The 72,089-nt window shown below is 39.0% G+C and overlaps 2 protein-coding genes across 2 annotated transcripts; both read left to right on the top strand.

The window, feature by feature from the left end:
• Positions 1-23,677: 23,677 nt before the first annotated feature.
• Positions 23,678-24,112, top strand: LOC145996214 (protein GVQW3-like). The gene has a single exon (XM_083132633.1). The coding sequence runs from the start codon at positions 23,678-23,680 to the stop codon at positions 24,110-24,112; it is 435 nt and encodes a 144-aa protein (XP_082988759.1).
• A 26,454-nt stretch (positions 24,113-50,566) lies between these two features.
• LOC145996213 (52 kDa repressor of the inhibitor of the protein kinase-like) lies at positions 50,567-51,865 on the top strand. Its single transcript, XM_083132632.1, has one exon. It carries the CDS (start codon positions 50,567-50,569, stop codon positions 51,863-51,865), a length of 1,299 nt encoding a protein of 432 aa, XP_082988758.1.
• Positions 51,866-72,089: the final 20,224 nt, after the last annotated feature.

The raw sequence follows: 72,089 nt of genomic DNA, 5'->3' as shown, positions 1-72,089 counted from the left end.
CGAATCGGTGGGAAATTTTACAGTCACCCATTCAGAATAGCTAATACAAAATTCCAGTATGCAATTTTGGCCACAGATTTTTTAAATCTACATAAAGTAAACATATCGTTAGGAGATAATACGATCTCATTGCAAAGATTAGGGTATTCACCAAAATGGCAATTTTCCAGTGACGAAAACAAAGTACACACCATTCCTAATCAAATATTTCAAATGTTAGATTTAAATCAAAGTTCAACATTTGTAGCACAACATAAGATAACATTAAAACCGAAATCCTCAACTTATGTAAAACTACGGCTAGAAAACATCCAGATTGGGACTAAATATAACACATTTGAACCGAATAAAGAATTGTTGGACTCATTAGATGTTTTAGCACCTTATGCATTAGTTAATGAAGAAGAACCCCAATATTTTACTAACAAACACAAAAAATCATCAGTTAGTAATACAGAAAAACACTCCAATTGGTTCAGCAGGAAGTAACCAAATAATTTCTGAAATTTACGACACTAACATCAATGCGAATGCAAATAGTGGTCATTCGAGCAAGGTGACGAAAATTTAGACAAGGAAACCTTAAAACAACTCACTAACCATAGGAAATTTTATGACGTTAAACAAATTGATATAAATACAGAACTAACAGAAGACCAAAAGCTCAAGATTCAAAATTTAATTTACAATTATGCAGATATCATGTATTGGAATCCTGAGTGCTTTTCTAAAACAAACGCAATGGAAGCACACATAGATGTTGCTGAATATGTTCCTCTATTTGCTAGGCAAATTCCCATACCCATAAATTTAAGGGGAAAAAATGAAATAACAAGACTTCAAGAACAACAGATCATTGAACCTTGTGAAAACTCACCAGTTCGTGATGGCATATTCTTAGTTAAGAAACCAAATGGAACCTACAGACTAGTTCAGACTTTTCAGAAATTAATAAAGTAATATACAATGTTTCATATACCACTCCAGATTGCAGTGACATTTTAGCACGTCTTGCGGGTAAATTTTTTTACACTACACTGGACATGGCTCAAGCTTATTTTCAAATTCCAATATCATAAGAATCACGTCCAGTTACCAGCTTCGCAATTCCAGGTTGTGGTTCATTCCGTTATCAATGTTTACCTATGGGCATGAAGACATCCAGTAGTTTTATGAATAGGCTAATGGACATTGTGTTTAGTGGTCTTCCCGACAATCAAGTAGCCACCTATTTAGATGATTTGTGCATAGCAACTTCCACTTTTGAAGAGAATTCGTATGATCAAATGCCTTGTAGGCATAAGTGGGTAAATAAACGTCCTTCCAAGAATTTAATTGACTTTTCTGATTCTAGTGATGATGAGATACATAATGGGGGACATAATTCTCCAATTTTTGCTGGTAGTTGTATCAAGAAAATAACAAGTAATGTCGCTAGTCAAACTCTTGTTAAGTTGATGCGTAATTGAAAAGGATATTTTTTCAGCAAGAGAAATACTTCTCTCTGCTTTACATAAGTTGCCATGTAAAATAAGTGACGTAATATGGAAACTCATAGGTAGTGATCTATCTTGGTCTGCAATTATTCAAAAAATAGTGGATAAATTCGTAACAACCTTAGGAAAAGAACTCATTTTTAATAAGTTCATATTTCGTATCCAAGACAAAAATGAAGATGTAGTAGAATTTTTTGAAAATCGATGGAGGGCTGCAATTTTAGTAGATTTGGGGTGGCCTGAAGAAGAGCTTATTCAGTTATTAATTGAAAGAATGCTTCCTAATTATTCTGAACACTTTATTTTGAATGGTGTCCCTTCGTGTGTGTGTGATCTAAAAGCTAGATTACAATTATTGCAGAAACATCAGAGAATCGTTAAGATTTCAGATCAATTACTTCTAGTGACAAATTACGTAACACAGTGGAAAGTAAACCAATTACTTGCAGACAATGTTATAAGGCAGGACATGTAATGAAAAGTTGCCCCTATAGACAGAATAGAACCTTCATGCCAGCATTTGCAAATTCTCCGAAAGAAAGTGATACCGTGGTTGCAGTGTTTGTCCCTATTGTTCTAGAAAATCAAACATTAAATGCTTGCATAGACACGGGCTGTACAGATCCAATTATCAGGAGAGATATGATTCATAAACTAAATCTTAAAGAGACAATTGAAGATTAATGAGTGCAATGATAAATTAAGAGTGGGGAACGGAACATACATATATTTTCACCAAAAAGTAGCATTAAATGTGAAGTGCGATTATTTATCGTGGCCACAAACTTTTTATATAAGTAACAATTTGCCTGTTGACTGTATACTGGGTGTGAAATTTCAAATAAAATCGAAAATGGCCATAAATATGCCGAAACAAGAAGTTAGTTTCAACAACGGCGGAGTAGTTTTGCCAATTAAATGGAACTGTTCAAGTTTTAATATTCAAAATGTATCTTTCCAGGAGAACTTTAATAATGCACCTGTGTCTTTACCACCTGTTAACAATGGTAATCTACAACGAAGAAGATACATCCAGCAGCAGCCAAGAACAAGTGGATTTTCAAGGAATGCTTCTCAATTCAATCAGGCAAGACGTGGTCAACAGCATGCTCCACAGCAAATAAGAAGTGGACGAGTTCCAGGAAACCAATTCAGGAAACCCTTTACGTCAACTTCCAGTTCTTCAGTTCTGGATGGATTCTGTGGAGTCATGAACGAGCTTTCGCAGGATTTTGAAGAAAAACTAGGTGAGCTTAAAAATCAATTTTCTGACGTTATTAGTGATTGTATTGGACACATTAAAGGTTTCGAATACCGTATTCAATTAACAGACAATATTGCAGTGAGAATGATGCCATATAATTTGGGTCCAAAGAAAGAAAAGGAAATGGAAGAAATTATTGACAATTTGTTAAAGCAAGGTGTTATTGAACCTACTAATGGAGCATATGCATCTCCAGCATTTATTGTGTATGGAAAAAATGGATCTAAAAGAATGGTCATTGATTATAATAAGGTAAATGATCATATTTTATGGGATGGTTTTCCTCCAAATAACTTAGAAGACACCTTAAGTTTTTTGAGCAAGGGAAAAATTTATTCCGTTGTTGATATTAAATCTAGTTATCACCATATCTTACTTGCAGAAGAATCTCGAGACGTAACTAGTTTTGTAACAAAAACAGGCCATTTTAGGTATAAATTTCTGCCATTTGGTTTACGTGTAGGAAGTGCATGTCTAGCAAGAGCTATGGACATGGTCTTAGGAGATTTAAGGGGCACATTTCTTTCTTACTATTGTGATGACATATTAATTGTATCAGATGATGAAGAATCTCACATAAATCATCTGAAGATATTGTTTGAAAGATTCAGAAATTATAAATGCAATTGGGCCAGACAAAAATAAAATTCTTAGGGTTTGATGTGAGTAATGGAAATCTATGTATGGATCCTTCGCGGATCGATGCAATTAGAAATTTGCCAGCTCCCAAATCCTTGAGAGGATTAAATAAATTGTTAGGGTTTGTAAATTATTTTTCAAGATTTATTCCTGACTTTCAGAAAATAATTTCACCATTAAATGATGTAAAATCTGTGAAACAAAAATTTTATTGGGGTTCTTTACAGCAAAATGCGCTCGATACAATAAGTTAGCATTTGAAGAAAATGTAATATTGAAATTACCAGATATGGAAAAGCCATTTATAGTTAAGGCAGATGGGTCTTTATCAGGCTATGGTTCAATTTTATTGCAGGAAGATGAGAATAGGAATTTAAGAGGAAATGATGCCTCTCGCTCGAGCGCGACCGTCTCCCGAGTTTTCCCCGTTTACTTCTGAAAGAAGTAATCAATTCCAATCCTTCTCCGTAACTATTGGACTTACGACCTTCATATTTTTATGGGACACTTTTCAAATGTTTATTTCATATTCAAATTTTCATTATCACAAATGGTTTGATACTTGGTTTTATTTACATTAAATTTGGCAAACGTTCTTTCTAAATGCCATAAACAGGCGAAGTCAACCTCGACCCTTTACACGGGATGGGGTCTTTTCCGGTGGTTGGTTTTTTTTTTTTTTTTTTTTTTTTCTCATTTCAGCAGGACCGCGAGGGAAGGGAGGGGTGCTAATGGCCCGCCTGCTTTTGGCCACGGAATGCTTGAACCTCCCTTGAACCTCCTTTCAGTGTGTTTTACGAAGCAACGGGAGTTTGTGTTATTTGTAACAAGTGCCAAATCTTCGTTGGAAGAGTAAACCTTCAAGAAATGGAAGATCGAAGAGAGAAAAGAAGCAGAATACCATATTCAAAGGTTCCAAAGAAGAAATCTCGACAGGGTGCTCTTCTTCAGAATTACTGGAAAAACCGCAGAGAAGCTGAAGCACCCAGGTAGGCAGGCAATCATATGTTTCTGACATTTTTCCTGAGTTCACAATATTTTTTATTTGGTTTATTTTTACTTCAACTTCTGTGCAATTTTGGCTAATTTGCGAAGATGGGGATGAGTGATTATATGATGAAATTGATGAATGGACACTCATAAACATCAATGCCCAGGCCGGGAACCCGGGACCCCTGGCGTTGGAGCACAATGTGCTAACCACTCCGCCACGGGAGCCGGCTGAGTTCACAATGAAAATTGTTTGCACGTCCGGGTAAAAACAAGTATTTAATTTTGATTTTGTGGTTTGATTGAATTGGTTTATTTTATTTGCTTTTCTGCCACTTTTAGCTAATCGTGAAGATGAGGAAGAGTGATGTTCTGATGAAACTGATGAACGGACACTCGCGAAGAACAACCATGCAAAGCCCTGGATCCGAACCTTGCATCCCTGGGATTGTTGCACACAGTGCTAACCACAGCGTCATGTAGGTCGGCGATTTGGTGTATTAAAAATAAACAGAGAATACTTGTGTATTAAATCATTTTTAAGCGAAGTGATAGCAAGGGACACCAGATCAGCAAAAATAAAAAAAATAAAGACAAAATGAAATAAAAATTAAAATAAAGAATACGGCTTCGGTAGTCTACTAGGTAGGGCGTCTGACTGCCACACGGGAGACCCGGTTTCGATTCTCGAGGTGGGTCGGAATTTTTTCGGCCTTGTCCTCACATAAAGCGGCTCTGAGGCTCACCTAGCCTCTAATCAATGTGTATCTGGGGGCAACCCTTGGGATAAAGGTGGCCGGATTGTGGTGCTGATCACAACCGAGATCGAGAATGTGTGGGACCCTACCTCACATCCCCTAAATGTGTGTTATGGCACGGTGCGATATGCACGGGGAACTTTGCTTTACCTTACCTGTGAAAGTAATGGCGTCTTATACAGAAATTTATCCACGTACCCTAACGACCCCGCAAAATTTCTCAACTCTCACCTAAAATTCTTCACTGAAGTCCAATTTATGATTATTTTGGCTCTAAATTTACCCTTACACTCCTGTAAAATTCTAGGTTGACCCCTGGTCATATAAAATCAGTATCGTTAGGCTTGCAATTGCAAAACAGTGATAGACTTTTTGCTAGCTTCCTAGTAATACAAACTTTCTAGTAGAACCATATCAAATTCTTACTTATTATACTTGGAAAATACTTAGTAACAACTTTTCTCCCGAAAATTTTGGCCAGGGTATGAGACCGGAGGCCACTCACCATCTGGAACAAATTGGGGAGCTACGAACGATTAGCGTAACCTGGTCGTGGAAACCTATAACAACAACTGAGGGTTCGTCGTGCTAATCACACGTTATCCCGTAACTGCTAGCATGACAGAGGCGCAACCACAAATTTTTAAATTTTTGTCTGGGGGGGCAAGTACCATAATAAACGTACCAATAATAATAATGTTATTATTATAACATTATTATTGTTGATTTTCTTTATTTTACTTTGCTTCTTGTGCCACTTTTGACTTATTTGCGAAGATGGGGATGAATGATATGATGAAATTGATGAATGGATACTCATAAACAGCTATGCTCAAGATCGCGGTGCGACGACAAGGGTCCCGGGTTCGAATCCTGGTCGGGCTTGGTTGTTTGTGAATGTCCATTCATCAATCTCATCATTTCATCACTCATCCCCATCTTCGCAAATTAGCCAAGAGGCACAAAACGCGAAGTAAAATAAACTAAATCAATCAATCAATCAAACCATGCTCAAGCCTGGATTTGAACCCGAGACCAACATTATTATTATTATTATTATTATTAGTAGTAGTAGTAGTAGTAGTAGTAGTAGTAGTAGTAGCGGTAGTAGTAGTAGTATCACAGACGTAAATTATGCAAAAAGGGGGCAGAAGTTTGTGCTAAAGCATTTGTTTTCGAACAAACTATCTAAATTATTTTTTCAACACGTTCAATTTCACATTAATAATGGAAAACAAGTACTCAAAATATTTTTGAAAGATAGTAATGCTTCATAAATGCATTCCAAATATAATTCCCTTTTACATTAACATGTATAACTCATGCACGATATATGTTTCGCACATATGCAACATGGAGCGACGTGGACACTAAATTGTGTACGTATTCAGAGTTTCTTTAATGCATATTATATACAATATAATATATTATTTAAATACATTACACAATAAATTCATCCATCTCACAATAAACCAACAGCAAAAATTACATAAATTGTGCACGCTCCTTTTCCTCAACAATTAAACAAAATCAATTAATAAAAGTGTTACTTCTCTCTCTGGTAATTTACAATGCATTACAGAAAACAACCTGCGAGAAGAATATTTTTTAGATCCAATCTTTTTAGACTGAAATCAATATTGATTTAATAGGGCGCAAATAATTTCACGGGACGACAACGCATTCTCTCTTTTACAACTTTTTTAGCCTCCCCGATGGCGTAGTGGTAACGTCGTCACCTTGTGATGGAGTCCAGGGCTCGATACCTGGTGGAGGCACATGACAGTGCTTCAGATCCCACTTTAAACTTTATGTCCAGTCCCTATTAGCCTTTCTGTGCATAAACTTAAAACGACAATTCATCTATTTTTATTTAGATCGTTCGGCGCCCAAGGCCGACTCTCGCCACCCCCAGCTACGGTTCGGAACTTGATAATACTAAGAAAAGCAGGTACAGCGAGCGAAGCGAGAAAGAAAATTGTACGAAAAGTATTTTTATTTACATAAAACTTGAAGTTGTGGGCGGTAATTGCCCCTTGCAGATGCACTTGGCCGTTAAATGTTTGCCCCCCCCCCCAGAACTCATTTCCGTCCAAGATTGGGTAGGGGGGCAATGCCTACCCTGTAGTTGCGCCACTGTTGCATGATCTCCCTCTGCTGAGGCATGTGGGAGTGATGCCTGCAGTATCTTGGCCTGCATGGACTTTCGTGCCATGGATTATAATTATAATTATTGTTTACAGGGAGAGAGAAATTGTATTGTATATGCTTTCTGAAAACTTTGCACCAATTATAAAAAATTCCGTTCACTAACGATTGACGAATGAAATAGTGAAATATGAACTTGTGTAAGTAATACATTCTTGTTTCTTTCAGAGCTACTGCAGCCCAAAATAATGACACGACTGATGCTACTGTGCCGTGTGTAATTGACAATGTACAAGACAACACAAATGGAACAATTTGAATTTGAATTTGAATTTAAAATTTTGGGAGCGTCAGCACTTAGGCTATTTTGCTCCCGTCACATTATATGGGGACCAGCCCCTTATCATTACAAGTAACAACTCTAACGTTGCTTAACTAAAAATCTTAAAATGTTCTGACTTTTGTTAAAAGCTGAGGCTGTAAACGGGCACTCAGCACACACAAGGACAAAAAACTGGACAACACACACAAAATTATACTGGCCATAGTGCCAGTCGCCAGAGCCTCGTTAGTCTTTAGTCCAGGGTGCACTACGTGGAAGTGAGGTTGACTTTTGGGCACCTTAGAAGAAGGCCGCCCCTTACACCCCACAAATGGAACAAGTGAGGAAGACAACGAATCACTTCCCGAGTTAGTTGTAGAGCCTGAAGAGTACAGATCTGAGGTACCGATATCCAATAGCCGACGAATTGTTGATTTAGCAACATTCATCGAGAACATTCGAAAAGTAGAGCACCACAGCCTCGAATGCCAATTTGGGGGTTATTTGATTCACTGCAGAACAAATGATCATGGCCTCAGTAGTGAATTGAAATTTAGATGCAAAAAGAAACTTTGTTCAGCTTCTATGACCGTGGTAACAGCTGTTCCAACGTCAATCAATATGGACGCAGTATGGGGTGGTTTGAGTGTTGGCATGGGCTATACTCAAACTGCAGAGTTTCTCGCCGTAATTCAATCTCCTTTATGAGTAACCAAACGTACCAGAAGTATGAAAATCAACTCGGCAACTTTATGTCAGAATTGCAGTTGGAAACAATTGTAAAGAACATAGAAAATGAGAAACATGCTGCTGTCATGGATGGCAATATAACAGAAGCGGGAATTTTTAAAGTAACTGTTATAGTCGACGGGGGTTGGTGTAAATGTTCCTATTGTCATGGATATGATGCCAAAAGTGGCGTTGCTGTTATAATTGGCGAAAAAACAAAGAAAGTTTTGTTTGCTAATGTGCGCAATAAGTATTGTACGATTTGTCGGTTGTCGCAGAACAGAAACGAATCTCCAAAACAACACAAATGCAATGCCAATTGGAATTCGTCTTCAACATCAATGGAAGCTGACATAATTGTCGAAGGACTGAAGTGGCTTCACGAAGAACACGGTGTTATTTGTGATAAAATTATTGGAGATGGTGATTCCTCAGTAATGATGAGGGTGCAAAGTATGGTACCCTACGCAAAAACAATAAATATTCAGAAAATTGAATGTGCAAACCATGCAATTCGAAATTTTCGGAAGAAGATCCATTCAATCGCCGAAAATACAAGAATGTTTCCTGGAAAAAATGGTCTGGCTGCAAGGAAACTCTTGAAAAGCAAAATTGAATTTATGTCATCACAAGCAAGACATTTAATAACCCAACACGGTTCTCAAAAAGAAAAGGGAAACAGCAATTTGGTAATCATTATTCAACGCCTGCCCTTTCATACGTTCGGTGACCATAGTTACTGTACAGAGGGTTGTCAGGGTTCTTCATCTGAAGTAAACTCTGTTCCTTTGTTAGAGAACGTCGGGATGTTCCGACTTATTGAAGAAGCCGTTATTAGAGTAATTTCCCTCAGTAACTCTCTGGTCCATAATAAAACCAACAACGTAGCTGAGAATTTTATGTCAACTTTGGCAAAATTCACCGGTGGCAAGAGAGTAGATTACTCTCGTGGTGGAAGCTACAGCAGAAGAGTGACAGCAGCAGTTCTTTCACAGTGTGCTCCAGGTAATGAATGGCAACGAAAACAACATGAAAACATTTACAAAAGGAACCCACGATCACCTATGCTGCGTCTAATATTGAAGAGGTCACGTAAGCTTCTCTTGCAAAAGGAGTTCAGGTCAAGGACAAAACTGCTATTTCAGGACGACGAACATAACGCTCGCCAGAAACAAGTAGTCTCTAAAAGTCGCAATGGCAAGGACCTCGATTATGGAGTACCTGATGTGCCAGAGGAGCAGCTTGTAACATTGTGCGAGGAGTTTTACATAAACAAGGTGTGCGTGAGCCATGAGGGTAAAGTGAAAATTGAACGAGAGACACGACCTCAGGAAAAATGTGACAAATGGCAGGAAGAAAGGAGAATTCGAGTAACAGCGTCAAATGTAAAGAAGGTGGCATGTAGACGCGAATCAACTCTCTCAGGTCCTCTTGTAAAGAGCATGTTATATTCGCCTGCTCTGTCCACAGATGCTATTGTCTGGGGAAAGGAGAAAGAAGATGTTGCAAAAAAGATATACGAAGAGAAATATGGTCTAGAAGTACAAAATTGTGGTTTATTCGTTGATGAACAACATCCTTTCCTTGCTGCTTCCCCTGATGGAATAGTGAGGCACGGGGAAGAAACATACATTGTAGAAGTAAAGTGTCCATTTTCATCCCGTTACTGCAGTTCAATAGCCGAGGCTAATAGCATTAATAAGAACTTTCCCTTGTCAGTCACGAAGGATGGAGAATTCTTCCTACCACAGAATCACCAGTATTTCTACCAAATTCAGACACAGTTACAGTGCTGTAATTTAGAGAGATGTGATCTTGTGGTTTATATTCCAAAAGATGTGCAGGTAGTAAGAATTACGAGAAATAGAGAGTTCATATCCAATATTCTTGGGAAACTTCACACATTTTACAAAGAGTGTTTGCTTCCAGAAATCGTTGACTCTCGTTTGGAAAGGTCGTTACCTATCAGAGAACCTCAGAGTATATTGGAAGCTAACAAAGAGAAGAAGAAGAAAAAAGAAAGTGCTCAATTGGATAAAATCGTTGAAAAATAATTTGAAGTTCCAACAAGGATATACCAACTTCATTGCACACTTACTGCATAAATGCTTTTCCCACATCGCCTAAAATATGAATTGTATATTCTACCTACTGTTTATTAAATGTTATTGCCTTTCATTGTTTTGTATTGTGTATAGTACGCAAGATCTATTAGTATGTTAACATCACATTGTTATAAGTTTGTATTTACTTCAAATCAGCATGGTTCTATGTATTTTCTAATCGTTACGTTGGCTTCCATTTATGCTTTCTACTCTGTATACAATACCTCTGGCCATATGCACCTTTTGATTTATGTGACACTCTTGTTGATTGATTGATTGATTTAGTTTATTTTACTTCACGTTTTGTGCCTCTTGGCTAATTTGCGAAGATGAGGATGAGTGATGAAATGGATGAAAATGGACATTCACAAACAACCATACCCGACCGGGATCCGAACCCGGGACCCTTGGGTGACACTCTTGTGTATATACAGTATGGTGTGGACGTATGTGATATAGACTAAATGTGTTTTATATGTGTGTTTATATTTTTGATTTGAATTAATTCTTAAATGATAAGTAAGTGTACATATAGTTACTTTGTACCCCAGGTAACTGGGAAAGCAGCCAGAAACTGCATCTGTCGGTCACAAGCCCGGTAAATGCTGAGTGACAGTTACCACATGGTATAGAAATAGTAACTCTGAATGACTCTTCTTCTAGTGTGTAAGTAACTAATCGAACTATTTGTACTACAGTTCCAACATCCTGTAACTCGCCAAACGTTGAGAGACATCGCCCCAATGGCGATATTTTTTGTAGTTGATAAAATTGTCTTTGGTTTCCTGTCATTGTCCACTACCAGTTCCGTTTATATTTTAATGTCGTTCCCGTATAATCATATTCATTATTTTAAGAGTGTTCTTCATCCAGTGTTACCGACCCGATAACCTGAGAACACTAATTTGAATGGTAATTATGTGACAAAAGAAAAAAATATCGCAATATCTCATCACATGATTACATGAAGAAGTTGTAAACATCTAATTCATTTCTATTTCGACTGTTTTACGTAGATTTCTTACATTTTGGTTTAATTTCGACAATGGAGCTAAATGATAGAAAATCTTAGCCAAAAATTTAATTTTATCTACTGTAAGTCGAACATTTTCTGGCGAGGATCCCTAGCTCCCTCCCCCCCTTTCCTCCTCATGGATAAGTGCATGCCCCTGCAGACGAAAACATGAAATATCCGCAATGTTGGGGGAAAAAAAGAACTGTGGTGTCCTACGCTAACCTCCCTGGCACGAAGGATGGCATCAATGTATGCTGGAAACATGGGCTGGATATCGTCTATAGGTTTGTGTTTGACTTGAAGATAAGAAAATACTTTATCCGGTAATCAATTAGACACAGTTTTGATACAAAAAGCTATTTTCTGGGTCATATTATGACTTCGACTGGACTAACTATTTCTGCATATTTGTTTTACACATTATTTGAAAACGAAAACAATATTTCTGGGTGTTGGTTTGGGTACATCAAGATTCTGACCTAGATATGCGTCTCAAAACGGTTGTTACTTCGAATTCAAATCCTAGGTAAACAATGGATGTGTGATTGTCCCATCATCTATTCCATCGCTTCATCATCCTTATCGTCGCGATTAAACTAAGAGTTATAAAAGCAAACGAAAATTATAAAAATACAGTCAGTTTATGTGAATTATAGGACTGTGTTTTCCATAAAGACCTCGTATGCTTTCTTTCAATTTACTTTATCTTGAAACTTTTTCCCATCAAAGTTGATCTAGCGGTGAGGTGAATATAAGTGTAATAAACTTAAAATATATTAATCCATTAAATTAGGCACACACAGGAGATGTACTATGTAGATTTTCAGTGAAAAATGCAGGCTCGACCAGGACTCGAACCCGGGTCTCTGGCAATCCGTGCCATTGCTCTACCGCTGAGCTACCGAGCCGGCCTGGCTTCCCCCGCATTTTCGCTGGCGCTGTTTTACCTGTGTGAAATCGTCTCTGCAAGTGCTACTGCAACGAGATCTGTTGCCTTTGAAACACTATAGACGTCGACGTTGCAGTAGCACTTGCAGAGACGATTTCACACAGGTAAAACAGCGCCAGCGAAAATGCGGGGGAAGCCAGGCCGGCTCGGTAGCTCAGCGGTAGAGCAATGGCACGGATTGCCAGAGACCCGGGTTCGAGTCCTGGTCGAGCCTGCATTTTTCGCTGAAAATCTACATACTTAAAATATATTGCTCTTTATATCATTAGATTAAGACAGACGAAATGGAGTAATGAAAATATGAAACTGGGAGGAAGAGCCTCCATTATGGTACCATCTTAGAATTTATCCGGAGTGATTAAGTACAAACTGATACACGTACCTATATTTTCTACATTTAATGGACAACTTCAGTAGCCAAATGATTTGAGTTATCGACTCAAAATCTCACAGCCGAAGATTCCAGGTTCGAACATCGTCCTGGGTAATGTACACGTTTTCTTGAAAATTCTATTAATGTTTGAATTAGTAAGATTTCCGGACAGATTTCATTAGTGTATATCCCACGACATATATTGATCGCTGTTCATATAAATTAGAAACTATCTGTTGAAAATATAAATTACAAATTTGCGCTGTCTGGGTGTCGTTCAATTTGTCTTTCGAACATGGATTCGTATAAATTGTACGCAATTTAGGCTTTTAAAATCTCATTTCACAGTGGATGTGTTTTATGTGGAAGCAATTCTGTGAAGACTGAACTAAATATAATCTAAAAACTAATTTCTGACATAAGCACAGAAATAAGCATATATTTCTAATGACGGCTTCTATCGTGAGTACAATTTTAATTAAAATTATTTATTTGATTTGCTTTCTTTTACTTCGCTTTTTGTGCCACTTTTGTCTAATTTGCGAGGATGAAGATGAGGAAAGAATGGACACTCACAAACATCCATGCCCAGGCCAGAATTCGAGCCCAGGACCCCTGTCGTGCTAAGCACTCCGCCACGGGGGCCGGCAGTTTTAATTAAAAGCAACACAATTAAAATCAATCAATTTAATAATACAATAATCAATTTTATACAGAATAATATTATATATTTTTGATCAGAAAGGGGTTTGTCAATAATAATGAACAGAAATTAATTTAATGATGATGGCTTGAGGAACTTATATGCTATAATATTGCATTGGTCCAGTGATTGGTAACTAATTTAAATTTATATTTGTCAGTTTTGATGATTATACCATACTTTCCAATTGTTAGTATGAACTATAAAAAAATTGAAAGGTATTTACGAATAAATTTGTTGGGACTGGGCATCGTCTTATAAAAGAAAAAGATACTAGGCCGCGGTCTCGAAAAGGTTGAGAACCACTGGGATAGAGTAACCATACCATCTGCTCTGTGCTCCTATGGTCACAAGCAAGTGGAGAATAGAAGCTGCTGCGAATTTTGTCACGCTGCCCCTGCCCATGGCTATGGTAAAAGGCTGAGGCTATTTATTCTGGAGGAGGCAGTTCACCCCCCTCCCCTTTCTCTCAATCCCTCCCATCGGGCGAAACACTAGAAACCACTGCCCGCTCGGTCCCCTAGATTCTCGAAACCTGTTTTGTTTACCCTCGCTGAAAATGAGGAAGAAAACAGACTCGGAAAGTGAGAAGTCGACCATTTAGTGAGGCAATTGTACGCTGTTGCCGAACTCAATATAATTAAAATCAAGTATGAAATCATTAATGCTACAGAGAATTTGAGTGAATAGATTATGAAATAAACCTTTGAAAAGTGTCCCATAAAAATATGAAGGTCGTAAGTCCAATAGTTACGGAGAAGGAGTGGAATTGATTACTTCTTTTAAAATAAACGGGGAAAACTGGTCTTTCTAGGAAAGGGAGGGGGAGACGGTCACGCTCGGACGAGAGGCATCACTTCCTCTTAAGACCTGTCTTCTTCTATTCTAAACGAATGAAAGAAGCTGATAAAAATAAAACCATATATCAGGTAGAATTGGAGTCTTTAATGTTAGCTTTAGATAGATTTGATCCTTATTTGAGATGCCAACCATTTCTATTGCAAATAGATAATATGAGTGTTGCATGGATGATAAAAAGAGCATCCAAATACCCAAAATATGCTAGATATTTAGAAAAGCTATCCATGTATAAGTTTCAAATAGAGCATATACCGACCACAAGTAATAAGTTAGCAGATACCTTATCTAGAATGTTTGATGGTAAGGAGTTTAATACTGAAGAACTAGATGCAACTGAATTAGATGGTATTAACTTGATCATGTGGGCTCATCCTTAATTGTCAGTATCCATATCTGATGAACAACTAAAAGATAAAAAGCTAAAAGAAATCATTGATAAATTGAAAGCGAATGAAGTAGTACAGCATTACAAATTAGTAAAGAATGTCTTGTTCTATAGAACTAAATCAAATACTATGCCATATAGAATTGTTGTTCCTAAACATTTGCGTAGATCTGTAATTACTTATTTTCATAGTAATGTTATACAAGGTGCTCACATGGGTTGGTTGAAGACACTAAAGAAAATACAAAAACATCTAACTTGGGTAAGGATGGCTAAAGATGTTAAAGATATGGTACAAGCCTGCGATGTTTGTCAAGAAAGTAGAAATGTTGCAGTGGTAAATACATTGTCATCTGAAACTATTTCTGCTCCATGCCAAAAATATCATATCGATTGTGTCGGTCCACTGGTGCCATCAAACGGATTTAAGTTTATATTAGTTGTAGTCCGTGCATTTTCAAAATTTGTTATCTATGAACCATTAAAGATGTTGTCATCAAAGGTCATTTTACAAAAACTATATAATATATTCTTAACATATGGATTTCCGAGTGAGATCACTTCTGATAACGCCTCATATTTTGTTTCGCAATTATTTGAATCATTCTTGTTTAATTTGAGCATTAAATATACAACGATAAGTCCTTACAATAGTCAGGCAAATATGGCTGAAAAATATATATCTCACTTAAAGTATAGCTTGAGAGCATTGTTTGCTAAAGATCAAACCAAATGGGTAAATGCATTTAAAGAAAATAAAATATTCACATAATTCATGTATCAGTTATGCTACAAAATTTACACCTGCCCAGCTTTTTCTTGGTAGAGATTTAAGCGATATGTTATGCATTAGATGGCAATTAAAAGATGAAAATGAAGTTATTTCTGATGATGAACAAAAAGAGAGGTTGTACCAGGCATTTCAAAACTTAAAGAAAGCTTGGAAAAAGAGGGAGGAACTTTATAAGAGGAAATTTAGTCCTGTAAATTTTGCTGTAGGTGATAAAGTAATGGTGCAAAACCAAGTTATATCAAAAAAAGTTGAGAATATATTATAAATATACAGGGCCATATGAAATTGTGAAATTTTTAACTAATGTGTCCGTCTTAGTAAAACATTGCTCAAATCAAAATAAGTTTAAGAGAGTGCATGTCTCGAAGATAAAGAAGTTTTACGAAATGCCTGTTACTCTTCCATCCAGTAATAATATCAATATCAATTCATTACCAGAGTAAGAGATCCAGAAAAATCAATTTGATTTTTTTTTGTTTGTTTTCATGTCTGTTACAATGGGTACCCGTGTTGTTTTTGTTACGTATATCAAAAAATATATTCTAATATTGTGGAAATTGGTATTTTAAATGTTATGTACATACGTTTGAAGGTACTGTTTCTTGGTATTTTTGTATATTACAGGTTTCATTTGGAATGAAAAAGATCGATCAAATGTCAACTATTAATTAATAAATGAACCTGAGGACCGAAAGTACCAGGACACAAATGATTTGTGGATTTGAATGTATGGTGTTTTGTAAGTACCATATGTTTCTTTGCGGGCGATGAAATGCTTCTTATGTATATTTAAAGGGGGAGAGGGAATTTTGTAATGCTATTCCTCGCTCTCAAAGGAACATAAGTAAGATTGTGTGCAATTCGATATTCATTTGTTCAAATCCGGGAACTTTTCTAACGATGGAAGCGGCCCCGGTGCCCACCCAGCGTTGAATAACATGGGTACCTGGGGGAAACCCTGGGGGGTAAAGGCGGTCAGGGGCATGATGCTGATCACATCACCCCCACTAACGACCGGATCAAGAAAGTGTGGGCGTTACCCCCACACCACCTATACGCCTTCATGGCGTGGTGCTATGCACAGGGGAGCACTTTACCTTTTTTTATTTGTTTCCCTTGTTCGAAGAAGTAATACGTCACCAGTCGTGTGAATATGGAAAGGGAGGGCTCTCGCGTGGCTTGCGAAGTTCTCTCTCTCTCTCTCTTACTCTGCCAGCGGTTGGGGTTACATGTCGTAGCTCTACCTTGGACTGGTAGAATCGGTTAGCTGAGGTTATCATCTGTGTACTGGTAGTATAATTATAATATATTTAAGTTTAATCTAAGAATTATATTACTTCATTTAGTTAATTAGTTTCATTTGTGCACTATTTAGTTATTCGATGTTTAATGCTACCATTACGCAGATGGTAATTTCAGATTTGCCGATATTTACTAGTCTTGTTCATTTTGTATACAATTAGATTTACAATTTCCCCATTCAAAATTGCTGACTAATATATTATCCACGAAAGAATAATACCGAATGTTGAACACAATCTAATTCCGGTACATCTATTTTGCCTTGTATGAAATGTGGTTGGTTATATTTGTAATTTGAATTAATGTAAATCGGACATATGTATATTATACTAAATTTGTTATTGGAAGATTTCTATTGTTAACGTTACTACTGTTACATATAACCAATTTCTAGTAGTTATTTCATCAATAAATTGTTAAATTTACTTTTTAATTTTTGTACTTCTCACAAAGGCCTCTGATTCGGCTAAATATTTCAATAAGCAAGGTAGTCAAATTGTCAGCCATTAGTATATATAATTGTCGAGGACTAGAGGACTAGTGATACAATCCCAAATCTAAATTATATGAGAAAATACTTGGGTGGTGACATTGCTAAACAGCCATTTTACTTTAATAACTGATAATCACTCCATATTATCATATTTACAACAAGCATCAAATTTGACAGGTCCGCTGGCACGGAGAGCACTGGAACTACAGCAGTTTTCCTTCGATGTGAAACATGTTAAGTCATCAGAAAATGCCCTTGTAGACACTTTAAGCCACTATTCAGCAGAGGAAGCTCCTTCCGACAGTGAAGACAACCCTGAACTAATTTTCCACCTAGAGGACGAAACCTTCAGCATTCGACAACATCAAGAAGACGATCCATTATTCGGCCCTATCATTAAAGTCATCAACACGATCCGATGCAAGATCCAGGAGTAGTACGAGCAGCACAGTATTACGTCATCAAAGACAACAAACTGTACAGACGTCATCGATACAACAAGACAGAGGAACTTCTCTTGTGCATTCCACACAAATTAAAAGATGAAATTTTCGAGAAGATTCATTGCAGTGAATACAATGCAGCTCATGCTTCACCATCTTCCACGTATGAAAATTTCAGGAAAAGATTTTCCTTCCCAGGATTAAACCGATGGGTGTACATGAAATCAAAAAGTTACCTCGAATGCCAGATGTCGAAGAGAGATTTCGGACCAAAGAAGCTCACCCTTCAGACGTTCGAACCGATCGCCACCCCAGCCAGGAAGTGGGTCATTGACACGTGTGGTCCACTGCAGGCCACAGGCAACCACGGACATCGCTACGTTCTCATCTGCGTTGATCAAGCAACCAGGTACATGATAACGACATCAATACCTTCAGTTGACGCCAAAAAGATTGCCAATGCATTAATGGAACAGATCATTTGCCAGACAACATCACACTTGATCGTGCACCAGCGCACACTTCAAAAATCATGGAACAATTGAGTCAAATATTAAACGTCAGACTCAGATTCACAAACACAGATTTCCACGAAACAGCTGGACTCGCCGAAAGACACATTCAGAAATTAAAGCAAAGGCTGAGACTGTATGTAATGAAAAAATGTGCATAGTGATATCTGTATCTCTCGGCCATAACGTTTGCGATAAATTCAAATGTACATACAGGAACAAGATATTCTCCACATGACCTTATGTACGGTTACGAACCAAAGAATGCGATGGATTCATTGCTAGGAATAGATCCAAATTCGTTGCAGCAATCTAACAAGGAACGCCTAGACATATTGGAAGCGATGCGTGAATAAGCACAGGAAAATCTCCAGAAGAAATTCAAAACTCATGTAAGCAGTTTCTCCAAAACTCACATCATGTGCATTCGAAGATTACAGTGAAACACGATTATGCAAGAAACTTATATAATAGAGAAATTAGAACATTAAGAGAATAATGAGCATTAAGATATTTAGTGTAAATTCTCTACAACAATATACATATGTATATTGCAGAGTATACACTCCTGTTATAATTTGCTGAGTGGTTAGCACATCGCGCTGCGATGCCAATGGTCCTGGGTTCGAATCCCGGTCGGGCTTGGTTGTTTGTGAATGTCCATTCATCAATTTCATCATTTCATCACTCATCCCCATCTTCGCAAATTAGCCAAGAAACACAAATCGCGAAGTAAAATAAACTAAATCAATCAATCAATCAATCCTGTTATAATTTAAATGAAATAGTGCACAAGTTATATTTATATACAGTATGTATGAATTTACGCTCACAATAATAATATTTCACTTATGTGAAGTTTAATGAGGCTAGGGACAGATTTTATCTTCATAGATAGCCATTTAAGTATAGTGTGCACTTGAGCGTATCTGATATCCCTTAGTACACAATTTCTGTAATTCTGGTAATTCCATATATATAACGAATTCCTCATAATACATATGAGTGAGAACAGTAAATGAATTAATTTTCATAAATATTGTTAATTCTTGTGTTTCATTGCAAAAAAAAAAAAAAGTAAATGCTTTCACAGATATCACTTATATATTCTTTGTTCATACTTTCAGGATCTGCAATCATGATGCTCTGTTTTTTTCCTATTCACAACCATTCTTTCCCAAGCACTTCCACATCCACAACCACCGATGATGGAAATCTCAATGGGCATTTACCTAAAAGAAGTGCCCCAAATTCTCCCTCATGCTTTTTCCATTCCACTCTTTTACAATGTATCCATTACCATGCCTCAGATCAAAACATTCAAAACAAGTATCATAAACGCTACCTGCGATGGAACATTGAGATATGAAACAAATTGCGAATTAGCTAAAGGATTAGAGAGACTTCAGGAACATTTGTTTGATCATTTTTCGATATTTCAAAGAAATCACACGTATAGTCAAAACTCTACTGCCGCAAGGCGGGCAAAAAGAGCACTGTTATCATTCACAGGGAAATTCAGCAGCTATTGTTGCGGATTCGTTGATCAAGATCAGATAACACCTTTATTCGATCATGTTGCAACCATTGACAATACAATCACGGCTATGCGTAATCAGTTAGAATCTAACCATTTGTTTTACACTAATATTTCATCCGAAATAGTAGAAACGTATGAGAAACAACTAACTTCTGTATTTCAACACTTCGATACACAAATGGACATTTTAGCAACCCAACAAGAAAAAATTCTAGACGATATGGGGAATTTTAAAGCAAGACTACATCTTCTAACTCATGGATTTTTGTCAGAACTGATGATAACGCAATTACAATTGGCGCAATTATTACAAATTTATCACTATGAACAGATAGTTTTAAACTGTAGACATCATTTCTTGACGGAACAAGTTATACCGACAAACGTCCTACGCAAGGATCTCACAAAATTGCAGAACCACATTAATTCGGACGGTTACGAAATAGCAATTCCCGATCATTTAATTGATATATATTATCAAACCCCTTTAGTGCAATGTAAGATATCTCAGGAAATAATATATATCCAACTGACAGCACCTATTAAACAAATCCATTCAAAACCTGAAATATATGAAATAATACCAATTCCATTTGCTCATAACAATTTAACTTGCATGATTTCGTCAGTACCAGCACTAGCAGTAAAAGACTATAATTAAATTTCCACGATCGCAGGAATCGATTTACATGAATGCCAAATTCGAAACGGAAAATTATGTAGAATTCCAAATCAAGTTAGTTGCCATGAAGGTTATTCATATTGCATCTCTAAATTACTTCAGGCTAAAACAGTTGAAGAAACATTTAATAAACTCTTGCACTTACAAATGCCATGACTCTCATCACACCGACGCCATTAAAATAAGGGAAACGCTTTATGCCGTTGTAAACCCTCCACCCACAATTATATATCAATATCCAAATGCATCGAAAATAATGGGGGGGAAACATTATCGTGGAATTTCTCTACTCTCAACAACATATAAAATATTATCTGACATTTTTTTAACAAGACTAACCTTAATTATATGTGATCATCAATGTGGATTAAAAAAAAAACTTAACGTAACTTAAGAATCTTGTTAATATGTCTGACAAATGTACAATTCATGATAGGTTATAAAACAAAGATGCATCATATCCATTGCTCTTTAATTTTGCCTTAGAATATGATGTTAGGAAGGTAAAAGAAACTAACGAAGTACTGTGACTCAACTGTTAGCATATGCAGATGATGTAAATACAATTAAGAATAATGCTAAAATATTTTTTAAAGCAAGTAAGAAAGTTAGTAAAGAGAAAAGTACACGCCGAAACTAACTTGTTTGATCCAGTTTCCAAATTTAAGTAATACTTACAAATAAAAATGATATTAAAGAGGAAATGAAAAAGAAGGCTTATTGCATGTTATTTTTCTCTGTCTTCTCGTTTACTATCTAAGAAACTAAAAGGTAAAATATACAATAACAGTAATTTTGCCTGTTTTTTTTTTATTATTAAAATTTTGGGAGCGTCAGCACTTAGGCTATTTTGCTCCCGTCACATAACACGGGGGCCAGCCCCTTCCCATTACAACTAACAACTCTAACGTTGCATAACTAAAAAAATTAAAATGTTCTGACTTCTGTTAAAAGCTGAGGCTGTAAAGGGGACTCAGCACACATAAGGACAAAAGAACAGGACAATACAAACAAAATTATACTGGCCATGGGGCCCGTCGCCAGAGCCTCGTTAATTTTGCTTGTGGATGCGAAAACTTGATTCCTTGCATTGACATTGAGAGTACTTGAAAATAAGATCCTTAGGAAAATATTTTAGCCTAAAAGGGATGAAGAAACAAGTGAATGGAGAAGGTTACATAATTTAGAAGTACATAATTTATGTTAATTTCCAAGTATTATTAGATTGATGATTAAATCACGAAGACTTAGGTGGGCACGAATGAGAAAGGAATAAAGGAGACTTTACACGAATCTTGTTGGGAAACCTGATGGTAAAGGACCCCGGATAAGTGATAGAATTTCAGATCTTCGAACTTTATGTTGGCCTTCTTCAAAATTTATTCAACGCCGACTTATTTGGGCAAGGTAGCAAGACTAGACATGTAATGCAATGTCTCTCGTTTTTCAATGGAAAATGTCATCACTGAGGTGTATCTTGATGCAAGCTCTGCCTACTAACGTTTCTCGATCTCAAGTACTCAGTGGAGCCCGTAGATTCTATTCTGCTTAAATCCTGCCCGTATTGACATCAATACTTGTGACACATTTTGCTCGCAATACTGCAGGAAGGGGCACATACGAAAGTTTTTGTTTGCTACTGAATGGTAGGCCGTAAGCTTCGTCTACGGTTGCACAAACGACAGGGTTCTCTTCCCTGGTACGGCTTCCTCCTAGCGACACACATACACACGCAACCCTTCCCTGCATATATACATATTTGGATTTTTCCCATGGAGACATGCAGCAAATGAGAATTCTGGATTCATCGAATCGAATATTAATGAACAGGGGATTCTGTATTTCTTTTTAAATTAAGGATATTCATGGATTGTAAAGTACGCTTTCGCATGTATTGGAAATAAACCATCTCCTGGATAAAAATGAATGAAAAGAAAGGTCAAAGTAACCTCCCACAATATGCAGTTGCCAATCATAAAACTTGAGAAGAGTCGTTCATTTATTTCATGATTCACGAACACCTTACTTAAGTTCTCAATGCTTTATTCACCAAACCCGTGCCTGAGAGGGGTCAGAGTATCCCATTTAACCATCTGAGTTTTACCCGAGGTGAAATTAGAACATAAGGTCTTGGAAGACAAGAGGCAGGCTAGGATTACCATAATTTGCAGCTCTGTGTGTATGTGTGTTACTGAAAGGCTATAGTGGAGAGTGAAATAATACACAGTTATATTTATATGAGCATATACAGGATTTGTCCGGAAAGAAAGGAGCCCCATTTGTCTGTGAAGCGACTGTACAGCACCGAGCGGTGTACCGGTGAAAACGAGTGGGAGGGACCTGAAGCTTTCCAGCGTTACCGGAGTTAGTCGCCTCAGTGCTCCTGGCGAGTCAGGACGTGCTGCAGTGCGAACCTCTTTTTTTGAATTTGAATTTAAAATTTTGGGAGCGTCAGCACTTAGGCTATTTTGCTCCCGTCACATTATATGGGGCCAGCTCCTTATCATTACAAATAACAACTCTAACGTTGTATCACTAAAAATCTTAAAATGTTCTGACTTCTGTTAAAAGCTGAGGCTGTAAACGGGCACTCAGCACACACAAGGACAAAAAACAGGACAACACACACAAAATTATACTGGTCATAATGCCAGTCGCCAGAGCCTCGTTAGTCTTTAGTCCAGGGTGCACTATGTGTAAGTGAGGTTGACTTTTGGGCGCCTTAGAAGAAGGCCACCCCTTACACCCCCAGTGTGAACCTCTGTCGTACTTACGATGGAGAAAATGTTAGAGCAACGTTACGCGTTGAAATTTTGTTCGAATTTGAATTTAAAATTGTGGGTGCGTCAGCACTAAGGCTATTTTGCACACATTATACGGGGTCCAGCCCCTTATCGTTACAAATAACAACTGTAATGTTGCAGAACTAAAATCATAAAATATTAAAATCTTCTGCCTTTTGTTAAAAGCTGAGGCTGTAAAGGGACGCTCAGCACACATAAGGACAACAGGACAATACAAACAAAATTATACTGGCCATGGGGCAAGTCGCCAGAGCCTCGTTAGTCTTCAGTCCAGGGTGTACTAAAGTGGAAGTGAGGTTGACATTTGGGTATACTACGTGAAAGATCACCCCTTACACCCCGCATTGAAATTTTACGTCAGGCTGAACAAGATGCCAAAGGAATCGTACGACATGCTGAAGGAAGCCTTTGGGGATGACTGCATGTCCTATTCGCAGGCAAAGAAGTGGTACAAAGCGTTCAGAGAAGGTCGGGAAGACGTCAACGGTGAGGCCCGTTCCGGACGCCACTCAACATCGCTAACGGAGGAATATGTCACCTGTGTGCGCAAATTGCTCAACACAGATCGTCGAATGAGTGTTCGTATGATGGCTGAACAGTTCAACCTGCCAAAAACCGTTGTCCATGAGACTGTATCGGAAAAATTGGGCATCCGGAAAATTTGTGCTAAACTTGTGCCAAAAGTGTTGACCGACGCGCAAAAAGTGAATCGCGGGGAAAAGTGTCAGGAACTGAAACAACTTTGTGAGGATGATCCCAGTTTCCTGGACAATGTTATCACTGGTGATGAATCATGGACTTTTTAATACGATCCGGAATCCAAGAGGCAGAGCTCCGAGTGGCACACAACATCGTCGCCGTGCCATAAGAAAACTCGCATGTGCAAATCCCGAGTCAAATCCATGGTCATTGTTTTCTGTGATGCAAAAGGAATCGTGCACCACGAGTTCGTCCCTGCTGGCCAGACTGTCAATGCTCAGTATTACAAGGGAGTGCTTCAAAGACTGAACGCCAGGGTCACCCGAGTCCAAAAGGAGTTCCAAGGGTCATGGAAACTGCATCATGACAATGTGCCCTCTCACACTGCCTTTGTTGTGACGTCCTACCTGAACCAGATCGGCGTACCAACGGTTCCCCACCCACACTACAGTCCGATCTAGCCCCGGCTGACTTCTTTTTGTTCCCTTGATTGAAACGGGTGCTTAAAGGACATCATCTGGGCACTGTGGAGAACGTCCAAGCAACCACGATGGCTCTTCTCAAGGATACCCCCCCCCCCCCCCGAGGAGTTTCAAAAGGCCTATAGAGCATGGACATCGCGCTGGCAAAAGTGTATTGATGCACAAGGAATGTACTTTGAGGAACATTAAGTTTTTGTATGTGTACAATCAATAAATTGTGTTAAAAAAAATGAGGCTCGTTACTTTCCGTTATATATGCACATGAATTGCGTCTTACATAAAGATAAGGTCAATCCTCATGTGAGAATAAGCGGGCGTAATGACCATAGTAAGTCTCACAGGTAGGTAAGACTAGCAGAACCACGCTCGCTGTGAAAGAGGTTGAGTTGACAGTAGCGTCGAGACGTTCGTCGCGTCCAGTTAAGAAGCTGCCATGCGACCGATCAGTGGTTGTGCGTTTTTCTTTGCCTCTTACTCATTGTCTACACGTTGGTAACGTGATAGCCCGTAGTACTGTATATTTGGGTATACAAACTGACGAAGTGAGTAAGACACGTCACCTTGGCAATTCGCACTGGCATTGCGATTTGTCGTGACAATTTCTTAAGATAGAAGAATGAAAATAGGTTTGGTGGTAGCTTATGTTAATTGGAGCATGGCCAATGAACTGGATACTGGAAAACCGGAAATTGATGGCCAACATATTGAAAAATATTACTTCTTAAGATTGAGGAGTGAAATTCGGTTCAATTTTAGCTTATAGTAATTAGAGCATGGACAATTTTGAATTTGAATTTAAATTTTTTCGTGCGTCAGCACTGAGGCTATTTTGCACCCGTCACACTATACGGGGTCCATTCCCTCATCATAACAAAAATAAAAGTGTGTCTGAAAACTAAAATTTCCTTACCTTGGTTAAAAGCTGAGGCTAAAAAGGGTGCTCAGCACAAATAAGGACAAAACACAGGATGAATTTGAATTTTTTGAATTTGAATTTAAAATTTTGGGAGCGTCAGCACTTAGGCTAATTTGCTCCCATCACATTATACGGGGTCCAGCCCCTTACCATTACAAATTACAACTCAAACGTTGCATAACTAAAAACTTTAAAACCTTAAAATGTTCTGACTTGTTAAAAGCTGAGGCTGTAAACGCGCACTCAGCACACACAAGGACATAAAACAGGACAACACACACAAAATTATACTGGCCATAGCGCCAGTCGCCAGAGCCTCGTTAGTCTCTTGTCCAGGGTGCACTACGTGGAAGTGAGGTTGACTTTTGGGTGCACTACGTGGAAGCAGCACCCCTTACACCCCAAAACACAGGATGACACAGAATTATACTGGCCATGGGGCCAGTCGCCAGAGCTTCGTTAGTCTGCAGTCCAGGGTGTACTATGTGGAAGTGAGGTTGAATATTGGGTGCACTATGTGGAAGGAGCACCCCTTACACCCAGAAACAATGATTTGATTGGATTGATTTGAATTTAATTAAGCACTAAGGCCATTTTGCACCCATCACATTATACGGGGTCCAGCCCCTTACCATTACACATAACTCTAACGTTGTATAACTAAAATCATAAAATATTCTGACTTTCGTTCAAAGCTGAGGCTGTAAACGGGCACTCAGCACACATAAGGACAAAAGAACAGGACAACACAAACAAAATTATACTGGCCATGCGGCCAGTCGCCAGAGCCTTGTTAGTCTGTAGTCCAGGGTGTACTGATGTGGAAGTGAGGTTGAATTTGAATTTGAATTTAAAATTTTGGGTGCATCAGCACTAAGGCTATGTTGCACCCGTCACATTATACGGGGTCCAGCCCCTTATCATTACACATAACAACTCTAACGTTGCAGAACTAAAATCATAAAATATTAAAATCTTCTGACTTTCGTTAAAAGCTGAGGCTGTAAAGGAGCACTCAGCACAAATAAGGACAAAACACAGGACAACACAAACAAAATTATACTGGCCATGCGGCCAGTCGCCAGAGCCTCGGTAGTCTGCGGTCCAGGGTGTACTATGTGGAAGTGAGGTTGACTATTGGGTGCACTATGTGGAAGGAGCACCCCTTACACCCCGTGTACTATGTGGAAGGTCACCCCTTACACCCCTCTCCATGTAAAACGACTTCGACGTAAATATAGTACATTTTGCTTAAATGTTTTGTGACATTCATAGCACCTTTCTTTAATTTGCTACAAAAAAAAGTTTGGGTGTGTTATTTATAAAGAGGCGAGTGGGCATTATATATCTAATTCACATTGAACGAATTAATCTTCCCTTATAATGATGCTGAATGAAGGAACGGACTCATGAGGTAGTGGTTATTGCACTGGTTTGTCAATCTAATGGTCGTAGGTTCAAATCCCCACGGTGGCAAAAACTTTTCGTAAGATTTATTCGTTCCTCATTGTTACTATTTGAATTAGTCTTCTTTAAATTAACAACAAAAGATTATACAATTAACTCTCTCTCTCTCTCTTTCAAAATGAAAAGATGAGGACAGGTTTCATATTATAAGAATTGGTAATTTTAATGGTCTCAACGCATCTAAAATCCAAAATACTAGATCGACGTCATTTTTCTACTGAATTCTAAGTCGACTTTATGCACAGACAGACTAATTGGGCCTGGACCTACAGTTTAAAGTGAGATACAAACTATTATGTGTCTCTACCGGGTATACGACCCGGAACACCTTGTTATCCTGCACTGAACTTAAACAAACAGCTCCCAGCCCCCCATTTCTATAATAAATTTACATTAAATATGGCATTTATAAGAATAATTATTCATTGTTTTTATTACTGAACATCAAATAAAATATTTTCTACAACTAAAATGATCACATGATCTCTCCCAATATAATTCTGTTCCTCTCTTTTCCCCCTTCCCTCACACACACATGCATCAACATATATCTTTTCTTAGGCTTGTATGTGTATAAATATCAATTCAATACCCAAGAAAATACTATATATTTTCTACTTTCCATCACCCCTCTCCCTCTCACAAAATCCTAAATTATTATAGGCGTTCGACAGAGCATACTTTTAATGTATCAACGTCTTGTAATCAGTGTGTCTTTTTCAGAGTTCCAGTCAGGTCGCATAATGTTTCAGATTCCAATTTAAATGTATCCCGAGTCGTGATTAGCTTATGTGTGCAAAAAGTGATGTTAAAACTAACTCTTGACCTCAATAATGCAATTTGTGTATTTTCTCTCAGCTGCTGTTCCCTCTTTTCCCGAAAATTTACGAATTAACCTAATCATCAAGTTAACAAACAAGAATGCTTGATTTGATTTGATGTTAAAATTTTGGGTGTGTCAGCACTTAGGCTATTTTGAACCCGTCACATTATACGGGGTCCAGCCCCTTACCTTTACAAAGAACAACTCTAACGTTGCCTAAGTAAAACCTTAAAAGCTTAAAATGTTCTGACTTCCGTTAAAAGCTGAGGCTGTAAAGGGCCCTCAGCACACACAAGGACAAAAAAACAGGACAACACACACAAAAATATACTGGCCAGAGTGCCAGTCGCCAGAGCCTCGTTCGTCTGCAAAACACAGTCCAGGGTGTACTATACGTGGAAGTGAGGTTGACAGTTGGGTGTACTATGTGGAAAATCACCCCTTACACCCCAAATAAGAATGCATCTCTAAATCAAATAAAGAGTAGTAGTAGTAGTGGTTGTTAATTTTGGGTGCGTCAGCACTAAGACAATCTTGCACCCCTCACAGTATACGGGGTCCAGGTCCTTATCGTTACACATAACTCTAACGTTGCATAACTAAAATCATAAAATCTTCTTTCGTTAAAAGCTGAGGCTGTAAAGGAGCACCCAGTACAAATAAGGACAAAACACAGGACAACACAAAGAAAATTATACTGACCATGGGGCTAGTCGCCAGAGCCTCGTTAGTCTGCAGTCCGGAGTGTACTATGTGCAAGTTAGGTTGACTATTGGGTGCACTATGTGGAAGGAGTACCCCTTACACCCCAAAGGTGGATAATAGATCATGCAGGTGGGAAGGATGGTTTCGTTCCAGGAGAATTGCTTTTGTTCAAAGCTAAAATTGAATTGAATTTAAAATTGTGGGTGCGTCAGCACTAAGGCTATTTTGAACCCGTCACATTTTACGGGTTCCAGCCCCTTATCGTTCGTTACACATAACAACTCTAACGTTGCATAACTAAAATAATAAAATATTAAAATCTTCTGACTTTCGTTAAAAGCTGAGGCTGTAAAGGAGCACTCAGCACAAATAAGGACAAACACAGGACAACACAAACAAAATTATACTGGCCATAGGGCCAGTTGCCAGAGCCTCGTTAGTCTGCAGTCCAGGGTGTACAACGGGGAAGTGAGGTTGACTATTGGGTGCACTACATGGAAGGAGCACCCCTTACACCCCTTCAAAGCTAAAACAAAAACGGGAGATTATCATGAGGAAATGAACGCAGAAAATTTTCTTAAGTGGCTGAGAGAAAAGTTAATATTGGGTTTAACGGAAAATTGCATTGTTTGTCTCGACAATGCTCCTTACTACAAGTCATCGGCTAAAGTAGAAGAGTTAACACGGGATGCAATTTCTTCTATTACACCACATGAATGGATGAAGTGCTGGGACATGTGAAAAAGTTGGAGGCAGAGTATTGGGAAAGGGATGGGTTAGTTGAACAAGAAATCGAGAGAATACTTATAGAAGTTGGAGTCGATAGTGATGACAGTATGTGAGGCAATGAGGAAGATGAAGACATGGAGGTATGTAATGATGGTAATGAAGAAGCAGATGATGACATGTCTGGCATTGACTACCTGCCTCCATCAACAACTGGACACCTCTGATTAAGGTATTTATTATACATAATTCTACTTATGTAAACTTAATGAGAATTGAACCTTATATTATTATTATTGACCTCCCTGATGGCGAAGTGGTAGCGTCGTTGCCTTGTAATCAAAGGGTTCGATAACCGGTGGAGGCATGGTTCGGATTCCACTTAGATCCAGTCCCGATTAGCCTTACTGTGCATAAAGTGGACTTAAAACAAGAAATCAATCCATTATTATTATTACTAGTGGACGATGTTATCCTCATAAATTACGCAAAAAGGGGGTGAAAGTCGCTGCTACAGCATTTGTTTGCAACAAACGAGTTGCAAACCAACGATTTGCAATATTTTTTCAACACCGTCAATTTCAAATTAGCTAATTTTGGAAAACAAGCACACAAACTGTATTTTTGAATGGCAGAAAATGAATCCTAAATGCATTCCGAAGACAATTCTTTTTTTATACATTACATTACAGAAAATTTTTAGATATGTATTTTTAGTTGCATAGAATTTGAAATTGCAAGGGACAATTGCTCCTCTGTGCTCTCCTGCAAGTGCCCTTGACCATCAATTTGTACCCACTCCCCTCTCCTAGCAATATCAGGCTGGATCACCTCGTGCACTTAGCAACCAGTGCTGGATGGACGTTTGGCATCAATGTACTGCAGACTAAACGAAACGAAGGACATGTCTCGGTCGACCAGAGCGCCCTATGGAGAAGACTGCAACTCTTATCATTTTGGTCGGACTGTAGTGAATCGTTTTCTGGTAGGAATTAAATACAGCAACTTTTATTACAAAAATTAGGAAGGCGATTTCTTTTTAAAAGTTACTTCAGCTCATTTTGCTCGTAAAAGTTCAAGTTTCATGATTAGGTTTATGGCCCAAGTTTCTTTTGTTTTATACCTGCCGCTAAATTAGTTTGGTATTGACGCTTGTGAATCAAGTGGAGAAACTGGGTGGGTTGCTGGCATGCGAGCCAATCAAAATCTTCCCAGTGATACACACAAGCTCTGGTTACCTAGCAACAGAAAACGTTTATCACAGTGTTGCCGCTTATCGGGCGATTTACCCTGGGATCAGTTTTCATTTTGTTGGGAGAGGACGTGTTGTTTGTTTGTTACGTTGCTCTGATATTTTAACCGCTCCGTTTGTGTAGTGTTTACTGAATTTAGCGTAACCTTTGTTGTATATAGCGTGTTGTATTAGTGTTATTTTTTTTGCACATAATTTTCTGTGTTCTGCTTGTGTGAAGAATGTCAAACACGAGAGACAATACTCGAGATGACAATGTGCCAAAGAGGTCATGCACTAAAATAAAAAAAGCCTTCGGTAAAGGAATTCCTCTTGAAGGCCAAATGCGGGAGATCCTTTGCTCTGTGCGCAAATATTTTGAGAAAGAGAGGAACAATGGGGGTCCAATCATTTGTGTGAATAAAGTTCTAGACAGGACTGCTGCTGCTGTCGGTGTGTCTAAGAACACTATTGTTACCATACGGAAAGAAAAATATAATGTCGAAATAAATAAATGTGAAGCTTGAAAATTGGAAATCCCAGGAATATCAGTAAACGCGTGACAAATTTAGATACCTTTCAGCAAGACTATTTGTCGCCATATTTACTCTTATTATACAAGGTGTACAACTTTGCTTCCGCTGTTTTCCGACAGGTGGCAACAACAGGAAGTAGCGGTCGAAAGAAGCAGATCGCAGACGTCACGCAGTTAGCTTGAACCTCTGTCAAGATAACCCCATTCAAACATTAGTCGAGTGGTGTGTGCATCATGAAGTTGTTCGCGATTGAAAATGTCAGTGTACGAGCCAAATTCTCGCCATTTGCGGGAGGTTCTACTTTTTTGTTTCAATATGAAGAAAACTGCAGCTGAGGCTCATCGAATGCTCTCCACTACGTATGGTGAGCACGCTATAAGTGAGAGAACCTGTCGTGAGTGGTTTCAACGCTTCAAGAACGGTGACTTTAACGTCGAAGACCGGCATAGTGGTGGAAGACAAAGTTTTCGAAGATGCAGAATTGGAGATATTGCTGAGTGAAGACTCGCGTCAAACTCAAGAAGAATTGGCACGATCATTGGGAGTGACACAGCAAGCCATTTCAAAACGTCAGAAAGTGATTTTGCAGCATGACAACGCATGACGCCACGTTGCCAAAGTGGTGAAAACGTACTTGAAAACATTAAGATGGGAAGTCCTACCCCACCCGCCTTATTCTCCAGACATCGCTCCTTCTGATTATCACCTGTTTAGATCAATGGCTCATGAAATGGCTGACCAACACTTCCGATCTTATGAAGAAGTCAAAAAGTGGATCGATTCGTGGATCGCCTCCAAAGATGAACCATTTTTTAGACGCGGCATTCGTACGATGCCCGAAAGATGGGAGAAAGTAGTGGCCAGCGATGGACACTACTTTGAATAATGCCTGGGTAAGCAATGTTTTTCATTACAGCGTCATATTTTTGGGGGAAAACGGCGGAAGCAAAGTTGTATACCTTGTAAGAGGAAAGATCGTTCCACTGTTGGGAAACTGTGAGTTTCGTTGAAAGATTCGGAACTTTTTCAAGGTGGGGAAACATCTTTATGGACAGTCATAAAATCTCTGGGATTCTCATACAAAAAAAATTAATGGACGCAAAATACTGATGGAAAACCTTACGTTTCTGCATGGCGATGTAGATTCCTCAGGGAAATTACGAAGCACAATTTTGACGAAATCCTTTGGCTTGAATAAACCTGGGTAAACAAACGGCAATCACAGTATGAATATAGGATGGACTGATGACACCCTGAGGGTATAATGGGATTTGGATTGATTTAAAATTTCTGGGTGCGTCGGCACTTAAGGCCATTTTGCACCCTTCTATGCATATGGGGAAATATCCCCTTATCTAAAATTCTGACTGAAACCTTGAAAAGGGGTGTAAATATAACCTGACAAGTTAAGTCCCAATATGTGCAGATCGCTGCGGAGCACTTCCTATTACATCGTCCTCCCCACCACTCTTCCTGGCCTTGAGAGTACTAGTGGTGCCAAATCAGCAAAATTAACCCGGTACCGCATGTTGTGCCATATCTGGGACATACCGTTTTTCCCGTTCTAGGGTTTTCACCTTTTACCTCTCTTCAACTACATGTGCATGAGGCTGTTCGTTATGAATGTGTTACTCGGTCCGCAGGAACTGGTGCCACCTTGTGGCTAATTTCTGAATTACAGCGCGCCAAATGTTCTGTTGTGCTCTTCGTGTGGACGTGAAGTTGATGGACAAAAATAATAGATTTTTTTTTCAGTGATTATTTATTTCTGACCAATAAGAACTATATACATTTTGTTCCTGAACATTCTTGTTCGATTTACAATTGTTTTATACAATTATTTGTTACGCATAGTGTGAGAACTTGGTTTTCTGTGTTTGTGCCACATGTGGCACATTGTGCAATAGAGGTCATGGATCCAAATTCCTTTTATGGGTGAAAGAATCTCCCTAGAACATTTTCAAATGAGTGGCAACTGCCAAGTAGCAGTGAAGATTCTGACTTGTCTTGCTCTGATGATGATCCTGAATGTAAGTATAATTTTATTTATTTTGTATATTGTTGTATAATCATGATAAAAGTAATAGAAATACCACAATGAAAACCATTGCAATCACAAAACGATAAATTGTCATCAAATATAAATGATTAAGTATGCAGTTGTCCTTCCTAGGTTTATAGAAATGATGAAATTTATCATATTATGATAATGATATGATATCATATTATCACTGATAATTATATCAAATTTGTAAAGCATGGTGGAATTTATTATTTGCAGGTTATACAAATAATAATAATAATAATAATAATAATTCCACTCAGGTAAAACAGCGATAGCAAAAAAATCAAGCGAGGCTAGGCTGACTCTGTAGCTCAGTGGTTAGAGTAATGGCACGGTATGCCAGAGACCCGGGTTCGAGTTCTGGTCGAGCCTGCATTTTTCGCTGAAAATTTCTACGAAGGACATCTCCTGTGCGTGCCTATCTAAAATAATTTCATATTGATTGAAATTACATTGCTTTCAAATTTGTTGCATGTTTAGAAAATATAAATCCTAATTACTTGTATTCGTTATTCCAGATGTACCTGAAAATGATGACTGTACTAGCAGTGATGATGATTCACAAAGTATGGAAGATGTTGAAAGAAAGTCATCCAATGAAGAACCAGCTGCAGGATCTTCCTCCGAGGGTTGTCAACAATCTACAAGAGCTGTAGATGGAAGACGCATAATATGGAAGCACAATTACCTCCAACATTTGGCTAGTGACACATTATTTTCAGGTGTTACAGATTTGCCCCAGTGTGTTTCTGCTCTCATTTGATTTCTTTTCCTTTTACTTCACACCTGAACTGATTGTGGAACAAACACGACTCTATTCAGCACAGAAAAGACCTCAGAAACCAATTGATCTGACAAAAGATGATATGGAAAAGTTTTTAGGTTCTCTTTTGTGGATGTCTATCATCAAACTGCCTAGATCAAGACTATATTGGAACAGCAGTTTCTTCATACCCCAAATTGCCTCCCTGATGCCACTGAACCAATGGGAAGAATTAAAACAGTTCTTACATTTCAATGATAATTCCACTCAGGTATCTCGGGATCAACCTGGATATGATAAGCAACATAAAATAAGACCACTCTTAGAAAACATAAAAGTTCAATGCCTGAAAGTTCCAATGGAAGAGAATCTGTCTGTAGACGAACAAATATGTGCTTTCAAAGGACGGAGCTCACTAAAACAGTATAATTACAAAAAGCCTCATCGCTGGGGTTATAAATTGTATGTTATTTCAGGAGTCAGTGGACTTCCATACAATTTTTAACTTTATAGTGGAAAAGCAACTGACACACTTCCTAATGAAATTGACTGTGGTGCATCAGGAAATGTGGTAATTAGATTGACTCAACCAGTCCCAAGGCATGCTAACCATAAGGTATATTTTGACAATTATTTCAACAGCCCTAAATTGCAATGTTACCTTTCAGGTGAGGGAATTTTCAGCATTGGCACAGTCAGAATAAATCGAGTTCCTGGATGTAATTTAGTAAGTGAAAAAGATTTGAAAAAGAAAGGACGGGGTTCATATGATGAAGTTAGAGCCACAATAGATGGGACAGAAATATCATGTGTCTGTTGGTTTGATAACAAGACTGTGAACTTGATGTCAACATTTGTGGGAAGTCAACCTGCAGGAAAGGCTAAGAGATGGTTTTCCTCAGAGAAAACATTCAAAGATGTTGACTGCCCAAGTGTAGTTTTGGCTTACAATAAGCACATGGGAGGAGTGGATTTACTAGACTCACTTCTGTCACTGTATAGAATACAACTTCATTCGAAAAAATGGTATTTCAGGCTATTTACTCACATGCTGGACTTCACAGTTGTCTCTGCATGGATTTTGTATCGTAGAACTAAGATAGAGCAAGGAATGTCTCCACGTGAAGTACTAAACCTCTTCCAGTTCAAAGCAGAAGTTGCGGAGTGCCTTGCTTTATGCAAAAAGTCTAATATTCGAAAAAAATCTGGTCGTCAGAGTAGAGAAGTTGAACAAGAACTGGAAGTCAAGAGACATAAGGGCCCAAGAGCAGCAGTCCCTGTCTCTGATGTTAGGTTGGATGCGACGAGCCATTGGCCTGAAGTTACTGATGATCGCCAGAGATGTAAGAAACCTAAGTGCAGTGGCAAGTCCTTCATAAAATGTTCTAAATGTTCTGTTCATCTGTGTCTCAAGAAAACAAATAATTGTTTTGTAGAATTTCACACAATGTGACATAAAATAATACAGTCTGGTTTGTTAAATATTTACTTCACTATTCACTATAATTAATTCCTTGAGCTTCACATGTGCATATTGTATCATATTTGGAACATATTGTAAGTGACTTGTAAGTGTTCAGTTCAATTTTATCAAAAAAATTATTTGAAAAATTACTTTGCACAATCCCATAGAAACTAATAATGCATGAAATTTGCCCATTTTTACCATTAATGCAAAGGTGCACAACGTGCCATATCTGGTACATACTGGTATCTCAAATTCAAATAGTGGTAGATGATTTTGGTTAACATTCTTTTCATATGTACAACCAATTGACAATAAAAACCAAAAATAAATATTTTTTTAGTTTCATTTTCTTAATTCATGCAATGGAGGGTTAAGCTAAAACAAATATGACAAACTATTTTCACTGTTTAGCATGACGGTGCCGGCTCATATTATATCAGTGATTCATTTCATTTAATCCAGCCTTTGAAAATGCGTGCGGTGCGCGGATCGTAAACTGTAGTATTACGCATGCACGTTAAGGTTTATAACAAAGAGAAACTACTGCAAGGTTGTAAAAAGACCTGCATGTTACAAACACAACACATTAAAAAGTCAGAACAAACAAACTAAAAACCTACTAGAATGACTTCATTTTCTGAATGCGACATCGAGCAGTGCCCTGGTTATTTTTGTAAAGACGAGTGGGGTGGGAGTTCCTTTGTTTATCATACAACAATCACTACGAGAAGGTTGTATCACGCTCTGGTAACACGCTCGCCTGTGTTCTTTTTTAGAGCATTGAAATGTTCCTGCTCTTTACTCTTGGCTGCATATTTTTGAAATGCAAAAATCAAATCGTACTGGGTCCAACGAAATCCACAATCTGCTCTGGAAAGCCCCTTAGAAGACAGGCCAAAGAAATTGTGTACAATGTTGTAACATATTTGCGAAGTCAGAAGGAGTTACATAAACTTAAGTATAATGTTATCGAGTCTACAAGCGCCGCCACGGGAGTATCTAAGTGGATGGTTTCTCAAGTTTTAAAAGAAGGAAAAGAGTCGTTGGCGAAAGGTGAGCTGAATTTCTGTACTCCGATAGGTAGAAAACAGCCCAGGAAAAAGCGAATACAAACTTCGTTCAAAATCCTCAGACCATTCCGATCCCTCCAGGTTGCAACACTATGAACCAACGTCGTCACGGAGAAGGGAATGGGGAAATGTGGTGTGAGTTGCGTAACAGCTATTTGCAGCATCTTGCTTTTAAACTTGTCAAGTTATAGCCCCTTGGGAAAAAACTAAAAGTGCAAGGTTGTAAAAAGACCTGCACGTTACAAACACAACACATTAAAAAGTCAGAACAAACAAACTAAAAGCCTCCTTACAGACGGTGGAAGAGTCCAGTTCTTCGAAAAAAACTAAAAACATTTGATAAAATTCTGCTGTCACCCAAGACGGATGACAAACAGCTGGAAACGTTAAAAGTCTGCTGGAGGTAAGCAAGATCGACACATTCTCGTTGACCAACATTACAAACACGACACAACGGAGGGTCTAGCCCTTACAGCAAGTGACCATGCCTTAGACGCATGCGGGTGAGAATAACTTCTTCTCGCCAAGAGGAACGGGACGAGGAATGCCAAGCACCTATGATGGGCTTAACAGCGTGAAGCTTGTTCCCCGTTTCCGTATCCCACTCAGCCTGCCAAGTGTCAAGAACGCAACAATGGAACACATTCTGCAGGTCGCTAGCTGGCAAAAGGTGGGCGAGAACATCGCCATCTGCATCAGCAGACTTGGCGGCAGCATCAGCTGCTTTGTTCCGCTGGATGCCCACGTGGCTAGGGACCCAACAGAAGTGTACGTCCGCACTGGCAGATAAGGACACAAGCAATCTGAAAATGCGTTGCGCTACCGGATGCGGGGAATACGGTGAATCCAGAGTCTGCAACACGCTGGTCGAATCAGAGCACACAAGGACTTTCTTCAGACCATTGACGTCTGCAAAGTCCAGTGCCTTTAGAACGGCGTACAACTCTGCCGTATAGATGGAACAAGCAGGATGTAACTAGTAACTGGAACTTTGAGTCTCTAGGACGAAGGCGCAACCGATTCGACTGTCTTGGACCCATCCGTGTAAAATACATTAAAATTGGGGTGCTTTGCACGAAGTTCTAAAAACCGTTGCTGGTATACAACCGTTGGTGTTTCTGCTTTTGGAAGGGTAGTCAGAGAAAAATCGATAGAAGGTGCAGGAAACTCCCAGGTAGGGAGAGGCAGAATGAGTGGAGAGACGCCAGGAAGATCACTGTCAACACCAAGGGCTGACAAGATCTTGTCTGCACGAACACCAAATGGTCTACTTGCTCTAGGGTGGAGGCGATAACTTGCCAGCCTACTCTCATCTGAGACGGTATGATAAGGTGAATGTGAGGGCATCAAGCAAAGATGGAGGAAGTAGTTCACTACCAGCATGGTGAACGGTGTCTAGGGTGTGAAGCCTAGAAGGGCGGGCAGACGAGTACACAACACATCCGTAGTCAAGCTTTGACCTGATGAGTGAATGATACAGGTGGAGCAGTACCCAAAGAAGTATGAGATAAAACACGTAGAAGGTTAAGAACTCTAAGACAAGAGAACTTTAACTGGCGAAGGTGAGGTAGCCATGTTAATTTCTTATCGAAAATGAGGCCCAGGAAGCGGACCTCATTCACGAAGCACAGGGGAGATTTCCCCATGTACTGGTCAGGATCTAAATAACATGTACGCTGATGACAAAAGTGGACACACACGGATTTCTCGGATTAGGTGAAACCTGTTTTTGGTGGACCACTCAACCATATTGTTTATAGGCAGTTGCAGTTAACGAGAAGCTGACACGAGATTCCATGTGTGCCGAAAAAAAATTTCCACTGCTGGTATATACCGCCGACCTAAAATTTTTTTGTACCGCTCTCCTGAGTTTTTATTTACCATAAATTTGTCTCCCTATCAATGAGATAAGAAACTGTGTTTGTAGTTGCAGCATAATTCATTCCAACATATGCATAACACTGCATTTACAAAATAATTTGTTTCATAAACTGAAGTTCAGAATGCTTTAGATTGATTTGTTTTATATTACTTCACTTTTTGTGTCACTTTTGGCTAATTTGGGAAGATGGGGATGAGTGATGATATGATGAAGCAACACTTACAAACATCAATGCCCTGGGTGGGATTTGAACCGAGGGCCACTGGCATCGTAGTGTGATATGCTAATGACTTTACCTTGGGCGCTGGCAAAGTTCAGAATGGAATATTCACTAATCGTATTAACTAAAAATGTGCTTAATCTTGAAAAACATATACTTTACCATGCCTAAATTTGAGCATCATTATGGAGGAAAAAGGTAGCAAACCTGATTGATAAAATTAACTGGGAAGAAAGGTTCCGGCTCTATTCAAGTTAACATGTTGTTTGTTAATGAGTTCATCATAACAACTACTCAAAAGTGTCTTTATGTTAATAAATGATGCATTCAAGCAGACACACACACACAAGTTTTTGCTGGGAATTTGGAAAAAGTACAATGTGTCCCATTGCACATGCACTCACCTTGGATGTCTTTACTACATAGTGTTTCCAGATCATTGGTAGGGAATTGACTGCTATGGAGGTTCTTATACCACGTTTGTTACAACCTGTCCCGGTTCCCGCGCTAGCTGATCGCTGGCTTTTCTCGGTGCTAGGGAAAGTCAAAGCCAGGCAGCCAATTAAAATACTCAACGTGGCAACAGCATCTACGTAAGCGCCTCTCTTCTGGCTTCCATTTGCTCCTCGCTGTCCAGCAGACGATTTTTTCGTTTCTCATTGGCACCGAAACTGTCGAGCGATCCCTAGCGCGGGAAACGGGACAGGTTCTAACAAACGCGGTATAGGAGAATCTCTCTCGAAGTATTTTAAGAACCACATCCATCAATATAAGGAACGTATTTTCCAATGTTAACTCAACCCGAAAAATGCACCTATCCTGATCATGCCATTATGCTTATATGGTGGGGGAATAATTATATCCCATTGGTGCAGCACTGAAAATACCTATTGGGAAGCTTCCGCTTGTTTGGGGAGTTTCACAGAAATGTTCCCATTTGTATTTTAGCATTACAAACAACAATTGCATTATTGTTGGTGGAGCCTCATGCTGCACTCTGTCCGGAATTATGAAGAAAAAGATCAATTTTCTACAAGAAAAATACCCTCAAGAAACTCAATTAAGTTCTGTGTTAGTGTCGAAAGTGTTTCAGGATGAGTTCAATAAAATGGGTTCTAGTTGATGCAAATGATGCGTTTCTGCCAGAGCAAGAGCAGCTTCATGTCACAAGCTGTATGTGGTGTAGCTCAACGAAACTGAGAATATGTCTGCAGAATGGAAATGTAGTATACAAACATGGTGACCAAACTGTCTCCTTAGATTCCGGCCCAAGTGGGAGGTATTTCTGGGAGGGGGAACCCACTGACTGTTTACCTTTGCAGATACCTGTGCTTTTTAAATGTGGAAAGAAGATCGTGAGTGATGTTGTTAGGGTGGATGTTCCTAAAGTCAGCCACATCACAAAAAAATGTACATTTATAATGTCGCCACTAAACCTTGTCTCTATACTTGGTAACAGACTTGGAAAACCATATTCCAGTAGTCAGCCAGCCTTTGTGTGAAAGGCGGTGGCATCTGGTGAAGACGGAATGAATCATCCAGTGGAGTTGTTTGTAACAGCAGCAACTGTGTTAACAAATAGGTAACAAGGTTATTTAGTGCAGAACTATCAAATATTTTGTTTCTAGTTGTGTCAGAAGTAATAAGGATTTGTTTCAAAGAAGTTTTAACCTGTATATTAATGTCTGTATGTCGACAGAGGGGAGACTGAGTACAGGGTTGTGAATTCTGGCTTCCTGCCAGTGGTCACCCTTGGCGGGCTGACTACTGGATTTAACCTTGGTTGGCTCGTTGGGACTATCTTACCATGTTCTGGACATAGAACAGTAATCCCTGTAACATGGTTCTGTTTAAAATGCTATGAGACAAATCCTTCCAGTGGTCAGCCCTGAGATCACAAAAGTGACTGACTAATGGTGCCAGCTTATCCTGTAGTCAGCCCCCTCTGCTGAAGAAGGAAAATCACAGGCATTTAAAAATTCTAGCTATTATAAAGTGCCTCTCTCACCTGTCGCAATAATTGCATTGATAAGCAGGTTGTTTATTTGGTACGAGCACTATTAAAGTAAGAAAAATACATTGAAATTGTAAGCTGGAAGTTGTAGTCATATTATAATTAGCCTACAGGTAACTGAATGAGGGAAGTAGGTCAACAATAATTTACTTTTCATGCTTTTTCATTGATTCACATGTTATAAAGCAGAGCAGGCACATAGCCAGGGTGCAGGACAGGCCTTACTGACTGAGCCACCAAGGCCATACACTACACAAATTGTGTGCAGAATGCTTTGGAGCAGATGTCTTTGACTACAAACATACAAGAAGGTAATACTAATATTCAAGTGAAACCAACAACAGATGAATGTGAAGTTGTAATTGTTGTAATTAAACACTTCCAAGCTAGACTTGAGAGAAGAGGCATTGATGTGACAGCAGTTGTTGAAGAAATCAGCAGTGCAACAGTGACTTCAGGAGAAAATGAAACTACATGCGTTTCAACAGACTCTCTTGCCCCTACCTGTGGTCAGTCAGAAATGCATGAGGTTCTCCCTGTTCCACCAGATGATGCAGACAGCCTTTCTGCTGATATTCAGATTGATTCTGACTTGGGAAATCTTGCACCTGGAATGTATCGAGGAACTAACTACCAGTGGACTGGAGCCTACTTTTGATCTGACACACAGTGAATCAGGAATAGTTACTCTTCCAACAGTTTTTTTCACCAAGAACCAGTTCCCTTTCCCCAGTAGCTAATTCTTCAGGTTGAGCAGTACAGTGCCTACCACCAACTGTTTCTTCCTCACCAGAAACGACAGGACATTCTCAAGCAACATTTTCTATACCAGAAACAAGCCTTCCCCATCAGCAGCAACCACTAGGATGCATGAATCTCCCTCTCCACCTCCAACAACAGTGTGTCCATTAGACACAACTCCTCCATCACCAACAGTCCCTTCACCAGGAGGATTTGACAGCCATCTGTTTTGGCCTGGTCTTATAAGAAGAAAGGAACCAAAGGACAGAAAAAAGGAAAAAATTCCACACGCAATATTGTCAGAGGCATGGAGAAAACATGTGGCAGAAAAGTTAGAAAAAAAGAAGAAAACTGAAGAAGAAAAGACCATGTGGAGAATGACAAGAGAAAATTGGAAAGTTCAAAGACAAAATCTCAAAAGAGACACCGACCTGGCCCATCTAACAGTAGCACTGGAGAAAGGAAAGACAGTCATGAAAAATGTGCAGTGTGTGATGAAGATTTAGTAAGTGATGTCGAAGATGAAGATCTTAAAAACATTGGTTGTGATTCCTGCAGTCGCTGGTTCCACCTGAAATGTACAGAGCTGTGTAACTTGCCTTATAGAGACGTATGTTAGCAAGTGTTTGCCTGTCCAGAGTGTGCTTAGTTGGGCCAAACAATGAATGGTTCTCACAAAAGTATTTTTCTTTCATAAAATCTATACTAGGGCCTATCCTTAATGTAAAAAAAAACCAGTCTGTGTGAAGTCAGGTGTTCTTAATGTCACCTATTTAATGTTATTAGGCATATATAATGTTACTTACATGATAAGTTAACCTTCATTTTTAAATATATACTCTCTTAAAATGTTTTATGCATAAAAAACAGCTCTGTGAAACAATATCTGACCTGGGGCAACCTATATTATCTTTGTGCAGTTGCAGGCTGACTACTAGTGTTGACCATGGGTGACTTCTGAATTTCAGTGGCTGAGTACTGGGATTTTTGCTCTCTTTACAATGTGAGCTTAATTGCTATATTTTGTGGTTTATTTGTGCTATAATAAATACTGCAGCAGGGTAGCTACGATTTTTTGATTATGAAATTCCCTGACTTTTCCAGGTTTTCCAGACCAGAAATGAAATTTTTCCAGACATGTTTGTTGTCATGATTTTTGCTTTTGAACCTCATGCTTTTCAATAAAATATGCAGGCACATTAATTATTATGAATATGGATATACACAGTTATTAGCTGAAAATTTACCAAGTGATTAATACAATGCTATTCTATGAAAAAATAAAAACTATTGTACTTCCGCATTTTCACTAAGTCATTACAATTAAAGTGGCGTAAAAAATCAATAAAAAAATGTGGCATATATCAAAGCTGTACAATGTAACCTGTATACAACACAACCTCAATTATATCAATACAAATGAGAAACAGAAAATTAGGTCATGTACCATTAAAAAATATGCAATAAGTTTAATGATTATATTTTTTAATTTATTGAAAATAGTACATATTTCGGAAATTCAGAACGTGAATGGGGCTGGTGACCCACCATACACCTAAAAAAAATGTATACGCGGGCCATACTTTGGAATCAAATATCTCCATTATTTGAGTTTTCCACATGCTGGAACCAATTTTATATTACGGAAAACATAGAAATCTGTCTATTAAAAGGTAAGAGTTCCGAATGTTTTATGATTTTTTCAAATTTTCCTAGCAGGAAGACTAATTATCATACCATTGTGACACAAAATTTGAACCTTCATTAAAATAATGAGCACTGTTTGGATTCGAAGAAAGTTATTTATGTTGAAAAGAAAACTTCAAAATGACCTTACGTAATCATACACACTTCCCACGGACGAGGTATTCTCCGGTTGACAAGCGACAGTGGGGCCTCCCCGATGGCGCAGTGGTAGCGTCGTCGCCTTGTAATCAAGGGGTCCCGGGTTCGATACTCGGTGGAGGCACAAGTGGTTCGGATCCCACTTTAAACTGTAGGTCCAGTCCCGATTAGCCTTACTGTGCATAAAGTGGACTTAAAACACCAACTCAACAACAACAACAAGTGACAGTAAGTATCGTAAACTAGTGGGAATGAATGTAGAAATAAATCGGAACCTTAATAGAGTGCATTCAGGGTCTTTATTTTAATTCTAAGACAACCAAACCTGACATTCCTAACATAACCACAAAAGCATATGTTCACAAAATCTTAAGTAATCGCTAAAACTCTGCAGTATGTGCTAACAGACATACTAAATCGAAATCGAACCATGTAAAAGTTGCATTTGTAGTATGATTGATTGATTGATTTGCTTTATTTTACTTCGCCTTTTTGTGCCACTTTTGGCTAATTTGTGAAGATGGGGATGAGAGATGACATGATGAAAATTGATGAATGGACAGTCACAAACATCCATGCCCAGGCCAGGATTCGAACCCGGAACCCCTGGCGTCGTAGCACGATGTGCTAACCACTCCGCCACGGGGGCCAGCATTTGCAGTATGATGAAATCGTAATAAAACAAAATTAACTTCGGCCCATTTTCACCACTTTTCAGCATAATTTCATTCTATATGAAAAAAAATACGTAAAATTACTATCGGCATGAAACCAACATTCCTAACCTAACAACGATGTGTGACCAGCGTACGTTTAATTCCTCTATTTCCCACCAGTTTTTTTTTTTTTTAAATCGTTCTACATGCACAAACCACGTGCATATTCGAATAATGACGTCACTGATACTGCATAAAATCACTGATTTCTCGGGTGTAACACATCTCTGCAATGTAAAAACTACGAAAACGAGCACATGAACTAGTTGATCACGTTGCTTCTGAACGGGTCGCAAACGAAGGACTCAAATTTACAGAACGGGTTCATGGGGGGACGAAGTAGTGAGTCCCTTTGCTTTTACTAGGCATCCGCACCCGTCCAATGTGACGTCAACCACAGCCAGTTTACGTGAAATTCTGCTCTTCAAAGCAGAAAGTATTACATTGTCTTTTGTTCAAGGAGTATACAGTTATTGCAGATCCAAAACCAATGAACTGTCCGAACACCAACCTGCTCCGCTTCACGTATAAAAAGAGAATGGGTTCGTTCTTGCAGAAAGGAAATTTAATCACCACACACAAAGCTAAAGAAACATTTTCTCCACAAGAAATTCTGAGGATGGCTGGTGCATAGGTTTCGTGTTGAGTAGTTTGTTCTCTAAGGAAAAATCTCAGGCCTCTCCAAATTCCGGTATTGAACAGGTTCACAAGAACGAGTTGCATAATGAACGGATCCAAGATCCGAGAGTGAATAAATATAGAATAGAAATGCAAAGGAACCATAATTTTGTACGTAACAGACTAGAAGTCATAATGACGAGAGGTACAAGTTTCTGAACTGAATCTTTTGGGAGAACTGGAATCGCAAGAATCAAATTCGGAAGTGGAAATGAACCGTTCGTTCATTTTGTAACTTGTTCTCCTGCAACTCCAAAATGCACGTAAATTCCAGAAAATATGCAAAATTCCCTGACTTTTCCCTGACCAACCAAATTCCATGACTTTTCCCTGTTTTCCAGGTTTTCCAGTCACGTAGCAACCCTGTGCAGACATAAAACTGCAATTCTCCATTTTATTTACATCCTGATTACTAGAAAATATACTGGGATTTTTATTCACACGAAATCACTGAAATAAAAATTTCTTAAAAGGCTGACCAGTGGCAAAATCACCCTACATAATTTTCCGTCCAAAGTGACCCTTCGGAAAACTCGGATGTCCATGAGAAAGCATTTGAGGTGGTGTTATGGATTTCTCTTGTTTGTTTCACTGATTGATTTGCTTCATTTTACTCGTCTTTTCTGCCACATTTAGCTAGTCGCAAAGATGAGAACAAGTGATGGTATGATGAAGGGATACAAAGAATACCCATGCCCAGGCTAGGATTCGAACCAAGGACTTATGGGATCATAGGCATTTCTCGTTATTAGTCCTCACCTATAATAAGATGCCAGTATGGAGTACAGTTGTTGACTACCAGAAGGAAAAAAAAACACTGGTCATAACATATTTTGTACCCCCCCTCCCGGTAGTCTGATTGTTGGATGCACGAAAGTGTGTGCCCCCTCGGGGAATGCACCCCTGAAAACTGAGCATTAAGTATTACACCATCCAGGAAGAGTAGAATCAAACTGTTGGACGAATACTTTAGAACAGAATATGTTAACAGAATTGTTAAATAGTAGTTTGTTTTTTTTGACTCAATCAACTATTCCCTGTCACAGTTATTTCCGGAGCAAGGGTGCACATAGCATCAGTGATGGGGAGAAAATTGAGTGGGCAGAGCGAAGCAGTACATGCTGCTGTGAAGGCTGGTAACTGCAGTTACTTGCCCCAAGGTAACCCATTTCCCTCTCCCATGTTTATTGGTGTAGCAGTCACACGTCACTACTTGCACTACTTATTCACTTGCTCCAGAGATAGTTGGAACAGAGTATAAAGCAATACAAATTGAATGTTACAATGCATTACTACTAGGAGAAAAATTTATTTCATTTTTAATATGTGTCTTTTTAAACATAACCTGAAAAAAAAAATAACACCCAGATTTTCCCAAGTTTTATCTGAAAAAACCTGGGTAAACTGCCAACCCTATCTCGGGGGTACAGAGGGTTAAGGGTTCCAAAATAACATCCCTAAATGATTATTACTACAGATCTCACTGCTTCCATTCTCAAACATGAAAGTCCTTCCAACATTTAGGGAGAGGGGAATAGCAGTAGTAGTAGTCTGTGTAATGCATGAAGCTTGGTACTCCTAGCATCTAATTTTACCCATAATTTGGTCTTTTTCGAAATGAAAAGTGTGCTAATTACTTCCAAAAAGGTTCCAAATTATTTGACACAATAGTGTCTACTACTCTACCACAGTGGTCGGAAGTAGCATTTGTAGCGGCAGCAGCGCTGCATTTCGAAAATTGTACCTGTAGTGAAGTTACAAAATTCCTGTAGTTGTAGCAAAAAATTTCGCTACAGCTACATTTCTTCTTAGCATTTTGAGGTAAATTTTGAATGTGACAACAGCAAACAAAAAAATCAATAATAACCCTTACTTTTGCTGGAGGTTCCTTAACATAAAGTCTATTACATGGAAGTACGGATAATCTACAGCATAAATATCTTGATATCACAGATTATAGATATCCGCATAACTTATTTCGTTAGTATTTGAATAATTATAATATCTAGATAACTAACTGACATATACAGGGTTAGTCAAAAGTATCGGGACAGGCCAGTAATAACGAGACCCGTGGACGGAGGAAAATCACATGTTGCAAGTGGGTATTGGTGCGGAAACTGCATTGAATGGGGGTGTGGATATCATGACAGCCATCTTGGATTCCGCCATATTGGATATCACACAAAAATATCAAATGGAAAGGGGTATGTATGACACATCAATTTAGGCTAGAATCGTCCAACAAATGACAATCCGAACTCATTTTGAACCTATCGCCATTCGTGGAAGAGATAGGGTGTATTACGTTAGACTGCACGTTGTAACATATCCCGAGAAAGTCCTCTTGTTTCGTCCACAATGCGATTCTGTAGATCATTAAGGGAGTGTGGTTTGGTGCGATATACTTTGTCCTTTATGTGCCCCATAAAGTAATCCAGGGGTGATAGATATGGAGATCGGTTTTCCTCAGTTCCCCCAGGCGAATGCTAGGATACCTTACTTCGAGGCTGTGACTTCTACTTATCTTCGTTTTCTCCCTTTCCTGCCTCTAGTCCAGGCACGTATGCAAGGGGGGGGCTCAGGGGGCTCGAGCCCCCCCCGAAAATTTGTGGTTTATACTAGATAAAATGAGATTTTTAGCTTCCCCCATGTGTGTGTGTGTGTGTGTGTGAAATAAAATATTGTTACCATAATTTGACAAGAGAAGTAATTTTCGAGACAAGGAGGAAAATGTTCTAGAATCCTGAGGTTCTAGCAAAATAAGCAAACAAACTAATCCACACAAACTTTCTTCTTTCCCTTGGTTGCTTCCTCGGACGCACCAAAGAAGTGGATCTGTCCTGTCCCTCCGATATGTTGAGAGAAGCACAGATGTTGAGTGGGTTGGGTGATGGGAGCGTTGTCCAGGTCAAGTGATGAAGGACACATATTGCTTCAACATTCTTTTCTCCCCACATCCCAGGCTCCAGGTCTCCAAACTGCAAACTGAGAATGTCGAAGGGAGCGATCGTCCCCCGCCCCCTTTCCCTCGAGCCCTTGAAAGGGCGTCGTGGACGACTTCCGCCGAGAGCCTATTCTTCTTCCCTCCTATTTTGATAATTTGAACAACTGAAATGAATTGCAACGAACTTTGCAGTATTAAAGAGCCGATTAGGTGGGCGGAGAAGGCAACCGTACCTTCTCCTGAGGACCCCGAGTGAGCGCTGATGGTTGACAGGAAGACCACAGGAGTCTTATTTTCCAGGTACTGATAAATAATTAACACCGACTAAAATAAAACAAACATTGAAGCATTTTACAAGACACATGCAAAACATGACCTGGGGAAACCCTCGGTCAACGAATTTGTCCCCTTTCCACCACTCCATCAAAGAAGAGAAACTGCATACATAAATAAAGCCCAAATATGCATTTTTTGGTATAGTGTTTAGACCTGTGATAGATAGATAATATACCAGCCACCTCTGCTTCCTCGCTCATTCTTCTGGCGCCATCATTGTGGAAAGAGCGTAGCTAGAGGAGAAGATCAGGGTGGAGTAAAACTAATTTTTATTTCGGTTGGAGCCCAACTCCCCCCACCCCCCATGGACTAAAACTCTATTAATTCCATATAAGCGTACTATCAGTTGTAATTTTTGGTCATTCGAAATTTTGCTCCTTACAATGGTAAGCATCTTGGCTTCCTCCGATGTAATATGCGAGCAATTGTTAACCTATAAAAAAGGCACTTTTCGTCTCAGTTCTTATCGGTGAAGGGTGGAGAACAGTCTCACCGGGTGGTGATAGAGAAGTTTGGAACAGTCGATTAAGATTTCGTCAAAACATTAATTATTGCACAGAATAAGATTTTGTATAACTTTCCTTGTCTGTTCACTCTTCTCAAGATTCTCAACATTGGTCTTCACGAAATCAGAAAAAGTAATATGTGACTCGAGAAATCATATCGTACTGTTTGCGAATATTATTACTATTAACATGTTGCGTGTTTTACACTATGTAAATAGTATAATAGTGGTACGTTCCTATTTTTATTTTAGTTATTTGGTACTCATATTACTACTTGCCGGAAATGATAATGCAACAATGGTCGTCACCCCACCATTATACCCGTGTCGGCCTCTGTGGCGGAGTGGTTAGCATATCGCGCTACAATGCCAGGGGTCCCGGGTTCGAACCCCGGTCTGGGCATGGGTGTTTGTGAATGCATTCATCAATTTCAGTATATAATAACTCATCCTCATATTCGTAATTAGCCAAAAGTGGCAGAAAAGCGAAAACAAATTAACCAAATCAACCATTATACTCGTTTTAGCATGTTTGCGATCTGTCTGATTCTGGACTATGCCCTGTGGGCTTAAGCTCGTAACTGTATGTATTTCTTTACCACTGCACAAGTTTTCTTTCTTGATTGATTAATTGATTTAGTTTATTTTACTTCGCATTTCTGCCACTTTGACTAATTACGAAGATGATTGGATTGGATTGATTTCTTGTTTTAAGTCCACTTTATGCAGAGTAAGGCTAATCGGGACGGGACCTACAGTTTAAAGTGGGATCCGAACCATGTGCCTTCACCGGGAATCGAACCCGGGACCCCTTCATTACAAGGCGACGACGATACCACTGCGCCATCGGGGAGGCAAATTACAAAGATGAGGATGAGTGATGATATGATGAAAGGACACTAACAAAGAACACCCATGACCAGGACAGGATTCGAACCCAGAACCCCCGGCATCGTATCACGCTGCGTTGACCACTCTGTCACGGAAGTCGGCACAAGATACAAACTACTTGAGATCGACATATGGTTTGGAAGCAACTGCGACGTCACAGAGACACCCAACACCGGTGTTGAAAACCAGCAAGGGGGTTGGGGGGGGGGAGGCCACTCACTTAAAAATGTCCAGAAACTTCGAAGCGGTCAGTTGCAACAGTACAGTGCTACACTTTAGTGCGAATATTCACGAAACGTTTTATCTGCGGAACCTTCCAGAATGTAAAAGAGGATACGCGAGTTGAATTTCCCGTTGATCTGTTCAACAGAATCAATTAATGTGACACTTGATAAGTCGATAAGTGATCATCTGAACTGGGCTCATTAAAATGAAGAGAACTATTGACAATTTTATATCTAGCGATTCGAAATTGAAGAGAACTATTGACACATTTTTCCGTAAAGTGCCAAAATCTAGTAACAGTTTCAGTTCGGATCCAGGGCTGAAGACAGCAGAAAAACTCCCGGAGCCACAGTGCAGTGCTAGTTCGGGTCCAGAGCCAAAGAGATTGAAGATCTGTGAAGTGAATGTTCTAGCAGTACCGGATATAGGAGCGGTTGCACAAGGTTTATTAAAAAAAGAAATAAGCTGTACAGATGAACTGAAAACCAAAGTGTTGAGTGATGATTTATTTGTGCCCGGACAAACTTTCGTGTATCCAGTTCGTGTCATTCACGGGATGAAAAGAACTTTTCAAGTTAATTGGTTGAGGAGGTGGAACTGGCTTGCATATTCAAGAGTCGATGATGGAGCTTACTGTAAGTTTTGTGTTGTGTTTGCTGCTGAACTAACCGGCAAAGGCAATCACCAGAAACTGGGACAGTTGGTAACCTTTCCTTTTATTAAATGGAAAGATGCCGTGGAGAAATTCGACACACACTCAAAGACTAACTACCACAAAGAGGCAGCCATTAAGGCCGAAAATTTTATGAATATCGAGAAGAAACGGCAAGAAGATATTGCTGGTTTAATCGACAACCAGAGAATAAAGGAGAAAGAAGAAAATCGAGCGGCACTCCGACCGGTTGTCGAGACAATCATCTTCTGTGGTCAACACGAGCTGCCGCTTCGAGGTGACAATGACAGTGGTCCACTAAGTCTGGAAGATCCAAATAACAAGGATGGGAAATTTAGGGCCTTGTTAAGGTTTCGTGCGAAGGCAGGGGATAACGTTCTAAAGAATCACATCCAAACTTGCAGGAAGAACGCATCTTACTTCAGTCCACTGATCCAAAACGAAGTGTTAAAAACTTGTGGTGAGCTGATTCAAAGAAAAATTGTGTCCGAGATAAATCAGTCTCAGTATTTTACCATATTGGGGGACGAAACTTTAGATGTATCGGGAACGGAACAGTTTTCGCTGTGCATTAGATTTGTTTCACCATCTAACTGCGTTCGAGAAGACTTCCTTTGTTTCGTGCCAATATATGATATGACTGGTGAAGCCGTGACAGAGACAATTTTGAACACTTGTGAGTGCTTGGGACTTAATATGAACAATTTGGTGGGTCTTGGCTTTGATGGAGCTGCAAATATGGGAGGACACATCAGTGGTGTTCAGGCTAGAATCAGACAGAAGTATCCGAGAGCTGTCTACGTCCACTGTGCCTCTCACCGTTTGAATCTTGCGTTATCGAGTGGATTGTCCATTCCGTGCGTGCGTAACAGCTTCGGATTAATGAGAGACACTTGTTCATTATTTCAAAATAACTCCCTAGCTGTAAAAATGCTCAGGGACACCATCGATGCTTTGATGCCTGAAGAGAAGAAACGGCGCCTAGTGAGTTTGTGCGATACGAGATTTATCGAGAGACACGACGCAGTCATTGTGTTCCTTCAGCTCCTGGAACCTATTGTAGCCTGTTTGCGTGATCTTTCTGATAGAAACAGGGCTGTCTCTTCAACAGCGGCGCAATTATTGTCTGCAATTGAAAAAAGCCAATTCATCGTGTCCCTGCTAGTGTGCGAAGAGATTTTCAGTCACACGCTGCCTTTGTCAATGTACTTGCAGAACCCATCCCATGACCTTGCAGCAGCAGTAGAATATGCAGAAAATGTGATTCAAGTCCTGAAAGAGCTGAGAGAAAAGTCCGACCGAAAATTCAGAGAATTGTTCACCGCTGCTAATAACTTCATGAAAAACTTGTTTGGCACTTCGGTCGAAGTGCCTCGGATTTGCAGCAAACAGACCAAAAGGAGTAATTATCCCCACGAGTCGGCCGAGGTATATTTTAGGCGCTCTGTCTGGATCCCCTGTTTGGATGGTGTAATATCAGCTTTGGATGAAAAGTTTTCCAACAACAAGGAATTTCTGTCTAACATTTCTGTCATCCTTCCCAAGAATGCAAGTCTGCAGAAGATGGGCCAGTTAAAGAACATAGTACAGTACGTGGGCGAAGGAACGACTTTTTCTGAACTGAAAGGGGAATATGCTTTGTGGTGTCAGAAGTGGTCTGGAAAGGAGCAGCCATCGGACTTAATAAGTGTACTGGACGCCTGTGATCCCGCTTTCTTCCGAGGTATTCATGCTCTTCTCCGAGTGCTGGCGACAATCCCTATCTCGACAGCTTCTGTGGAGAGATCATTTTCCACAATGAAAAGAATAAAAACATTCTTGAGAAACCGGATGGGAAGTAACAGACTGACAGGTCTGGCACTGCTGTCAGTCCATTGGAGGTCAGCTCCTACTCCTGACGAAGTGCTCGACGCTATGGCTAGGCAAGGACCTTGAAAGATGTTACTTTAAGTGAATCTGACAGGTCCAATTGTTTGCGTTTGTTTATAGGAATTGTATGTTCAGATATTTTATGTGTAAGTGAATGTTGCATAGGATGGTGCATAAATTTAATATTCATTCATTTATTCTTTTTATTTATTCCTTGTCAAAAATGATTGTATCCAGAGGTCGGTACTCCAAGAGTAACTACACTTTTCTCTCATCCAACAAACCTAAGGCCACCCTTAGCAGCACAGTGGACAGCCGTTTCTTTCTTTCTTTCTTTTTTTTCAATTCATGTACCGAACGACTTATTTCTGACTGCAGTGTGAACGTGAAATGTTGATATTTTTTGTTTAAGGCTATATCTTTTTCGTTCTCGTGTATATGCATAACACATATATAATTTTCTAAATATTATTTATTGTGCTCCAAATTTTACTCTATGCTGCTGTCTTTGTTGGTGATTAACTGTGACGTTAATTGTTGTCAGCTTGAAAAAAATAAGACTCAATGGTCTGTAAACAATAACCAACACTAACATATTCAACCATCTTGTGTTGGGTATATCGTAGTTTCTATTCTTTCAATCATGTGAGTGATATTTTGCATGTAATCAGATAATAATAACAGTAATAACTTTAGTTTATTTTGGATACAGGAGGCTGAAGCCGATCTCGTTCTTTCTTATCTTTCTGTTTTTGATTTGCATGGCATGTATGTGTGTGTGTAGTGTGTACTCACACACACACACACATATATATGTATGTGTGTATATATATATATATATATATATATATATATATATATATATATGGTATAATCATATACAATAGTGAAGTACTATCTTTACACCTATAAAGATATTCTTTAGCCCCCCCCGAAGAGAATTTCTGGATACGTGCCTGCTCTAGTCATTTCCCCAGGTTGCTTTGATAGTTTGTTGAAAACAACATAATATACATAATATCACAAATTAGCGAATTCAAGAATGCCAGTCTAAACAATCCTATTTGACGAATTAAGAGCATTCAGGTAAGTATTTGTTTTACTTTCCCTTCCACGGACAGCAAAACAGTAATCGTCTGGATATGGACTCTACCTGTACACATCCCTTGTAGATTGTAGTCAACTTCCTCGCAGGTCAGTTGCATTTATCATCATCCTTGCGAATGTTCTGCATGTCGCTCATGTTGGTGAGTGTTGTGCCAAAGGAAGGAGATTTGTGTCCATGTCAGTGGTCAAAATGGAACTGAGTGAACGAGAACGTATTACGTTATTAATGATGTGTGGCTATGGAGATCGCAAGAGATCGTATACCGAGGTGCGGCAGTTATTTAATGCTACATTCCCTGAAGTAACACAATTTCGAAGTCAACCTTCGAAAGAACCACTCGACGTTTTGCAGCAAGTTGAAGTGTTAAAGACAGTGTGCAATCAGGAAGGCCGAAATCGTGTAGCGACCAGGCAGTTTCTTTGGATGTGTTACAATCTTCTGTGGAAAATCCACATACATGGACAACAAGCGTTGCCAACATGCTGGACATTTCCCAGAGTTCAGTGCAATGAATTTAAGTGCGCAGTAACTTTAAACCCTACAAAGAGAGATTAGGCACGAACTGACGAAAGATGACTTTGATCGCCATATAAAATTTTGCAAAGTAATGATGGGAAATATCGATTACAATAGTTTTAACCTCAATCACATTGCATTCTCTGATGAAGCGACATTTATGTTAAACGGACATGTGAACCGACATAACTGCCACTATTAGAGCGATGAAAACCCGCATTGGATGATGGTACATCATACCCAGTATCCACAGAAACTGAATGTTTGGGTAGAAATGATGAGAGGCATAATTCTTGGCCCTTTCATCATTGTCGGTAATCTGACAGGTGAGAAGTATTTGACAATGCTTCGTGAGCAGTTTGTCCCTGCCATCCAAGTGTCGACACGGGACTTTAATCGTGTTTAGTTCCAACAGGATGGAGCGCCGCCACACTATGGACGGTCTGTTCCACAATACTTACATGAAACCTTTCCACAACGATGGATTGGAAAGCAATGTATGATCAAATGGCCTGCAAGATCTCACGATCTATGATGCCTGGATTACTTCCTATGGGGGCACATGAAGGACAAAGTGTATCGCACCAAACCACACTCCCTGAATGGTCTACAGAATCGCATTGTGGACGAAACAAGAGGACTTTCTCGGGATATGCTACAACATGCACTTTGCAGTTTTTACGATCGGTTGGCATAGTATTGTCAGACAGTCGACGGGAAGCAGTGTGAGCACTTGCTTTGAGGCATTCTGTAAGTCAATGTCATGTTTTCTTGTTCATGCTCCCTGTAATTTGCCGTGTACAGTTACCCACAAGAATACAGTAAACAATTCTTTCAGACAAATCTAATTTTTTGCAGTCTAACGTAATACACCCTATCTCTTCCACGAATGGCGATAGGTTCAAAATAAGTTCGGATTGTCATTTGTGGGACGATTCTAGCCTAAATTGATGTATCATACATACCCCTTTCCATTTGAAAATATTGTGTGATATCCAATATGGCGGAATCCAAGATGGCTGTCATGATGTCCACACCCCCCTTCATTGCAGTTTCCACACCAATACCCACTTGCAATATGTTATTATCCTCCGTCCACGCGTTTCTTTCAGACAAATGTAATTTTTGGAATCAAATGTAGCACACCCTATCTCTTCCACGAATGGCGATAGGTCCAAAATGAGTTTCGATTGTCGTTTGTGTGACGATTTTAGCCTAAATTGATGTGTCATACATACCCCTTTCCATTTGAAAATATTGTGTGATATCCAATATGGCGGAATCCAAGATGGCTGTCATGATATCCACACCCCCATTCAATGCAGTTTCCGCACCAATATCCACTTGCAACATGTGATTTTCCTCCGTGCACGGGTCTCGTTATTACTAGCTTGTCCCGATACTTTTGACTAACCCTTTATAAGCATATCTGGCTAACAGCTACATTTTATTGAGCTTCATTGCTATTTTGGAAAGAAACATGCCTTGCTTGTGCCACCCCTGAAACAAATCTTGTGGATTTCCATGTTATAAGAGACAGCAAAATGTCATTAATTACTGTCTAAGTCACAACTTGCAGTGCAAAAACGAGTGATTTATTATTCACTACAATGACAAAGCAATAGTGCGAGCAATCAGTGGCTCAGTAAGTTAAGAACTTTGATCATTGTCAGTATATTAGGATCTCACCAGCAAATAATTAACGATAACACATATACTTTCTAAAATTACGATTATTTCCATCATAATACCTATTTGTTCACAAATTTCAAAATAGCAATACGCTTGGGTTTACACATCACTTTCCTCAATATATTTTATGATATTGTGTACAGTATGTATGAGTTATTGACTTTCCAGTAGAAATCACAATTTTCTTTAGTTAATACACAGTTTGCAAATTTATGTATTTTATCTACTATTACGTTGTTTTTCTGTAACTTTCGCTAATCATGTCTATGAGGGTGAATGTTTTTTTTTAATTTGATTTTAAAATTGTGGGAGCATCAGCACTTAGGCTATTTTGCTCCCGTCACATTATACGGGGCCAGCCCCTTATCATTACAAAGAACAACTCTAACGTTGCATAATTAAAATCATAAAATATTAAAATCTTCTGACTTCTGTTAAAAGCTGAGGCTGTAAACGGGCACTCAGCACACATAAGGACAACAAGACAATACAAACAAAATTATACTGGCCATGGGGCCAGTCGCCAGAGCCTCGTTAGTCTTCAGTCCAGGGTGTACTACGTGGAAGGTCACCCCTTACACCCCATAAATGGTTTTTTTTTTGTTTTTTTTTAGTAATTCTCTATTTACAGGGGGTACTTTTTGGCTAATTGTGAGAATGAGGAAGAATAATGATTGATAATGAGCAGTGTGGGGAATGGAGGAGCAGGAAAGGAATCTTTCCTAGTTTTTGTTTTGAGTCAACTTTATGCACAGATAAGCTAATCGAGACTGGAACTGAACCAACACATGCCTCTGCAGGGTATTGAACCTCGAGACATTTATACTCATAGAAGCATCCCCCAGTCATCTCCAAAGTTCGAACAAACATCCCCCACCCCCCAAATAATATTCAGTTTAAGGGCTAACAAGATGAAATTGATAAATATCACAATTTTATGTTTTTGAATTTGAATTTAAAATGTTGGGTGCATCAGCACTTAGGTTATTTTGCAACAGTCACATTATATGGTGGCCAGCCCCTTACCATTACAAATAACAACTCTAACGTTGAATAAATAAAATCTCTTAAAATATTCTGACTTCTGTTAAAAGCTGAGGCTGTAAACAGGCTCTCAGCACACACAAGGACAACAGACAAAATTTTACTAGCCATAGTGCCAGTTGGCAGAGCCTCGTTCATCTGCAAAATGCAGTCCAGGGTGTACTGCGTGGAAGTGAGGTTGACTTTTGGCCACATAAGTGGAAGGTACCCCTTTCACCCCACACACTTTTATGTTCTTTTCGGTATAATTTAACAATACAGGGAATTTCTCCAATTTGTTTGAAATTTCGGGTCTCCTAATCACGAATCTGCACATAAAATTTGGCACTCACGTATAGAAATTCCTGAATTATGGCTAGCCCCACGGACCATTGGCGCATGGTTAGGTTAGGAAACATAGTAATATCAGGAATATATATATTTCGTTCTTTAAGTATTTGAAACGGAAAATCTTGCGGTAAATAATGAGCAATTGTGCATTGTCGGTTGCAATGACTGACCCTCTTATTTTGCAAGTTTGACACGTGAGCGCCAAATTTTAACTTCAGATTCGTGATTAGGAGCCCTAATTTAGTGAGTATGCCGAATTTCAAACAAAATGGAGCAATTCCCGGTATTGTAAAATCGCTCCCAAATATCTCTGATATGAAAACACGCACACATGCAAGACCTAGTTTCATTAATGTTCCACGTTGGAAGCAGGAATATTTTATAAGGAAAAGAATCAGGTATGACTTAAGATGACCGGACCCCTCTCCGATTTTCTTATTTGACATACTTACTAATTGAGGCCTGCTAATGACGAATCTGAAGTTACAATTTGTAGGAATTTTCAAGTTCCTTAATCTAACAAATATATATACTATATATTTTTTAAAAAATCCAAACAGTGCTCATTATTTACAGGACAATCGTGTGACAATCATTGCCAACATTCTACGACAATTAGTCTTTCTCCTAGGATAATTTTTAAAACGTAGACAACAATCGGAACCGTTACATTAATAATGTTAATAACATTCTAATTTATGCAAATAGGTTTTACCTCAATACAATTTCTGACCCAGATGACCATTACTTGTGTCCGTATGCAAAGGTATATTTCTCACGTGTTAGTGGAGTCAGTATCAAAATGCATAATGACATTTTGCTTTGCAAATATTCCTGTTTATCTTTCCTCACATTCATTCATGCCTTTATTTTGGACCTAACAACTTTAAAGCCGTTTTTCTTCTTGTCCATTATATCTTACCTCGACTTGACGGACCCCTGCGACAGCAGCCATTTTCCAAACAAGAACCAGTGTTGACAGATCAGATACTGCAGTAAATGTACGGGAGTTATCGAGTTATATTAACAAGCCATTCTACATCAGTTCAGACACTATGGGGCTATTAATTTCCAAACTCTTCCGGTTGCAGCGCCACCCCTGTTGTGTCCCCTAAAGAATTTCGTTTGCCATTTGATTACCCTAACCTTTACATTGGAGCGCGATGGGATTGCTATTCAAACGCAATTTTCAATGAAGGTAAGAATTTCACGTGTAAATCGATAATAAAACTGGATTTAGTAAAGCTTAAAAGTTATGCAGCCAGTCATGAGTTTCCAAAAAATGCATTCTCTTGCACCTCAGAATTAATACATTAAAACGCAATAATGAGCTTGCGCAAACGGGATAAATATATAGTATGTTTATGCTCAGAGAGCACTAAACTTGACGACATTTGGGTCGTCCCTAGCTGAGTTTGTGTAATTCAACGGCGAGAGTAGGAATCAGAGAAACTCCCAAAATTATGAATAAAAATATATTAAGTGCGTAAGCGCATGATTTTATGACACTATGCCCTATCCGATAATTTACTATTAACGTATGTTTTCATTGTATTAAGCAGACATTTTTCCCTTGTATTTTCGTCCCTCTTTATGTTTAATTTTTGCTAACAACAATTTTAAAACTATTATTCCTGTAAATAAGAAGGCACTAGTCTAGGGTAGAAAGCCTAGCCTAGCTTGCGAGACATGACACAGAAGATAAAATATTTTTTTGTAATAACTATTTGTCTTGATAAATGTTTGTATGGGGGCTATTCCTGAGTAAACAAAAAAAGATCGATCAGACAATTCGATTGTTGAAGATTAAAGGTGGCATATGCTAGGGGTGTGAGGGACATATTTTTTTGGAACAGACGGTAATTTTTTTTAATCCCGACATTCGGGGAGGGGAAAAATTCGCCATTTCCCGACAAAGTCGGGAAATTTTCGGGACAGGAAATGTACGAAATTTCCCGAACCTCTGAAAATCTCGAATTATACACGTCATGTTCAACTTAAGTGATTGTTTTTGCACTTCTAGAATTAAAAAAAAAACAATTTTCGATAAGTTCCCGACACATGCAATGCAGAAAACGTCGAGAATTAACAAATTTTTAAAATGACCTTTCGGTATATACCGACTGCTCGCGCTCCCGAAAAGTCGGAAGTCATTTCCCGTAGTCGGGTTCGGGACGGGAATTATTTTTCCGATCCCGGTCCCGACTTTTCGGGATCCCACACACCCCTAGTAAACGCTGTAAGTACCAAAATAATTCAAAGAGCGTTTTCCACGTTAAACTGTGCAATGTGCCATGCTTTATAATGTGGTAAACGTGAAAAGTTGCTGGTAGACCTCTAAGTAGTCCAAAGGGCGTGTAAAGAGGTCACTAGTATGAACGTTCTTACGGGCTGATGTGCGGAACGATGCGATTTCCCAACACTTTCGCTTTTGGAACTTACAACGTTTACCACTTTTGGTACTCAATTGATGACGGGGAAAGAACTTCCGGTTTGGCGAATTTTCCAATGTAAACAAGATGGATAACTTGAAATTTTTGAGTGATATAGAGAAACAAAGGCACCTAGAAAGATCGGCACTGTGCAAATTAAACTGTTTGCTGTGTGGGGATGCCTAGTACAAGCCCGCCCGAATGTTTTTTGTCAGGGGAGCATAGTAAGATTTCATATCGTGCCCTTCAGTCATAATAACATGTATTATTGTTGATATTTTTATTATTGCTAGTATATTATTATTATTATTACTTTATAATGTAATAAAATTCAAATTCTAAATACTTTCGCGTTGTATACAAGTTCAGACAGACTGGAGTCTACTATTTAGATTTGCCTTGCTTCCTTTCCATAAACATATATCACTTTGTTCTATGTTTTTCTGTACATTTTCACAATGCACAGATATCAAACAGAGAGCACTTAATCTACGTTCTTCTTGGTTCTCGTACCTCTGTTCAATGTTTCAACATGCCGAAGAGTAGGCTACTGTTAAAAAAGTAATAATTCAAACTGACGGGGTATGAATTATCAAGGTCAGATCGCGACTTCTCGTAATCCCGAACAGCCGAGAAATTCCAAAGAATCTTATTTATAAATACGGAGAAACTAGCATAGAATAGTTAGTAGACCAGTAGGTAATAGACGAAAATATAGTTCCTTGGTGTGATTTGTGATTTGGACAAACCTTGCTCCAAAATACTAAGTCGGCAACAGTAGTACGTAGAGTGCATCACACATATCTTTGCCGTTGCGCACATACCAATTTTCGTTTTGTCTCCCTCTCTCTTAACATCACGTGTTCTACGCTGCTCGCCAACCTTCGCCATTGTTGCCATATTGTCATTCCATTCCTGGACACACTCGCGCAAACATCATTGAAAACAATTGAATAGCGCTCCAACTCACGGTTCACACCTTTCGGCAGGGACGGTAATGTGGCAATATAGCATGACGAAGTGGTTGCTTCTTTTATGCAGTGCATCTTCATTGGCTAGCTAGTAACTAGTGTTGCCAACTGTAATAATGATGCACTATTTCTGTCACTCAAGGAGAAAGGCAGGTAAAGTGACGGTGAGTTTTGTTGGATTCGAAGCACCACTAAGTATTTGACCGGTTTGACGTTGTGTGCGTTAATTGCGTGTGTGTATGTGAAAGTGTGTGTTTGTTAATGAACGTTAAATTCCATAATGCCTCCAGTTCTGTCAAAGTTGAAATCAAAAACCTTGCATAGCCAAGCTCGGAAAATTTACAAATTGTTCATATTTCATAGTTTTGGAATTGTTCAAAAGAAATAAATTATGTGGCTCCATGAACATTTCAACTCTTGACTCCGGCACTTGTTCTTGTAGAAATTGCGTAGAGGAGGCTGTCATTTTTGCTGCTTAATGCGATCCATATTGTTTTCTGTGTTAAAATTGCCATGCTTTGATGGATGACAAGTTCATAGCATAAAAAAAAGGACGCGCAACTTATCGCAGTATATGTACTTGTTATTGTTGTGGAAGCCGGCATCGTTTGTAAATGTACAACAAAGGCAACCGACTGCTGTCGCCGATCACAGAGAGGCAATAATACTGCTTGAGGAGGAGTGTTGTGGTCCAATTGTCGAGGTTTAACACGTTCGCATGTTATTTGTTCCAGGGGCGCAGACCTGTCAAAATTATTGGGAGCTCTGATCACTGAAATAAATGAATGAATGACTCCCTCCCTCCCTCCCCTTTTTACAAATAAAAATTACGTCTTCGTATAGCAGTTTTTTAGCAGCTATATATTCCTCATGCAAACGAAATGTAACATAAAAGACGTGTGTCTGCTCATTTGTTTTTTTAGATAACAATTAACATTTTTATTTAAATGTAGACTATGTATTTTCATTAAGAGGCCAACATAACAGTTTTTTGCCGGCCTCGGTAGCCGAGCGTGTTGGGTGGTCGCCTCAACTCGCTTTGATCCGGAGGTCTCGGGTTCGAGCATCGCACGGCAGAAATATATGTGCTGGGCTCTACAGCTGAGCTTCCTTTCAACAAAGGAGCCGAGTTATGTCGTCTGCTCAGTGCTAACCACACAAACGTCAAACTGACCCTTCGCACCTCGTTGCAAAGAAACAGAGACAGATGATGAATTGACAAGGGTCTTCCACTATTCATTCATTGGATTTTCGTGGTAACTGTCTCATGAGCAGTGGCGAAGCGTCCTAAGAGGCCCGTAGGCCGGGGCTACCCTAAAATATTTGTCTATTACGGATTATTTTATTACTGATAAATCTCATTAAACGACGCTTAATAAAAGAAAACTGAAATTCTAGGTCTTCCGATAATTACCGCAAGTTAGCAACCCTGCCTGGAACCGTACCTGCGCATTCAGCGAGGCCCGCCTAAGAGTGCCTCAGTTGTTCCCATAACAACCTATGTGATTCGTGTGGGAAAACATAATTTCAGGGGTGCGTTCGCCTGTAACCTATTCGCGATTAAAATTAACCGATATGCCATCTGCCGGGATTTTCAGGAAGTACTCTAAGTAGGATACGTCGTTGAAGTCGTTTAAAGCATGGTGAATATGCGAGAAAGTAAGGTCTACTGTTCAGGGTTTTTTTTTTTTTGCTCTAAATAGTTTTATGGGTCAGAACAAATTAAAAGTTTTCATGTGTTTCCACCCCGTGGAATCAACAAAATGAAATTTGTTAATAAATCAGGGAAAACGTAATTGACAGAAGATTGGTATGGGGGATATAACACTGTAATTCGGCAAGGAAATTTCGAAAAATGCACGAGTGTGCTTACTTTATTTATCGAGAGATAAATATATATTTCCATGAAAGTAAAGTTTTAAATTGTACTTTATAAATAAAGCTTTTTTTCCCGAAAAATCATGAAGCGTCTTAACCATTGCGTTCATGTATTACTGGTGTTACGTATGTGTGAAATTTGGAACAGGTGCAAGTCGATTAAGAGGGAAGATGAAAATAGTTTGAGAATGAATTAATGTCAAATGTAACCAGAAAAAAAGTGGACATGCTAATGTCACTGTTTCATTCAGTACGATGTCCTTTTTCAGTGAGTATAGCCTGGTCATGAAATCGTGAATATTATTATTAAACAAGCCTTTCTCTTTCGAGAAAGAACTGCAACGATATGTTCGCAATTTTCTCCTGTCCCAGCTTTTCAAGTACAGGTCAATTTCAATTCCTTTATTTTCAAATAATTTCCGAGAACCCCAGTTACATCATGAAGTGCAGATGATACAGCACTGCTTTGGACAACCAGTGCGTATACATAGTTTCGCCTGCATTTTCCGTGTTATTTTTGCCTATCATAATTAAATGCTTCGTTCTCAGTACAGCTTCACGTTTGTTAGAGTACCTGTAATTCACATCGCATTCGCAATATTTAAAAATAATGCGTAATTTAAACGTTTTCTACCATACCAGTCATGCCAACACGATGCTCTTTTATACTACTGCTGAATGTAAACAAAGATCTATCCTACTTAGAGAGGCCATATTGGAAGCGACACTAGCGCTCAGGTGGTAATTTTAATCGCGAATACTGAGAGGCCGGCCTCTTTTCTCTCTCTCACCCTCTCTTCCTGACTTCCAAAGAGCAGTGTTGCCAAATGAAGGGAAATTTGCCTTTTGCAGGGAAATTCGGACCGAAATTTTAACCAAAAGGAAAAAGGGAATTTCGATGAAAAATGTCACAATTTCAGGGAAATTTTAAGACTTCTGACTTTACATTATTACAGTTTATGTTAAGTTCCAGTTTCATATTCACATTTTTATTTCTTTTCTGATCCTTATTACTTCTGCTCCCTTGAATATAAGCCTATATTTATTTATATTTCTCTTAAGTTTATTGTACGTCGCTTTTCTGTATCTTCGGATAATTGTAACGATTAGAATTAACGATTTAATGGATTCCTGCCCATTATTCAAATTTGGGACATCTGACCAGAAAGCGATTAAGCTGACATGTATGTAAAAATTTGTAATATTCGTACGAACATGGGCCAACGGAAATTTTACTACTGTTGCTGCTGCTACTACTACTACTACCACTGCTCATAATAATAATAATAATTATTATTATTATATTTGTTTAGGTGAAGGGAAAAAATAGTCCAAAGAGGGAATTTTTGCCCCTTGGAAAGGGAAATTGTGCCCTCAGATTGTGGAAACGCTGCCAAAAAGTGCCGATTGTGTACGAGCGCGTGACGAAGCAGGCATTGGACGCACAGAGCTTGTTAAAACTGCGTTTCCATGGAAGCTTCAGAGCTGTGCCGGGAGCGGAGCACACCCTGCTGCTAACATGTAGCGAAAATGTGTTGCTAACACCTCTAACCCTGGCCTCCTAACCTATCAAAGAAGGCATTATTAGAATTCTAACTGCAAATAATGCATGCAAGTTGGTTACCAGTGGTAAGTTTGGTGGTTTCAGCTCTTTTGAGGAACCGCTTTTCGCGAAGCGTTAGCTGCTGGATGTGCCCCACACCAATCTCGATTCAGAGAGGGAAAATATTTTATTTCTTTGAGTAAAGGAATATTGAGGCGAAATTTCCTTTCATGATTAGTGATATAACTGAAAAGGGGCTACTTTTAAAATGGGGCAAAGTACAATGCAAACGTATAGAGAAAATTCATGTTACTGAAATTTTCTGGTCGGTGTGTTACACAGAAACAGGGTTGGCATGTTTAAAACAAAAGTATTTAAAACACTTTGTTTTAAACGTTTAAAACACACGGCTTTGTTTTTTTATAAATGTTTTAAACGTTTAAGGGCCAGTTTTTCAATGTCCTGTTAATCTTTCTGTTAACTAACTGCCAGTTGGAGATAACAGCCAGTCCTAACCAGCACCGGGTTTTTCAATGTGAAAGTAACTACCAGTTAACTAAACCATGGTTCGTTCTCCGAAACAGTGTGTTGGCAATTCCGAAGCACGGAAATTACAGGAAATCGACTTGCGCGCCATCTGTTAGTATAGTTTCAAATTGTGTCGACTGGCACACAGCCTGGCGTTTAAATGTAGAACTACAAGCACGGCGCGCTCGAAAGCACGTTATTCAATTGTGAAACGATATGAACAATGGCAGCGCATCCATTTTGTATGCTTACGAAATAAATTAACGAAAGACAGCACTACAAATTTGGTTTTCTTCTAATAAAGGCCAATTCCACATGGGGGAAATGATGTTATGAGGCGCAAGCGCAGATACTTTCTTGTAGAAGAAACGTGAAGAATTCGAAAGTCGAGACATTAATAATAACTGTTTGTTGATATAAACACTATTATTATTAATAATATGTAAATATTGTACATTTGACTGCATGCTTTGTACCTCTCTATGCATGTTGTTGAGCGAAAAAACAATATGTTAATAGTAAGCATGCTTTCTAAACTTCTAAAAATATGAAGGTACGAGTAAAAATAATTTAAAATTTACTGTAATATTTATCCGAGAAGATCATTCATTCAACAATAAAGCGTGAATTGAATGCAACACACGTAATAAATAATTGACAAGAAAAAAAATACCCGTGACCAGGACTCGAACTCGTATTACAAAACACAACACGCTCCGAAAGCTGGTGCCGCTAACAACTAGACCAAATTACTGATTGGAGATTATCACGCCTAGTAGACCGGATATCCTAGCCACAAATTCTGTAACACAACCTTGCCTGCGAATTCTAGCAACTACGCTGCTTAATTTCCATATTTGCATGGACGCTTGTAAGCTCTGCCAAACAAAACAAGTCTTTTTCTGTACCAATTTGAAATTTTTGTGAATCATATCTTGTTCAATCTGACATTGAAGTTGCGAGTGTGGAACTTGGATAGCTGCACGAGGCATCCATGTTGCTTCGCAACTTCCAGTTAGGCTGGTAACCGCAAGAAGAAGTACCAGTAAAGATAATCGCCACCAGAGTTCCAGTTACGAGCTAACTGTACATTGAAAAACCGAAATTTTCACTAACTTCCAGTTACGTGCTAACATGAACCTTAACTGGACATTGAAAAATCGGCCCTAAAACAATGTGTTTTATACATTTTGGTGGTAGATATTTTATAGTCTGTGATAATTTTTTTTGTTTGGCAACCCTGTTTTTCATTGAATCTGTGTCAATTAATCCGTGCTTTACGGGTCTCATTTATAGCACAACACTTGATCAACCTTATGTTCTGACGTCACGGGAGAAAGCTTTTTAATTTTAGGCTAAATGCCTATGTTGTTAGGTTAGGCAGGCTAGCTATGTATGCACAAGGTAGCAAAATTGTTGTGCGACAACAAAGACCCGTGCTTTACTGTAGAAATCGAAACCTCTCAGTTCCTTGTTTCGTAACGTCCTGTAAGTTTGAGACTGGTGGAAGCTTGAAATGGAAACTAATTATCTACATACACAATGCGTGATTTTGATCATGACGTGATTTTTTTTCTTTTGCGATACGATTCATTGTTCTGTATAACTGAATGAAGCGCAGATGCTTACTTTTGGTAACATAATTTTGTACGTTGAAAGATAAATTCATCTGGAGAATCTATTATGACACTGCAGGTTGTTTTCTGCTATATAAACTGTTCTGGCAGCAGTAAATATTTCACCGTGATTTTTTCAGGACGAGGATAGTAATTCTATAATATTTAGTTTCTTGAAATTTAGATGAATATAAATCCTAACCTACTTCAGTAGTGGCGGAAAAAGGGGGGCTATTACCCACAACTTTTGTCCCTGCAGTCACGGCGCCAACTTGTCAAAATTATTGGGGGGGGCTCTGATCACTGAAATAAATTAATGAATGACTCACTCTCTCCCTTTTTTAAGTTTTGGCCTCAGTGTTCGGAATCTCATAAAAGCTAGGGGTGTGCGGGATCCCGAAAAGTCAGGACCGGGATCGGGAAAAACTTTCCCGTTCCGATTCAGACTTCGGGAAATGATTTCCCGTATTTTCGGGATCCCGTGCAATCGGGAAATACCGAATGCTCATTTGAATATGTCGTTATTTCTCGACGTTTTCTGCATTGTCAATTTCTGGAACTTACCTTAAATTGTTGGTTTTGAATCCAGAAATCACTTGAAGTGAAAATGACGTGTATAATTCGAGATTTTCAGAGCTTCGGGAAATCTTTAACATTTCCCGACTCAGTAGGGAAATTGAAAATTTTTCCCGTCCCGCACACCCCTAATATAAGCCCATGAATTCCCCCAAAATATCATTTTTTTATTCACAGTTCGAATGCAGAATATTAATTGTCCACGGATGGATATGTCACAAGTTTCGTCAACCATAATAGCAAAATATTCCCGACTTTTATTATCTGCTACCACGGAGCGCAAAACAGATCTCCCATCAATGATCTCGTTCTGAATGTCATGCGAGAGCCATTTGTAGCCAGAACGTCCCATCCACCACCCTAGTTCATGCACATCGTCTTTTGAAACTCTTTTTTAGTAAAAATGTTAACAATACTCATAATCACATACTTAGTATATAGTAATAAATCTTTTGTTTTGCTGTCTCTGGTCATAGCCTCCCCAAAGTTGATGGTTTAGCGGTTTAAGTCCCCCAAAGTTGATGGTCTAGAAAATTATAAATGTGTATTTAAAGTAAAGTTCATGTGGCACAATTCAGAGTAAACTTTACAAGAGAAGCAAAATAATGCATTAGATCCTCTTAAGCAAAATTATTTGGTGGGCTCTGCCCCCACATTGTTAATATTGGGTGGGCTCGAGCCCCCCAAGCCGCATGGAGTCGGCGCCTATGCCTGCAGCAGAGGTGTGCGGGATACCGAAAAGTCGGGACCGGGATCGGGAAAGAAAATTTCCGTGCCGATCCCGACTTCAGGAAATGACTTCCCGACATTTTGGGATCCCAAGCAGTCTGGAAATTCCGAATGGTCATTTTAAAACGTCGTCAATTCTAGATGTTCTCTGCATTGTAAATGTCTGGAACTTATCGAAAATTGTTAGGTTTTGTACCAGAAGTGCAAAAACAAGCACTTAAGATGGAAATTACGGGTAGAATTCGAGATTTCAAGAGCTTTGGGAAATTTCGAACACATCCCGTCCCGAAATTTTTCCTACTTTTTCGGGAAATTGAGAAATTTCCCCGTCCCGAATGTCGGGATTTAAAGAATTTCCCGTCCCGACCCAAAAAATTCTGTCCCGCACACCCCTACCCTGCAGTATGGTAAACCTTATCTCCAAAGGTAAATAAACTTCATAAAAAATGAGTTTTTTTTCTCTTTAACGACTATAATTTACTGGGAAAAGGTTGAATTTGTTTTGTTTAAAACATGTTTTTTTAACTCATGTTTAAAACTATGTTCAAAACTAAAAAACAGTTTGTTTTGTTCTTTTTTAAAATAAACACAAATTTTACCAACCCTGCACAGAAAGGTGTCCGTGTTCTCATTTAGCATTTCCTCATTTTCTAAAGCATATTATATTTTTTTTAAAAAAAAGTCGCGTGTTGAAGAAGAATTATATGCATAAAAGAGTTAAAAATAAATAATTGATTGACAGATTTAGTTTATTTTACTTGGCTTTCTGCCAATTTTGGCTAATTGGGAAGATGAGAATGAGCGATAATATGATGACATTGACGAAGGAACACTCACAAAGAACACCTATGCCCAGGTAGCACGCCACGGAGGTCAGCATTAAAGAGAAATAAACGCTAAGTGACGATCAAATGATCCATTTCTTTAAAGCGAGAAACATTTGCAATAATGTTATTGAAGTAGCAAATAATTTTTACGAGCAGCTTTAATATAACAAATGTAAGAAGGCTAGGGCCTCACAGAACAGCTCTTTCATTGGGTGACGCGTGGTCAGAACATCGAGTCCCATCGTCACTCTTTTCTGACTTTCGAGACAGAAGCGCCTTTATTCTCAGATATCCAATCGAGACTAGATTAAAATAGAATCTGAACTGATGCCTCCGGGGGGAATGGACATTTCCACTCAATTTTTTTTACAACAATTTTAAAAACTACACCCTGGAAAAATGACCCCTGCAAGTTCTCGCGTTTCTCTGCGTCCAGTTTAAGGGAGAAACGAGACTTCCAAAGTTGCGAGGCTAGCGTTGCGCTGAAAACACGCCGCCGCCATGTTAATACGTCACGCCTTAGAGAGAGCTCGTTTGTCGTCTGCTTCAAGCGTCCAGTTCCGGATGGGTAGCCCACGGTGAGCGAACACGTGCAGCAGTTTTACAAATCTGTACCGATTTAAATCATGGAAGAAGGAGCGATAGGAGAAAGGAAAGCTATGCTTTGTAATGACCATTCTTCTATAAAATATCCGTGCTGCTCACGTGCAAAATAAATGAAAGGGTTCAGCTGCGTGTGTTTTCTCAGGCTATGCGAAAAATATTGCTTATAAAGTTGGTTGCTGACCAGACACTCAAAAATATTTTTTAAACTTATATTTATCGAAATTTACCGTAACCTATGTAGTGCAAAATAAGAATTTTCACATTCTTCACTTTATTTATAAAGCCTATTTTACTTTCTTTTCCATAAAGCAATTTCAGTTTGTGTTCCATTTCTGTTGCGCAAATTATGATCAAATATTTTTGTGCAGATAAGAGAAAATACACTGAGAAGATTTCATTAGATGCATAGTACATATCTATACTTAGTTTATGTATAATTATTACAAGGAAATAATATGTATAACCAAGGGCGTATTTAAGGGGGATTCATCGGGTCCAACACCCCCTCTTTTTTTTTGGTTCAATAAAATTGCCCGAGTTACCTGTTCTATCCGCTTGTTCATAAAAATGTCTTCGGACTTATTTCATTCTCTTAAATTAGAGACGAATAGGACGGGATACGGATGGGAAGGAAATTTCGTAATTCCACACACCAGATGGGACTGATGGCCAATATCTGCAATTTCCTGATAGTTTCGTAATTTCTTCGATAAGAAACTTCATTGAGACTGTCAAATCAGTAATTTTTTCCCCCTCGAGTCATCTTAACGATATTTGGTTTTTAAAGACGCAGTGACACAAGATGAACAGAAAAGTATCAATACTAGCGTGACTTCGTGACTACTACACACAACTTTGTCGGGTCCAGCACCACCTGCTCCCCAACAAGCTTCCAGCCAGCTGTGCCCTAGATTTTCACTTACGAAATAAAGCAACCCTAATCATACCAAAAGTTGATCCATCCCCCCCACCCCGTGAACTATATATAGGCCCATGTGTATAACAATATCCCATACTGAAATGGTACGATATATTTTGAATTTTGTACTGCGAAAAAAGCCGCCTCATCTCGTTACCCCAAAACGCATTAATTGGTTGGTTCACAACTTTACCACTAAGGATCCTATCGAGACGAGACATGGCAGCCTTGGTCTCGTTCTCGTTGAGAGTTGTAAATGTCTGTTTCGTGTTTATTTGTAAATGTCTCATTGACAGTCTCGGCTCCATTTATAAACATCCGTCTCGGTTTGGAAGGGCAATTCTCGTTCTCGTCTCAAGTCTCGAAAAATATAGAATTAACAACGTATGCAAAGACATATCATTATAAATACAAAAAAAAAAAAACTTTCTTAATATATATATATTTTTTTTGACTCCTCGTTTCGACGGTACGAGCCCTCGAAAACTGAATATTATCCTCCTTTAAATGCAAACCAAACTGCAGATTCAGAATTACCAGGAATGAACTGGCGTTGTAATTATTATACCCAAAATTCATGATTTATCTGAGGAAGTCGCATGTTCCAGGTTTGACTCTCGACCTGGGCATGACTGTTTCCTTGTGAGTGACATTTCATTGAACTGGAAATTGTTACATGGGAGGATGTTTGCTCGAGACTTTGGGAACAGCTAAGGGGATGCTTCTATTGTTAATGTTAGTGTTGCTCACGAGACGAGACATTTTCCGTCTCGTCTGTTAAAAGGAGATGGGACAAGTGAATGTTTTCGAAATGAGATGGGACAGAAGAAAAAGTTCGTCTCGTATCGTGGCAGGTTGGGTGATACTTGGCCACCTGTGCTGTATCTTAAATTTTCTCAATAAATAAATAAATAAATAGATTGTGCAGTTGGTGGTAGTATGTGTGTGTGGTGGGGGTGTACTCCTGCACCCCGACTTCGAATAATCTTCTAGTCATTCATCTTCATTGGAGCGATTAGCCAAAAGTGGGAAGAAATGTGATGTTAGAGAAGATACATACTAAATGAACCATGCCAAGGGTCCCGGGTTCGAATCCTGGTCGGGCTTGGTTGTTTGTGAATGTCCATTCATCAATTTCATCATTCATCCACATCTTCGCAAATTAGCCAAGAGGCACAAAACGCGAAGTAAAATAAGCTAAATCAATCAATCAATAAATTAACCATGCGTTCTCATCGTTGCGGTTAAACAAAGTGAACGGAAAAGCGACGTAAAAGTAGGCTAAATACAAAAAATTGCAATAGATATATATTAACTGAAGAAAACTGTCATTTACTGCAGGAAATTAAAAAAACACCGTACCTTTTTATACCGTATGACCTCTTATATTGCATAAATTGGCGTGTAAACCAGTGTTCTAAAAGTATTATCTTAAAATTTGCGAAGAAAATATTATGACGAAAATAATTGTAATTCCAGAAAGGGCATTCCTATAACATTAAGTTCTTGCCAGTCAGAACCAACCTACGTATTCGCAATGAACAAGGCTGTTCACGTGTTCAGCCATTGACTGTTACAAGGTTTGCTTTGTCACCCTAATGGGAAAACCCTCTACCGAGTGGCTGAATTATAGTAAATACTGCTATACTGCTAGGGCATAATTCATCTCCAAGAAATGGAGCACAGATTTTTGCACTGGAAGTTGCAAGATACTTGTTTTACACAATAACAAGTGAGTTTGCCGTCGCTTCCGCGGCTCATGCTACGTTGACGGGACGAGCAGAAGCTCTGCCTGCACGCATTTCTATGTGATGACGTCAGAGGACCTCGTGTCTGTGGAGAGGACGTTTTCAAATCCGTGACGTAGGAGGTGAATTTCAGCTGTGTTTGAAGGCGTGTTTCTCGAGAACCAAAACAAATATCGCCGAGATATTTTGCACATCTCATGTTTGTGTCATTATCTGTAAAATGAATGGATTTAAAACGTTTTTCATGTCAAAGTGGAAATGTCCATTGAACCTTCTACTCCTTGATTTTAAGGCGAGAGCGTTAATCACTTCATTATCGTTTACAATCACTATCCCAAATTTTTCAAACAGCAGTAGACGAGATTCAGGCAATATGGTATCTTTTATTTTCTAGGGGCTATATTTTAACATACTACTGTTAAAAAAAATATCACATCTTCCCCTCCCCCAATCCCTGCTCCGTCCTGTGCCTATCCTTCCAGAGACAGGACGCTTCACCCGTGCTCATGGGTGGTAGTTCTTTCTAGGAATGTTTGTGGTTAAATTACTGTGCTGATTTCTAAACAAGAACGAAATGAACAAATATATAGCTCAAAGACATGTTTTCTTAACGGAGGGGGCGGGGTGATAACGTCTAGCAGCAGTGGCGGCGATTAGTGGGGGGGGATTTTGGCCACTTTTGCCCCGCCCTATGCTAAACCTTATATACAAAGGGAAATATACTGTCTTTGCCACACCTGTTTTGGAACCAAATCGCCGCCATTGTCTAGCAGGGATAATTGTCGTACTGACATGGTACTGATAGCTGGTAACACTTTTGAAAAAGTCACGCCACGCCACGCCAGTGCTATCTTAGTTATATTTACGCGGAGATCTGGCAACATGGCCCTCCGTTGACATGGCAAACGGTGCTGCCATTTGTTATCCAAAATTTACCACAAAATTGCCTTAAGCTGCCTTGAATAAACAGTCAAACATCTATTGCCTTTCTTTTTCTTCTACTTCCTACGATGGATTTAGAGACGGTTTCTAATTTTGTCGGGAACTGAATAAGAGATAGCTCTCACATGATCGTTAAGTAACGAAGCTGGAAGTTGATGGCGAAGTGAGGACGAACCTAACTGCCGTGTGAGACTGGCTTAACAATTTGCAAGGAAAAAAGAAATTCTCGTGAAGGAAGAAAGTGGAATGCACAATTGATCATTAATGATGTTTTTTCATAGACCG

The sequence above is a fragment of the Lepisma saccharinum genome, chromosome 12 (genome assembly GCF_977018435.1).
Source record: "Lepisma saccharinum chromosome 12, izLepSacc3.1, whole genome shotgun sequence".
NCBI lineage: Eukaryota > Metazoa > Arthropoda > Insecta > Zygentoma > Lepismatidae > Lepisma > Lepisma saccharinum.
This window is presented reverse-complemented; position numbering and strand designations above follow the sequence as displayed.

What these genes read in the sequence shown, in the direction of transcription:
- LOC145996214 (XM_083132633.1), top strand. Translation starts at nt 23,678, where the DNA reads ATGCCAAAGGAATCGTACGACATGCTGAAGGAAGCCTTTGGGGATGAC.
- LOC145996213 (XM_083132632.1), top strand. Translation starts at nt 50,567, where the DNA reads ATGACTGGTGAAGCCGTGACAGAGACAATTTTGAACACTTGTGAGTGC.